This window comes from Aquarana catesbeiana, linkage group LG01 (genome assembly GCF_042186555.1).
Source record: "Aquarana catesbeiana isolate 2022-GZ linkage group LG01, ASM4218655v1, whole genome shotgun sequence".
NCBI lineage: Eukaryota > Metazoa > Chordata > Amphibia > Anura > Ranidae > Aquarana > Aquarana catesbeiana.
Window position 1 is genome coordinate 629906533 of NC_133324.1, and position 67657 is coordinate 629974189.

Genomic DNA, 67657 nt, shown 5'->3' on the forward strand with positions numbered 1-67657 from the left:
TGGGCTGATCCCGCTAACGCCATGTTTTTGGGAACCCTAAATGATTGGGGACGCTAGCATAGATCTGATCAGATCAAAGATATTGATCCATTCAGACACTATACTACTAAGGGAGGTGTATGGTGTGTATGGTGTATGGTGTGGTGTGTACTGATGTCACCTGTCGGGTGATCATGGGGTAATATACGGCGGGTACCCTGAAGCTAAAAAATAGCTAACTAACCAAAGTCACATGTAACACTAATACGGCGATCAGAAAATAGATCTACTAGTGACACTGGTGACAGGGGGTGAAAAGGTTAACTGTGGGGGCAATCAAGGGTTTAAACCTTTATTAGGGGGGTTTAGGGGGATACCCTAGACCTACCTGGGCCTACTACTAACTACCCTAACGCGAATTAGTGTCACAAATGACACCCATACAGTGAACAGTGAAAAATCTGACAACTGCACTTGGTTACACTGTGACAGGGATTGAAGGGGTTACAGGGATTGAAGGGGTTAACTGGGGGGGGGACAGTCTTTGGTGATCCGGGGTGACAAGTGTGCCTACGTGTACTGGTATTAGTGTAGTGTTGGTGCAACTTACAGTTAGATGTCTCCTCTTCTCTCTCTGGAACGGAAAAGAGTTCCACAAGGGAAGATGACATCACTTCCCCTGCCTCTGTTTACACTTACAGGCAGGGGAAGCATTTCATTCGCCAGAACCGATCAGCAGGTCCAGGCCAGAAATCATTGGCCTGGACCTGAAGATTGATCGGTTCTGGAACAAATCCGATAGTCACGCACACTGTGGGGGTGCGTGGTTTGCCCTCTGCCAGCGAGAGCGCGCCCTGTACGGGTACAGGATTTCGCGCAGCGGTGCCATTGTGCCTCAGTAAAAAGACGTGAGCCGGTCAGGAACCGATTAAAGTGTACTTTAAGAGGGCATTTTTTAAAATTTTCCTACACTATACTAGTGTAGCACCCCCTAGCATTGCTAGAGTGCTAGTGATAGGATATTTGTTGTGTCAGTGTTGGTAAATTTTCAGACTTGGCTTGCAGCCAAGCCTGTGTGTGTGTTTTTATTCTAGGTCGGGTGAGTGACTCAGGCAGGATGACTCATCAGCAATTTCTCTGGTGACTCCCCCTACTATCTGGAAACTGGGAGAAGATTCCAGAAGCAGTTAGGCGGAGTAGGAGGAGCTAGCTAGAGTGTTCCAAGGGCCCTGACCAATCCCCAACTGAAGCTTTGGCAAGGGGCAGGCCATTTCAAATACTCTGGGTGAGCCAAGCAGGGGAAGTGTGGAGTTCGGGTGGAAGCTGGAGATGGAGTGTTAGGCTGTCATGGCCTAGGAGAGAGCTCCCCAGTCTGGGGGGGTAACCTTGGGCCTGGGCTCGGGTGAGGACAGGACCCTCTTCAGGACACACAAGGGTGTCCTGGTCAGGAGGCACAGGAGCAAGGAGAGGACAGCAGGAGGAGACTGCCAGGCAGGTCTCCAGGAGGAAAGGAACAGCCAAGAGGGCTGGTGAGTGACACACAGTCAGGAGGACTGGGAGGCATGTCTGAGAGAACTTGGATGGATGCAGAGCCAGTCAGGAAAACTGTGGTGACATGGGCAGGGGAAAGGGGCAGCTGCAGCCAGGAGGGCTGGCAGGGCCTGATGAGGTGGTACTGGGAGCAGTAGTCACAGACAGGACAGCTAGCACCATATACTTCTATTTTTGCTATACCAATCGGGCCCACGGTCCCTGCCTGTAAAGGGCATTCTGCTAAGATCCAGCTAAGTCTGGAACCAGAACCTGTGCTAGCTGGTTCTGGGGGTAACAGTCTGCAAGCAAGTTGTGCTGGAGGTAGAAGAGGAAAGAAAATGTATACTGAATATATATAGTTCAAGTCCCTAAAGAGTTCCACTGATCAAAAGGACATCCCTTATCAAGCCTTCCCTATCCAAGTTTAACCACTTAAGGACCGCCGCACGCCTATGTACGTCCAAACTTTGAACGGGGATATCATTGTTATGGCAGCAGCTAGCTGCCATAACCCCAGTATCCCCGTTTTTGTGCGGCGGTCGGCTTTCAGATAAAAATGGTCCCTGTGGCGGATTCGCCGCGAGATTACTTTTATCGGCCCCCCCCTCCCGCCGCGATCCGGTGCCCTCCGCCACTTACCGGAGCCGTCGGTAGCGGCGGAGGTGATCGCGTCCTTCCCTGTGGTGTGTCTGGAGAGGAGTGAGGCTAAGATGGCGCCCACTCGTTTCCATGATACTGCTGGGCGGAAGCGACGTCAAAACGTCACTTCCACCCACGCCTCTTAAAGGCACATTTTTTCAAATGTCATTTTTCTAAATGACTATTTTTTTTTTTTTTTAAATTGCATTTTAGTGTAAATATGAGATCTGAGGTCTTTTTGACCCCAGATCTCATATTTAACCTCCCTGGCGGTATTCCCGAGTGTGGCTCGGGGTTAAAATTCAGTACCATTAGCGGTAACCCCGAGCCACACTCGGGATCGCATTGCAGGATCCTGGGGCGGTGTTACTTACCTTGTCCCCGGGATCCTGCGATGTCCCCCGCAGTGTCCGAGGGCTCCGTCCTCCTCCGAAGCCTCTCCGTGCCAGGCTCCGTTCCCTGCGAGCGGCGCGACGCACGGGGGCGGAGCCTGGCGGCAAATTCAAAAAACTGTCAAAATCATAACACATACAGTACTGTAATCTTACAGATTACAGTACTGTATGAAATGATTTCACATCCCTTTTGTCCCCAGTGCTCTGGCCCATGCCCTGCATGCAGTTTTACATGATATACACTGTTCTTTCTGCCTGGAAACTGGAGATTGTCCATAGCAACCAAAAAGTGTCCCTTTACGTCAAAAGTGGCTTTAGACCAGCTAGAAAACAGCGATAGTAAATTAGAACACTTGCAGAATTGAGCGATAGTGAATTGTGGGGAAATTTATTTTATTACTATTTTTTAAAAATTTTTTAAATTATTTATTTTTATTTATTATATTATAATTTATGTTTTTGTGTTTCAAACTTTATCATACCCGGGATATCTACTAGACTCTGGTTTGGACAGATTTAAGTGTGTTATTGTTAAGATTTACAGACCTACAATATAAAACGCCAAATTTCCATGCAAAATAATGGTACCGCTTTCAGCACCTAAAATCCGAAATAATCATACCGCCAGGGAGGTTAAGAGGTCCTGCCATGCTTTTTTCTATTACAAGGGATGTTTACATTCCTTGTAATAGGAATAAAAGTGACACCTTTTTTTTTTTTTTTTTTAAAACGTGCAAAAATAAATAAAATATTGTAAAATAAATAATTAAAAAAAAAAAATTTTTTTTAAACCCCCCCCGTCCTGACGAGCTCGCGTGCAGAAGCAAACGCATACGCAAGTATCGCCCGCATATGAAAACGGTGATCTAACCACACATGCGAGGTATCGCGGTAGAGCGAGAGCAATAATTCTAGCCCTAGACCTCCTCTGTACCACAAAATATGCAACCTGTAGAATTTTTTAAACGTTGCCTATGGAGATTTTTGAGGGTAAAAGTTTGACGCCATTCCACGAGCGTGCGCAATTTTCAAGCGTGACATGTTGGGTATTAATTTACTTGGCGTAACATTATATTTCACAATATAAAAAAAAATTGGGCTAACTTTACTGTTGCCTTATTTTTTTATTCAAAAAAGTGAATTTTTTCCAAAAAAAGTGCGCTTTTAAGACCGCTGCGCAAATACGGTGCAAAAAAAAGTATTGCGACGACCGCCATGTGAGGGGTGGCAAGGGCTGCCGCACATGTGAACAAGCTTAATGGAAACTGAGACATATACAGTATAATATGGGCAAAAAAAATACATTTTACAGTCATAATCAAGGGGTAACCATCATAATAGTGGATGGAGAAATAAACATCATAACAGTGGAGGTAAGGACAGTAACACAAATCTAGTCACAAAGTAGGAAGACATGCAATATACGGTATATGTATGCAAATGACTGCTCCATGTACAGTACATATGGTATATATAAACTGTGGAGTTTTTTTGTTTATTGAAATAGACTGATAAAAATTATTTACAACAGGCTGATCACGTGCACACATACATTCTTCACGCCAGTTAATATTTTTATTGTATTTTTTCTGATACCGAGAAACAAACCACACCCAGATATAGAAGATATTATGATACAAAGAATTCAAGACGACAAATCCATGGTTAGTATTTATCACATGGATATCACATGTGCAGACATGTGCATTTATTTATAGTTGTCTGCTTGGATAGACATTCAGCTACTTATTTGAGCATTAGCGTGCCATAATTATGCAATGAAGTAGTGTCTTATAATGTGCACGGCACGTGAATCGAATCACTGACCTCATATAATTAATACTGATAGACTGCTGGTGAATCTATTTGGAAAACTGGTCAAATTTTGATCCATATATGGCCAGCTTTAGCAGATCAGCAGTAAGCTATGACTATGATTGCCGTCTCTGGGTTATCTACCCTTTAACCACTTCAGCCCCGGAAGATTTGGCTGCTCAATGACCAGAGCATTTTTTGCGATATGGCACTGCGTCGCTTTAACTGACATGCGACGTTGTACCCAAACAAAATTGACGTCCTTTTTTTGTCCCACAAATAGATCTTTCTTTTGGTGGTATTTTATCATCTCTGCAGTTTTTTATTTTTGCGCTAAAAAAAAAAAAACCAACAATTTTGAAAAAAAAACACAATATTTTGTACTTTTTGTTATAATAAATATCCAAAATTTTTTTTGAAAAAAGCTAATTTTTTTCTCAGTTTAGGCCGATGTGTATTCTTCTACATATTTTTGGTAATAAAAACCGCAATGATTGGTTTGCACAAAAGTTATAGTTCTACAAAATAGGGGATAGAGTTATGGTATTTTTACTATTGTGTTTTTTTTTTTTTTTTTTTTTTTTTACGAGTAACAGCGATCTGCGATTTTTATCATGACTGCGACATTATGGCGGACACATCGGACACTTTTGACACATTTTTGGGACGACTATAAAAATGCACTGATTAATGTATAAATGTCACTGGCAGGGAAGGGGTTAACACTAGGGGGCGATCACGGGGTTAACTGTGTTTCCTGTGTGTGTTCTAACTGTAGGGGGAGGGGACTGACTATAGGAGATGGCAGATCGCTATTCCTAGCTATTAGGAACTCACGATCTGTCTCTCCTCACAGAACAGAACAGGGATTTGTGTGTTTACACGCACACGTCCCTGTTCTGCCTCTCTTGCCCGCGATTGCTCATGGCCGGCGGTCATCGTGACCATCGGCAACAAGCATCGGCACCCCCGCAGTGCAGCGGGCACGTGTGCGCGCCTGCTATCCCGCTTAAAGGAGCCGACATATAGCTACGACGGATCGCGGGATCATGCCGACCTGCTGCAATATAATGATGGCGGCTGGTCGACAAGCGGTTAAAGGTTTTTTTTGTTTCTTTTTATAAAGAAGATCTATTTAACCACTTCCTTCATATGACGTCTTCCCAAAACGTGCCTCACGTACGCCCTACAGACCGCACTGCACGCTGCCGGTACCATGTGATCTGTTGTAATTGGACAATTGTAAACAATGAATGGCTTTGATTCATGCCATTCATTGTGTACAATTGTGTTACTAGCTGTGATTGGTCACAGTGATCACATGGTACAGACAGGGCCAATCATCCCTAATCACAACAAAAAACACTGAATAAATCAGTTTCATTCAGTAAAAATGGTTGATAATATCAGTGAAATTGACTGGTTTAACCACTACAATACCGGGCACTTTCATCCCCTTCCTTCCCAGGCCAATTTTCAGCTTTCAGCGCTCTTGCAATTTCAATAGGAATTGCGCGGTCATGCAACACTGTACCCAAATGAAAGAGCGGAAATTTAAAAAAAAATATATTTTCTACTTTCTGTTTTAAAATAAATCCAATAAATCTAATTTTGTCATGAATTTAAGCCAAAATGTATTCTGCTACACGTCTTAAGTAAAAAAAAAATGCCCGTTAAGTGTATAATAATGGGTACGCAATGATCACTGACATACAGTATGTGCGCAGATGATCACTGACATATGTGTGCAGATTATCATTGGGACATATGATTTTAGTGTTACATATGTGGGGACAGGTGTTTTTACTGTGAGGGGACATGTGTGTGGGGACATTGTTTTGGGGACACTGTGTGTGTTCACATTGTGTGGGGACACTATGTCGGTGATCAGTGTGTAAAAACAGCAACCAGCTCTCTGTTTACATCACATTACAGCTCTGATTGGACACAGCCGTGATGTGATCAGGAGGGCCAATCACAGAGCCCTCCTGCCGATCGGAGATGCGCCATGTCAGGGTGACACGAGCGCATCAGGATCGTGCTGCTGCGACGGCACGCATGCGCGTGCGATCCCTCTTCTTCTGAGGGAAGTTCCTGAACGTCCACTCAGAAGGAGAACGCCCACCCGGCCGTATTTGTGCAGTGGCCGGGTGGGAAGTGGTTAAGTAATCATAGTGTGGTAAAAAAAAATCCTGAACACTTCCCCAGAGTAGTACAATTTTAATTTGGTAACACTGTGTTGCTTTTGTCACAGTGCATTAAAAAATTTCTTTTTTTTACATACTGTCACCAGTCTGTGCTTCTGATCACCCCCACACCAGTTATATGATGACGGTGTACTCCACTGGTGAGAGTAAAGAAAAAAAAAATTACAGCTTCAAATAACTCTGCATGCCTCTTACTAAATACGTTGAACTGTCTGCTTTCCAAAAATGGGTCATTTGGGGGATATTTCTACTGTCCTGGCATTTTTGGGCCTCAAGAAATGACAGGCCAGTGAGTGATGGCGAACCTATGGCACTCGTGCCACAGCTGGCATGCAGAGCCGGCAGTCAGGTAGGTCAGTGTATGTTTCAGGTAGGTCAGTGTATGTTTCAGGTAGGTCAGTGTAGGGGTCAGGTAGGTCAGTGTATGAGTCAGGTAGGTCAGTGTATGAGTCAGGTAGGTCAGTGTATGTGTCAGGTTGATTAGTGTATGGGTCAGGTAGGTCACTGTATGTGTCAAAGGGGGTCAGTGTATGTGTCAGAGGGGGTCAGTGTATGGGTCAGGTAGGTCAGTGTATGGGTCAGGTAGGTCAGTGTATGGGTCAGGTAGGTCAGTGTATGTGTCAGGTAGGTCAGTGTAGGGGTCAAGTAGGTCAGTGTAGGGGTCAGGTAAGTCAGTGTAGGGGTAAGGTAGGTCAGTGTATGTGTCAGAGGGGGTCAGTGTATGTGTCAGGTAGGTCAGTGTATGATTCAGGTAGGTCAGTGTAGAGGTCAGGTAGGTCAGTGTATGGGTCAGGTAGGTCAGTGTATGTGTCAGAGGGGGTCAGTGTATGTGTCAGGTAGGTCAGTGTATGTGTCAGGTAGGTCAGTGTATGGGTCAGGTAGGTCAGTGTATGTGTCAGGTTGATTAGTGTATGGGTCAGGTAGGTCACTGTATGTGTCAAAGGGGGTCAGTGTATGTGTCAGAGGGGGTCAGTGTATGGGTCAGGTAGGTCAGTGTATGGGTCAGGTAGGTCAGTGTATGTTTCAGGTAGGTCAATGTAGGGGTCAGGTAGGTCAGTGTATGTGTCAGGTAGGTCAGTGTATGGGTCAGGTAGGTCAGTGTATGTGTCAGGTTGATTAGTGTATGGGTCAGGTAGGTCACTGTATGTGTCAAAGGGGGTCAGTGTATGTGTCAGAGGGGGTCAGTGTATGGGTCAGGTAGGTCAGTGTATGGGTCAGGTAGGTCAGTGTATGGGTCAGGTAGGTCAGTGTATGTGTCAGGTAGGTCAGTGTATGGGTCAAGTAGGTCAGTGTAGGGGTCAGGTAGGTCAGTGTAGGGGTAAGGTAGGTCAGTGTATGTGTCAGAGGGGGTCAGTGTATGTGTCAGGTAGGTCAGTGTATGGGTCAGGTAGGTCAGTGTATGGGTCAGGTAGGTCAGTGTATGTGTCAGGTAGGTCAGTGTAGGGGTCAAGTAGGTCATTGTAGGGGTCAGGTAAGTCAGTGTAGGGGTAAGGTAGGTCAGTGTATGTGTCAGAGGGGGTCAGTGTATGTGTCAGGTAGGTCAGTGTATGATTCAGGTAGGTCAGTGTAGGGGTCAGGTAGGTCAGTGTATGGGTCAGGTAGGTCAGTGTATGTGTCAGAGGGGGTCAGTGTATGTGTCAGGTAGGTCAGTGTATGTGTCAGGTAGGTCAGTGTATGGGTCAGGTAGGTCAGTGTATGTGTCAGGTTGATTAGTGTATGGGTCAGGTAGGTCACTGTATGTGTCAAAGGGGGTCAGTGTATGTGTCAGAGGGGGTCAGTGTATGGGTCAGGTAGGTCAGTGTATGGGTCAGGTAGGTCAGTGTATGGGTCAGGTAGGTCAGTGTATGTGTCAGGTAGGTCAGTGTATGGGTCAAGTAGGTCAGTGTATGGGTCAAGTAGGTCAGTGTATGGGTCAAGTAGGTCAGTGTAGGGGTCAGGTAGGTCAGTGTAGGGGTAAGGTAGGTCAGTGTATGTGTCAGAGGGGGTCAGTGTATGTGTCAGGTAGGTCAGTGTATGATTCTTGTAGGTCAGTATAGGGGTCAGGTAGGTCAGTGTAGGGGTAAGGTAGGTCAGTGTAGGGGTCAGGTAGGTCAGTGTATGGGTCAGGTAGGTGAGTGTAGGGGTCAGGTAGGTCAGTGTAGGGGTCAGGTAGGTCAGTGTATGTGTCAGAGGGGGTCAGTGTATGGGTCAGGTAGGTCAGTGTGTGTGTCAGGTTGATCAGTGTATGGGTCCAGTAGGTCAGTGTATGTATCAGAGGGGGTCAGTGTATGTGTGAGGTAGGTCAGTGTATGTGTGAGGTAGGTCAGTGTATGGGTCAGGTAGGTCAGTGTATGATTCAGGTAGGTCAGTGTATGGGTCAGGTAGGTCAGTGTATGGGTCAGGTAGGTCAGTGTAGGGGTCAAGTAGGTCAGTGTATGGGTCAGGTAGGTCACTGTATGGGTCAATTAGGTCAGTGTAGGGGTCAGGTAGGTGAGTGTATGGGTCAGGTAGGTGAGTGTATGGGTCAGGTAGGTGAGTGTATGGGTCAGGTAGGTCAGTGTAGGGGTCAGGTAGGTCAGTGTATGTTGCTCAGTGCATTCTGAGCGTAACGCACTCCTGAATCCTGCATTTTGAGCAAATCTGGCAGAATCGTACGTTTTTGCTCCCTAAGGCCCCTTTCACACAGACGGCTGTTCTGCCACTGGTTAAAAGTGTGTTTAGTTATTTTGCGGCTGCGTTTGGAACATTCTTGCCATTTCTGATGTGCTTCCTGTTGTTTTTCTTTGCTTGCTGCTGCTGCTATCTGCAGGTGAAATAGTACACTGCGATTACCTGCAGTTATGTGCAGATTGCTGCAATAAATCGGTCCTGGACGCAGTCAAATAGATTTTTTCTAACCGCACCAAACCCCATGTAACGAAACTGTTGCTAAATGCAGTGTGTGAATGGGGCCATAGGAAAGCATTGTGTGAGTTTAGCTGTGGTAAATAACTTGATCTATCCACAGCTAAAAGCTGAATTCTATCCACCCATGTGAAAGGGGCCTTAGGGCTCATTCAGAGGGATGATCAGTCCCATCCTCTGTACAGAGCCGATGGTAGATTCATTCTGTGATGGCACTTTGAAATAAATAAGTTGGTTTTGTGTCACTGTTTGGTCACATCAGTATATCAGAATTGATCCATTTTCAGATATATATACTATAGTTTGTGGACTCTACAACTTTTCTACAAACTAAATAAAAAACATTGATTTGGGTTATTTTCACCAAAGAAATGTAGCAGAATACAGTTTGGCCTAAATTTATGAAGAAACATTATTTGCAAAGATAACAGAAATGAAGAAAAACGCTTTTTTTTGTTTATTTGTCAAAAAATTAAAAACCCAGTGGTGATTAAATACCACTAAAAGAAAGCTCTATTTGTGTGACAAAAAATCCATATGGGTACAGTGTTGCATGACCGCGCAATTGTCATTCAAAGTGTGACAGCGCTGAAACTTGGAAATTGGCCTGGGCAGGAAGGGGGTAAAAGTGCCCAGTATCGAAGTGGTTAAATGGGTTTTGAGTTTTAATAAATTGTATACAGAATTTAAAATTGTTGTTAAACATGAACAGTTCAGCTGGGTAAGGTAATTTCCTCCCCTCCCTACTATTCCTCCAGTCCGTTCCACCCTGAGCTCACACTCTCACATTCAGAAACACAGTCTGCAAGCTGTCACTGTCCCATTATTGGTCTAGGACAGACAAATTGTTGGAAATGCCCACTTTAATTCCTAATTTTCTCAGTAACTATATATAATAAAACAGTATGGATGTAACAATATCAGCTAATAGTTTGATGACATAACTATGAATGGCACTGTCGTTTTGTATAATGTAGAAGTGCGTACTTGGCGCATTTCAGTACCCTACATATGGTGGCTGCATTTGTTTCCTTTTAAAGGTTCAACTCCAGGAATTATTTGGATTGCATACTTTTATTGGTGCACCTTGGCACAATTAAGACCCCATTCACACCTGAGCCTTTTGGAGCTTGAAGCCTGAAGCTACAAAACGCTGGAGGGGAAAAAAAATCAATTATTCTCTATGGAGATGGTTCACATCTCCACTCCAAAACGCCTGAAGCTCAAACAAGGTCTGAAACTTTTTTATTTAGGCAGATTTGGGCATTTTTCTGCTTTTTACATTGGTGATCTTTTGACCTGTACAAAATTGCGGCAAAAACGTGGCAAAATCGCGCGACTTTCTGCCTGAAAACGCTACGCTCAGGTGTGAATGAGGCCTTAGGGTCCATTTACACCAACCGCTGCATTATGGGATCATTGCACTGTACCGCACAGTTCCCTTCTTTTTTTTTTTTTCATTGAAATGTCACAGAAATGAAAAGTTCAATTGGCCACCATCCGGTACGAGGTGCTGCGCGCAGTCCTTTTTTTTTAGCGCACCATGCCCGCACACCACCGTGACGCACTGCCACCATAACTACAGTGATTTCCGGCTTTTCCAGCAGTCCATCAGGAATGAGATATGCATACTTACATTGTACCAAGCTGAACCAATGTAAGTGTGTCATACAGATCATTTCTGAAGTTTAGCTTTACAGATTTTTTTGTTATATTTCCAATATTTTCACCTGGTAGCCCACCAGTGGCTTAAAGGATACATTCACCTTTAGTAACCTGTATTAAGGGTGTAACATGTTACTATGCAACAGCCCCCTGAGCCCCCCGTGGCATTCCTCAACCCAGCAGCTTCTGTTGCATTTTAAAATCAGTGATGCTTTTCAATAGACTGCAAGGCTGCTGAGATTACTGGCACAGATTTAGGACTTGTCTCCAGAAGCCTGACTTCACACCCACAGGCTGGTCACAGATGGAATGCTCTGTAGGCTCCTGAGAAAAAAAAAAAGAAATGCACATTTTTCTACCTGAAAAAATATTTTCATTTATGATTTTTTTTCACTTGCCTACCGGGCACTTTTACCCTCTTCCTGCCCAGGCCAATTTTCAGCTTTCAGCACAGTCACGCTTTGAACGACAATCCGCGGTCTTGCAACACTGTACCCATATAACATTTTTATAATTTTTTTGAGACAGATAGTGCTTGCTGTTGGTGGCATTTTTTTTTGCTAAACAAATTTAAAAAGACAAAAAAATTTGAAAAGAAAAAAACATGCTTTCTCGGTTTCTGTTATAAAATTGTGCAAATAAGTGATTTTTTTTTTCCCTTCACTGATGTGCGCTGATGAGGCTGCACTGAAGGGCACTGATAGGCTGCACAGATGGACACTGATAGGCTGCATTGATGGACACTGATTAGACTGCACTGATGGGCACTGATGAGGCTGCACTGATGGGTCCTGATGAAGCTGCACTTATGAGGTGGCACTGATGAGGCTGCACTGATGGGCCCTGATGAGGCTGCACTTATGAGGTGGCACTGATGAGGCTGCACTGATGGGCCCTAATGAGGCTGCACTTATGAGGTGGCACTGATGAGGCTGCACCGATGGGCACTGATGAGGCTGCACTGATGGGCACTGATGAGGCTGCACTGATAAGGCTGCACTGATGGGCATTAATGAGGCTGCACTGATGGGCACTGATGAGGTGGCACTGATGAGGGTGCACTGATGGCTACTGATAAGCACCACTGATGGTCACTGATGCAGAGGCACTGATGAAGCTGCACTGATAAGGCGGCACTGATGGCCACTGATAGATGGCATTGATGAGCACTGATATGCTGCACTGATGGGCACTGATATGCTGGCTGGAGTGCACGAGTGGTGTGACCAGGAGGAGTGTCCCGCCCTGCTGTCATTCTGCTATAGGCTGGGTGGGAACTGGTTAAAAAGGTGAACATATACTTTAAAATTACAGCACTCTACTGTACTATATTTATAGAGGAGCAACATTGTCACCCTAGGCTGCTTGCTCTTGATTTAAAATGCCAACTTCTTGTCACCCTGATTTTGACTGCAGACATATCCCCCTCTTCTCATCTCCATTATATAGATAGGAGGGATTGTGTATTTCACAGAAGATAGCTTGGAAAACTTAAAACATTGTTTGGGATTTCAGTTCAGTACATAAAAAGCTACAAGGATACAGATTTTCTACCATGATCAACAGCTTTTTCTTGTACTTGCAGAAAATGTGCTTAGCCTGAAAGAAAACTAATGGAGCCACCACATCTAGGGAGTGGTAAGCTGCAATATTTTTTTCTTCTTGGGTTTGGATATACATAGAATGAACAGGTTGCATGTAACCCGACCCTGAAGCAGTTTTCTTCTTTTTCCACTCAGTAGACTAATGTCTCTCTGGACCTAAAGCCTCGTACAAACGATCAGATTTTGAGAGGACCGAACGTCCATTTTTTGTGGCATGCTAGTCTCATGTTGAAAGTGAAGAGGTTACTCACCATACGTAAATCCTCGTACGACAGAATTCAACTTCAGAAGTGATGTAATGTGTTTTGTATGTATTCTTTCATTTCTGAACATACGTAGTCTTGCTCTTACGTTTTTTTTCGGACGAAAGCCGTACTAATTAAATAAAAATCGGATGTTGAGTTCACGTCCGACAAAAATGTTATAGTCTGCGCATCCAGCTTTTGTCATAGGAAAAATTCGGAATCGGCTGTCGAAAGCACCATACTAACGATCAGAAAATCGTCAGATTGTTCGTCGGAAGAAATTTTACTTCCGATTTTCATATCGTGTCGTATCGTATCACTTAAGCCTCATACACACGATAGGACTTTGGCCTTAAACTAATTAAGCATACACACGGCAGTATTTTTTTATCCAATTTTCACCAAATCACGTGGTTTTTCATCTCTTTACTGCCACCCTTGGTCAACTTCTGTATCGGGGACATTTGACACCTGCGAGCCCCGTCGCGGGAGCCAGCGCCGAGCTAGCTAGCTCATCGGGAAATGAAAAATTTGTTTTTTCCTTTCGTGATGAGCGACAAGCATTGCCAACAGGTGTTTGGTATGAATCATAAGGGGGAACTCCACGCCAAATTTTAAATAAAAAAACGGCATGGGTTCCCCTCCAGGAGCATACCAGGCCCTTAGGTCTGGTATGGATTTTAAGGGGAACCCCCTACGCCGAAAAAATGGCGTGGGGGCCCCCCCCCAAAATCCATACCAGACCCTTATCCGAGCATGTGAGCCATACCAGGTCGCATGCCCTCAACATGGGGGGTGGGCGCTTTGGGGCAGGGGGCGCCCTGTGGCCCCCCACCCCAAAGCACCTTGTCCCCATGTTGATGAGGACAAGGGCCTCTTCCCGACAACCCTGGCCGTCCCAGTCCCGGGGCATGATGGGACTGTGCTGTCATAAGGGGCGGGGTCACCGGGTGACATCATCCGGTGACCACGCCCCATGCCTATATATATGTCATCGCGCACCTCGCAAACAGCATTACAGCAGGAGAGAGCGTCATGTCAACATCAGAAGAAGAGAAGAGGTAACAAGACGATGGAGAAGACCGGGCCACCACTAGCAAAAGAGCGTCAAAAGAGCAGAAGATAGCAGAGGAGCCCGGCAGAAGAACCGGAGAGCGCGGAGAAGAACCGGACATCGGGAGAAGAGGCCGGAGAGAGCGGAGAAGTCGGAAGAAGACCCCCGAAGTCGGAAGAAGACCCCTGGAGCTGCCTAATAAATGACTTTAAAAACCTGTCTAGTGTGTTTTTTATTGACACTTTTTCCCCCAGGTGAATGGGTAGGGGTACGATGTACTCCATACTCATTCACATAGGTTGGGGGGTCGGGATCTGGGGGCCCCCTTATTAAAGGGGGCTCCCGGATTCCGATAAGACCTCTGCCCGCAGACCCCGACAACCAACAGCCAGGGTTGTCGGGAAGAGGCCCTTGTCCACATCAACATGGGGACAAGGTGCTTTGGGGTGGGGGGGCCGCAGGGCCCCCCCTGCCCCAAAAGCACCCACCCCCCCATGTTGAGGGCATGCGGCCTGGTACGGCTCAGGAGGGGGGGTGCTCGCTCATCCCCACCCCCTTTCCTGACCGGCCGGGCTGCGTACTCGGCAAAGGGTCTGGTATGGATTTTGGGGGGGACCTCCACGCCGTTTTTTCGGCGTAGGGGGTTCCCCTAAAATCCATACCAGACCTAAGGGTCTGGTATGCTCCCAGAGGAGAATTCCCTCTCGCACTCGCTGCAGTAGGAAAATGTGTTTTTCCTATTGCAGCCAGCGCAAGATGTACAGTACCTTGTCATCGAGAACCAGCGCAATGGGATCGCGCTGGAAACATTCTCGTGGGCAGGTACTGTAGTTTGTACAAACGTCAGATGGCTTTGTGTACACACGATCGGACTTTGCTCCATCGGAATTTTGTTGCCGGAAAGTATGTCCGTTCGCACAGCCAACAAAAGTCCAATGAAAACCGAAAAAGTTTGTCCGATGGAGCGTACACACGGTCGGATGTTACCCCAAAACTGCTAATTTGCACGTTTGTTGTCAAAAAGTCCGATCGTGTATACGGGCCTTCAGATGACTGCACAATATACTCTCTACAACAAGGTTAACAGGTTGTGAGCTCAGTGGCCATTAAAAGGGTAGTGATTGGATCAGGTGGAAGTCACAGGGAAATGGAGCTGAAGTTATTTTTTACTTGTATGATGAATTTTTTGCACTTTAATTATTGGTGGACATTTTCACATTGTTTTTAAGTTGCACTAATTTTTTTTTTTCACATTTGATTGGTGCTATTGCACTTTATTGTTATATTTCCACATAGCTTTATTAATTTATGGATATTTGATGAGAATTTGATTTATATTACTATTTGCACATTTGATATTGGCACTAAAGCATTTTGGTATTTTATATAATAAGTGTATTTTATTATTTGTATTTATTATTATTGTTCATATGATAATAATTTAAGTTTTGTCATCAGGAAGACTGTCCCCTACCAACGCTGGTTGTCAGTGGGAAAATGTCATGCATGTAGACAACCAGTGGTATAACATATTTGGCACCCAGGACAGATTATTTTTAATGCTCCCTAACCCTATCCCACACTTTCCGCTATACTTAAAATTAATTTCAGTTTTAATAATGGCATTAAATGAATACTTTTCATGCATAAAATTTCCTGTATAAAAAAAAAAAAAACCATGAGGTTAAAAAAAAAAAGTGTAATAGTGCAGTGCAGGAAAACATGGAGACAATAACAACGTGCTGAATAAATAAAGTTCAAGTATTTATATAGGTACATGCAGAATACTGCTGTAAAACATGATGATAAATGCACCATGCTTTGATAGTGGCACTGGCAGACCTACAGGGGACTAAATTATAGTGATATGATCCTCCAAACAGCATTGACTTGACAATATGCAGGCAAAGAAATGTCAATCACACAGTGGGTATGGAAAAGAATCACCCCGCTTTAAAATAATCACATTTTGTTGCTTTGCAGCCTGAAATGAAGACAGACACAGTTTTTGTTTGCTGTATCCAGGTGAAAACTATAATACCAATTTGTCAGAGAAAATAAAAAAAAAACAGAGTTGGAAAAAAGGATCACCCCCCCCCCCCCACCCCCCTTATGTCAGTATTTTGTTGGACCACCTTTTGCTTTAATTACTGTCTGTAGTCTGTTGGGATACGTCTCTACGAACTTTGTACATCTAATGCCGCGTACACACGATCAGACTTTATGGCATACTTGGTCCGGCGTACCAGATTTCGTTGGACAATTCGATCATATGTGGGCTCCAGCGGACTTTGTTTTCTCAAAAGTTTGAAGGACTTAGATTTGAAACATGTTTCAAATCTATCCGACGGACTCGAGTCCGGTCGAAAAGTCCACTCGTCTGTATGCTAGTCCGACGGACAAAAACAGACGCTAGGGCAGCTATTGGCTACTGGCTATGAACTTCCTTGTTTTAGTCCGGTCGTACGTCATCACGTACGAATCCGTCGGACTTTGGTTGATCGTGTGTAGGCAAGTCCGTTCATTCGGAAAGTCCGTTGTAAAGTCTGTCGAAAAGTCCGCCGGGCAAAGTCTGCCGTAAAGTCCGGTCGTGTGTACGCGGCATCAGACTTTGCAATATTTGCCCACTCTTCTTTGCAGTTCAGTTAAAGTTCAGTTCAATTTGATGGTGACCGTTAATGGACTGCAGATTCAAGTCATTCCACAGATTTTCAATATGGTTTAACTCTGGGCTCTGACTAGTCCATGTAAGGACATTCACCTTTTTCTCCTTTAACCACTGTGTGGTCATTTTTGCTGTGTGTTTTGGGTCATTGTCATGTTGGAAGGTAAACCTTCTTCTCATTGATAACTTTCTGGCATAGGGCAGCAAATTTTCCTCACGAATTTCATGGTACTTTGCCCCGTTAATTTTTCCTTCTATTTTGACAAGTGCTCCAGTACCTGTTGCAGAGAAACACCCCCATAACAGGACAAGATATTACCACCTCCATGCTTTACTATAGGAATGGTGCTATTTGGATGCTCTTATATTTTTTCACTTGGATGTTATAAGTTGCACTGAGTAAAAACAGCTGAATAAAACAAAAACTGTGTCTGTCTTTATTTCAGGCTGCAAAGCAACAAAATAGGATTATTTTATAGGGGGTTCTTTTCTTTACCCGCTGTACATGAACTAAAAAAAGTCAATTGTATACACTACACAAACAGCAGTTAACCAGTTGTGACAAGAAGCAGACAACAATTGGGCTAGCGTGAAAATATGTGGGCAGCAAATATGTAGTTCTGGCAATATGCGGGCAACAAACATGTAGATGTGACAATAAACTGGAAACAAATTGGCAATTGTCATAATACACTTTCAACAAACGGGAAAGAGTGACAATATAAGGACATCAGGCAATTTTAGAAATACTGTATATTGCCAAAAATTTCTCCTCCCTCTCCCTGAAGAAAAATATTCCATCTACACATATATTTGAGGCACATTAAGGAGATATGTAAGGAACTCTGACTTGATGTCTTTCTCATAAGTCAGGACATATATTTTAAGCAGGTAGCCTACAATAAATATATGTCATGACTCATTAAAATCAAATAACTCACGTGAGCAGGAATCATAGGGAGAAGAAGAAACTAAGCCAGTAGCCCTTCCATATGTATTTCATTGTGCTGACTAAGCTTACAACCTACGTGTTCATTTTTAATTTGTGCCATTCATTGCCTTGGCTCTGCAAAAAACATCTTACATGTGTTACAGGCTGTATAAGAGCTGCCTTGTCCCTCTTTCTCTCTGTGGACAGTGGACTGCAGTTGGGGTGAATTGATGCTTCCAATGTTGCATAGTAAAAACAGAAGTGGAACAGGGTGGAAGCCTGGTGTGTTGTTGCATTTCAACTGTAATGTGTCATCCCATCTAGGCCTAACAGAGTATGTGCCTGGTAGCACCCTGTAAGTGGAGGTACCCAGGGAGGATCACAGCTTCCCTCTGTTATGCCACTGCAGACAACTAAAAAGATCATATGGTATCAGCAGTTACTTATATCTAGGAGATAAGAGAGGGGGCTCCACTGGTCCCAAATAGCTGCTTCTAGTGTGTGACAATGTCTCCCTCAACTATGCAGGCACCATCAATTCTGCCCCTACCTAAAGCAGTTGCAAACTTGATTTAAAAATTCTTTTAAAATGGGCTCCTGCAGGTTTATGCCATAATGTGCTAGTATGCACCACACATTTATGGCAGCCTTACCTATCAAATGCTCCCTTCCAGCACTACTCTCTCACCTTTTTAGCAGGTCCTGGCTGCTTCCATCTTTGCCGGGTCTTGTTCTGGGTTTGTCCTCTCCAGCCGCTTGAAGACCGGGTCTCGATGACGTCACTTCCACATATGTGCGGGGGGGGGGAGTCACTTCACCACGGCACACGGTGGGTGCCATAACTGTTATCTGAGCTGCGCATGCATGGCTAAGATTACATTACTGCTGATGGGCTGGTTGAAGCATTTATAATAGAAGAGACCACTGGGTTTTTTTCTGTTTAAAGCCCTGCCTGCCAGTGTGTTTTTTACCATGATAATTTACTACTGCTTCAAAGCAGAGCTCCACCCAAAAGGGAAAGCTTTGCTTGTCTGCCTCCCCCCCCCCCCCCTTCACTGCCACATTTGGCACCTTTTGGGGGGGGCACTTCTGGCTGAGTTGGTCATGCCCCCCTTCTCCTTCCCCCACAGCTGAGCTACTCAACAAAGCGCAGCACGCTTTCTGCATACACAGTAAGGAACCGGCTGTGAAGCCACAAGATTTGTGGCTTCACTTCCGGTTTCCCTTAGCCGAGATGGCGGCGGCAGCAACCGAGAGCCAAAAAATCGACTCGGGTGAGGACACCGCTAGATTCGTGGACAGGTAAGTTCCCTAATATTAAAAGTCAGCAGCTACAGTATTTGTAGCTGCTGACTTTTATTTTTTTCTGAAGGAGCCTAAAGCTCCTCTTTAAGGAACTCCTGGCAATTTCTGGATAAAACAGAGGATGTGGATGTTATCATATTGCATATTCATATATCATATTGATGCTTTGTCGCCCTAGAAATGGTATTGGAAGCTATGAGAGGCTATTACTTGACCCAGGAGGAGATGTCGATGGAAAATAGAGGTCCAAGAACAGAACCTTGGGGACCCTGACAGAGAAAGGAAGAAGAAAGGATAATGCAGAATTTTAAGTAACGCTAAAGGTGCGGTTGGAGAAGTAGGATGGGAACCAGCAAAGAGTACAATCACGGAGACTAAATGTTTTTTGAGGAGGAGGGGGTGGTACACCGTCTCAAAGGCAGCAGCGAGGTCCAGGAGTAGGAGTATAGAATAGTGTCCATTAGATTTAGCCATTAGCAGATCGTTTGTGAGTTTAGAAGAGCAGGTTCAATGGAGTGTTGAGGACGAAATCCAGACTGAAGGGGATCAAGAAGGTTATTTTCAGTGAGGAGGTCGCTCAGTTGGTTGTAGACTAGATGTTCAAGGAGTTTGTATAAAAAGGGGAGCAAAGAGATGGGGCGTAGGTTGTTAAGATTGGTGGGGTCCAGTGAGGGCTTTGTAAGTATGAGGGTGATTAGTGCATGTTTTAGCAAGTTGGTGAAGATGCCAGAAGATGTGAGGTAGAGAGTATAGGATAGAGCCAAAGGGTGACCAAAGAATTTTTGAGGGAACAAGGTCTAAGGTGCAGGTGGTTTGGTGGACGTTAGAAAAAAGTTTAGCAACCTTGTCTATAGTGGCAGGGTTAAATGAGGGAAGTAATGATTGTACCTGTGGACATGGAGTGTTAGGTGGGGAAGGTATCTGTACAGCAGAGATCTCTGCACGAATTGTATCAATCTTATTTTCTTCTCTTCTCCTTGGCAGTGAGTGAGTTTGAGGGTGGATGTGGAGGATGAAGTAGAAAGTTAAGAGCCCTTGCACACTGGGGCGGGGGGCGGCGTCCCCCGCTAGCGGCCGAGAAAGGGTTAAATACCACCGCAAAGCACCTCTGCAGAGGCGCATTGCCAGCGGTATAGCCGCGCCGTCCCATTGATTTCAATGGGCAGGAGCGGTAAAGGAGCGGTATACACACCGCTCCTTCACCACTCCGAAGATGCTGCTGGCAGGACTTTTTTTACCGTCCTGCCAGCGCATCGCTCCAGTGTGCAAGCCCTCGGGGCTTTCACACTGGGATGACAGCAGCGGCACTTTCGGGGCGGTTTGCAGGCGCTATTATTAGCGCAATAGCGCCTGCAAACCGCCCCAGTGTGCAAGGGCTCAAAAGGTAGAGAAGAGTTGATGGGGATAGGGTGATAGGTTGTTAAAGAGGGTGATAAAACTGGTCTGCTTGGCAGTGAGGAGAAGGCAATTGCATTTTTTTGGAGGGCAGATTTATATTGGTTGAACACCACAGGTGCTCAAGAGCATGGCTATGTTTTTTTCAGACTTCTGGTGTCATCTATTTGCCAAGGTTGTAGGGTCGGTGCCTGATTCTGAGTGGAGTGGATGGGGCCAGTGTGTCTAGGGAGGATGACAGTGAAGTGTTGTAGACAAAAGTAGCTAGGTTGGGGCAGGACAGGGGTAATATTTTGTCATAGATGTGGTCAGTAGCAGAGTAGAGAAGGGTTGAGGTGGCGAAGGTTTCTACGGGTAATTGTTAGGCGGTTGGAGGGAGAGAAGGTGGAAGTGAGGGAAAGAGGGAAACTAATAAGATAGTGATTAGAGAGAGGGAAAGGATTGTTGGAGGGTTGCACAGAGTGCAAGGTGGGAGAAAACAAGGTCAAGGAGTGAGTAGAAGCTTGTATCCATTGCTTCAGATCAAAGAAGGAGGTTAGACTGGGAAGTTTAAAAAAAGCAGGAGTGTTAGTATTAACAGGGATGTTGAATTTACCGAGAATGATTGTGGGAAATTCAGAAGACAGAAAGTAGGGTAGCCAGGCAGAGAAGTCATCAAGAAAGGCTGATATCGGTCCAGGGGACAGGTAGATCACAGCTATCCTTAGAAAAACTGGAGAGAAAAGAAAAAATGCAATGTGCCTCAAATGAGAGAGTGACAGAGAGGGAGGTGGGTGAAGAACCTGAAAGTTACTATTTTGGGCTAGAAGGATTCCCACTCTCCTTCCCTTGTGTCCACTGGGTCTGGGGGAGTGAGTCCAGGGTTAGGCCACTATGGGAAAGGGCAGCAGGAGAAGCAGTTTCGGATTCATGAAGCCAGGTTTCGATAATGGCGAGTAAATTAAATGGATTAGCGATAAAGAGGTCATGGAGAGAGGTGAGTTTGTTACAGACAGAGCGGGCATACCAAAGGGTACAAGAGAATGGGAGCCTGGTCTTAGGAAGAAGGGGAATGTAATTTTAAATTGTGTGATTGTGGCTGCTGCCAAAGGGTGCAGGGTGATGGGTGCATTGGGTACAGTTAAATGACGAAGGTCTAGGGTTTGGGGATATAACTCCAGAGGTTAGCAGAAGCAAAGCAGAAGGGTGAGGGAGGTAATATGGGCGTGCGATTTATATGAAGAGACATACCCCAGTGTCCTGGAGGTTCTAATAGCATGTGGATTTAGAATTAGCAGGAGTTCATAAGTGTAGTAATAAGGAAAGAACAGAAATGAGGGAGTAATAAATAAGCTGTGTGGTGAAGAAGAGGTGTGAAGGAAAGAGATTTTTTTTTTTAATTATATCTTTATTAAGGAGAGAGGGCACAGCTGTTAGAAGGAGTAGTAGAGAGCATATGTTACAGAGTGGATGGAGAGCTGAAGGGGTAAACAAGGTCACCTTTGTTCTGTTTGGTGCTTTTCAAAGTATTTTCCTGTGTACTTTCGCTTTGCGCAGAGTCGGAAGTGCTCCCACTTAAGTAACCCCAACTTCTGAAAAGAACCCCAGCAGCAAATGTGCCTCCCGATAAAGGTGGTTTAGTTTTATACTGTTAAGGGTGGGGATGGTTGCTTGCCAATTAACTAATCAGGTGTTAATAAATGATGACTGGCTTGAATAACAATATTTTCACTTCAGAATCAGACTTGCAAGAGGGCAGAGTTGTAAAGATAAGATCAGGTCATAATTTAGATAAGACACTAAAGGAGAAAACAAACATCAAAATATGGACAGGGCTACAGATAGTTAAGCAGCAGAAACATACCAGCTGAAACCCATAAACAAGCAAAGCAATCAGTTTTCAGTTTTTCAGTTATGGGTGGATGTGGGGCAGCTGGAACATACACAGTTACACAGAAATCATAGTTACATAGTAGGTGAGGTTGGAAAAAAAGACACAAGTCCATCAAATCCAACCTATGTGTGTGATTATATGTCAGTAATACATTGTATAACCCTGTATGTTGCAATCGTTCAGGTGCTTATCTAATTGTTTTTTTAAACAATCAATGCCCCCCTCTTAAACCACCACCTGTCGAAGGGAATTCCACATCCTTGCCGCTCATACAGTAAAGAACCCTCTAAGCAGTTTAAGGTTAAACCTCTTTTCTTCTAATTTTAGTGAGTGGCCACGTGTCTTATTAAACTCCCTTCCGCATAAAAAGTTTTATCCCTATTGTGGGGTCACCAGTGTGGTATTTGTAAATTGAAATCATATCTCAATCATAATTAATGGGGTGGGCAACTACATGGCAAATGAGGTTCAATGTAGAAAAATGTAAAATAATGCATTTGGGTGGCAAAAATATGAATGCAATCTATACACTGGGGGGAGAACCTCTGGGGGAATCTAGGATGGAAAAGGACCTGGGGGTCCTAGTAGATGATAGGCCCAGAAATGGCATGCAATGCCAAGCTACTACTAACAAAGCAAACTGAATATTGGCATGCATTAAAAAGGGGATCAACTCCAGAGATAAAACGATAATTCTCCCACTCTACGAGACTCTGGTCCGGCCGCACCTGGACTATGCTGTCCAGTTCTGGGCACCAGTCCTCAGGAAGGATGTACTGGGAATGGAGCGAGTACAAAGAAGGGCAACAGAGCTAATAAAGGGTCTGGAGGATCTTAGTTATGAGGAAAGGTTGCGAGCACTGAACTTATTCTCTCTTGAGAAGAGACGCTTGAGAGGGGATATGATTTCAATATACAAATACCGTACTGGTGACCCTACAATAGAAATAAAACTTTTTCGCAGAAGAGAATTTAACAAGACTTGTGGCCACTCATTAAAATTAGAAGAAAAGAGGTTTAACCTTAAACTACGTAGAGGGATCTTTACTGTAAGAGCGGCAAGGATGTGGAATTCCCTTCCACAGGCAGTGGTCTCAGCGGGGAGCATCGATAGCTTCAAGAAACTATTAGATAAGCACCTGAATGACCGCAACATACAGGGATATACAATGTAATACTGACACATAATCACACATAGGTTGGACTTGATGGACTTGTGTCTTTTTTCAACCTCACCTACTATGTAATCTCCTCTCAAGCGTCTCTTCTCCAGAGAGAATAAGTTCAGTGCTCGCAAACTTTCCTCATAACTAATATCCTTCAGACCCTTTATTAGCTTTGTTGCCCTTCTTTCTACTCGCCCCATTTCCAGTACATCCTTCCTGAGGACTGGTGCCCAGAACTGGACAGCATACTCTAGGTGAGGCTGGACCAAACTCTTGTAGAGTGAGAGAATTATCGCTTTATCCCTGAAGTTAATCCCATTTTTAATACATGCCAATAATCTGTTTGCTTTGTTAGCAGCAGCTTGGCATTGCATGCCATTGCTGAGCCTATCATCTACTAGGACCCCCAGGTCCTTTTCCATCCTAGATTCCCCCAGAGGTTCTCCCCCAGTGTATAGATTGCATTCATATTTTTGCCACCCAAATGCATTATTTTAATTTTTTTCTACTCATTTGCCATGTAGTTGCCCACCCTATTATTTGTTCAGATCTTCTTGCAAGGTTTCCACATCCTGCGGAGAAGTTATTGCCCTGCTTAGCTTAGTGTCATCTGAAAATACAGATATTGAGCTGTTTACCCCATCCTCCAGGTCGTTTATGAACAAATTAAACAGGATTGGTCCCAGCACAGAACCCTGGGGGACCCCACTTCCCACCCCTGACCATTCTGAGTATTCCCCATTTATCACCACCCTCTGAACTCGCTCTTGTAGCCAGTTTTTCATCCATGTACTCACCCTATGGTCCATGCCAACGGACCTTACTTTGTACAGTAAACATTTAAGGGGAACTGTGTCAAATGCTTTAGAAAAATCCAGATACACCACATCTACAGGCCTTCCTTTATCTAGATGGCAGCTCACCTCCTCATAGAAGGTTAATAGATTGGTTTGGCAAGAACGATTCTTCATGAATCCATGCTGATTACTGCTAATGATACCGTTTTCATTACTAAAATCTTGTATATAGTCCCTTCTCATCCCCTCCAAGAGCTTGCATACTATTGATGTTAGGCTAACTGGTCTGTAATTCCCAGGGATGTATTTTGGCCCTTTTTTAAATATTGGTGTTACGTTGGCTTTTCTCCATTCAGCTGGTACTGAATGGAGTTTCCTAAGTACCCTCGGGTGCAAGCCATCTGGTCCCGGTGATTTATTAATGTTAGGTTTCCCAAGTCTATTTCTAATTCTGTCCTCTGTCCCATGAGGGTGCTTCCTGTGATGTGTCATAAGGCCTTCTCCTTTGCTTTTATATGCATTTTTACGTTAGATTTAAGCCATCCAGGACTTTTTTGCACTCTTAAATTTATTTCCCAATGGGATGCACTGGCTAATGTATTTAATATGCTCTTAAAGCATACCCTCCATGTTCTTTGTTTCTAAGACACTGACACTGAGCAACCCCCCAGCCCCCCCCCATTTTGCTCACCTGAGCCCGTTCGTTCACACGGCGGAAAGGCGCTCTACCTCTCTGCCCGTTGTCTCGGCTCTTGAATAGATAGATTGATAGCAGCGCAGCCATTGGCTCCTGCTGCTGTCACTCAAATCCAATGACATGGGGGGCGGGGCCAAGTCCTGCTGTCTGTGCGAATACATGCAGAAGCAGGATTCGGGAGCGTGTCCACCCGAGGGGCTACCAGCGCCGCCGGGGGTCCCCAGAACTGGTGGATCGGGGCCACTCTGTGCAAAAAAAATTGCACTGTGGAGGTAAGTATGACATGTTTGTTATTTTAAAAAAAAACGAGCGTTTACAACCACTTTAGTAGCGCCTGTGTTGCGCCTGTTCATTTCATTGGGCAGGGCGGTGCAGGAGCAGTGTATACACCGCTCCCGCACTTCCCCAAAGATTTTTTTTTTTTTATCCCTCTTCGCTTGGTCCCTTCGATCTTCCCAAACATTACTTCCTTCTCCAGTGATCTCTCTCATGGCAGTGGGGTTGATTTACTAAAAGATGAGAGTGCTCTGCATAGAAACCAATCAGCTTCCAGTTTTTATTTTGTCAAAGCCTAATTGAACAAGCTGAAGTTAGAAGCTGATTGGCTACCATGCACAGCTCCACCAGATTTTGCACTCTCAACTTTTAGTAAATCAACCCCAGTGTGACCAAAATATGATAGTCATAACTTCATCATTTGGGCTTCTAGTGATATAGCCGGTTCAATCTCTTCCAAAATCAATTGATTAGTTGTACGGGCTGTCCACAGCATGCAATGACTTATAGCATTAGATAAATAAAGTGATATCAAGAAAGGTCCCAAGACTACAAAGCAAAATACTGGTATTTTTTAACAATTCCTTAGATGTGGGGGCTTCATTAGTTTCCTTTTTTAAGCTTTTTTTTCTTTTTCACCTGTCAATCCAGCCACTCCTTTGACAGACCAAGCTGTCCAGCAAATATGGCAGTTGGATGGTTTTGCTGTAACTGCTTAAAAAGTGTTAGCTGGAGTTCAACTTTATGTTGTTAGTCAAGTCCAGCTAAATCTGCTAGTCAACCTAACACTACCCTCTGGCCAGGCTGAATGGTGCTGTGCAAAGATGGCCCTGTTGCTCATCCTCTGGAGTGGAACCACCCTAGTATAGGAAGTGTGTTACTGGCTAGATCACCAGGTAAAAAGGACAGAAAGTTCAGAGCTTTGTCATGAGCCCAATTTTTAAGGAAGTAAACTTCACATGTTTACCAAGGGAGTTTCGAATATTCCAGAACAATACATCAACTTCTTGACCTGTTAGAACAAGGTAATACAGTTAAATATGTATTTTAGCTTGGACTTTTTATCTTGTCATACAATATCAACTAGTACATTTTAAATGTATTACATAGAGGCACCCACAAGTCACTGAAAAACTTTTGATTTTGTTGTCTGGTCTTTAATGTACACTTGTCCAATGGTCCCACAACAACTGCAATGTTAGACCCCCTTATTTATGATTTAATTGTGCCATTTAACATAGAAGGGTCACCTTTGAGCACTTTAGTGCTTATGCAGTGGGGTGGGTTTAGTTCTCAATTTTAATTTGACATAAAGTTGGCCATACATAATATATTTAAATTTTTGTAAGATTATTCATACGAATATTTGTATGTAAATTCTGTGTACAGTTAATGATAAATGTTGTTTGAAATGATTTCAAAATTGAATTTGCTTTTAACATTTGATTTTGGGATGAATGTAATTTCCCAAACAGAAAACACATACAACTATTCCAAATTTGTTTGTTTGAGAAAACATTTTCATCCTGCTCCTTTCAATGTTCTCGTTGCTATGGTCAAAAACAAAACATCATTTGACCCCAATAATATTTAGAGAACCGTTGATTTGACCCCAATAATGATTACAAAAATTGAAGATTCTTAAAATGAAAAATTTCAAACAAAATTTTACTAGTGTAGCAGGACCAAGAGTCCGTAGTTTCAGCTATAAACAAACTGCACATATGGTATAAAGGAAATCAATTCACTAACGTTTACCGCAAGCGATAACACAGTCACGTGACTCATTTGCATAAATTATCGCATGCAGTAAATAATGTCCAATCCACATAAAAAAAATAGGGATTGTGCAGCATTTACCGCAAAATTAATAATATGCAGGGAAATATCGACAAAAAAACATTCGGTAAGCTCTTAAAGTGGTTGCAAACCCGTTACAACCACTTTTACCCACAGGTAAGCCTAGATTAAGGCTTACCTGTAGGTGCTCAAAGTATCTCCCAAACCTCCACGGTTTAGGAGATATTTACAAAAAAGGCGATCGCCGATGTCTATGGCGCATGCGCCGTAGACAACAGCGCAGGTGAACTTTAGACTCCTTTAGAATCGGCGAGTGTGCCGTTTCTAAAGGAGATCATGCCGTGACTGGCGGGTCCCGCACGCATGCGCGGGAGTCACGTCATCGTGGCTCCGGCCAATCACAGGGCTGGAGCCGCAGTACCCGGAAGAAAGATGGACGCTTCGTGGAAGAGGGGACAGCGGTGACATCGCAGGCTTCGGTTTCAGGTAAGTGACACATAATGGGCTACTATGCGATGCATAGTAGCCCATTATGCTTTACCTTTGCAGGGAGACAAAGAGGAAGTAAAACCCATCAGGGTTTACTTCCTCTTTAAGTCCAATTCACAAACGGCACAGGGAGTAAAAAAACATGCAAAATGTATCAACAGGGTTTTACTTGGCAGTATCACATGTGGTATTTGTCAGAAACAGTGTGGGGTCCCCACCAATAGCTGGTTGATAAGGAGCGAGCAGGGAAACCGGCCGCCACGTTCTTAACAACGAATGACTCATCAGCTGTCAGCTGGTTCCCCGCTGACAGCAAAATGTAAAAAAAAATGCCGGCAATTACATTTAAAAAAAAAAATGGTGTGGGTTCCCCCCCCAGAATCCATACAAGACCGTTATCTGAGCATGCAGCCCGGCAGGTTGGGAAAGGGGGACGAGTGAGCGCCCCCCTCCTGAACCATACCAGGCCACATTCCCTCAACATGGGGGGATGCTTTGGGGGGCTCTGCCCCTCCCCAAACCACCTGGTCCCCATGTTGATGGGGACAAGGGCCTCTTTCCCATGACCCTGGGCTGTGGTTGTAGGGGTCTGAGGGCGAGGGGCTTATCAGAATCAGAACCCCAGATCCCGCCCCCCCCCCAACGGGAATGAGTATGCCTACCCATTCACCAAAAAAGTGTAAAAGTGAATAAAGACATTACAAAAGTTTTTGACAATTCCTTTTTTTTTAAATAAAAAACTGTCCTATGATGTAGATCCATTGTCAATCATGACGCTCGCCGCCACCGCCGGACCCGAAAAAAGGGAAATAAAAAGCTCCACTCGCGGGAAACGCTCTCCCACAGTCTGCCTGCTCTGCCGTTTGACAGTTGTTCAATAGGTAAGGGGCAGGGCCACCCGGTGACATCACCTGGCAAGAGCTATTCTACCACATTTTATTTGCAGTTATTTAACAGGAGCCTCTGCATCTGATGAGCTCTGATGATCAGATGCAGTTTACCGGCTTGGGTTCTGCTCTGCATTTATTTATGAATGAAAATTACTATTGCAGCTTTCAATTATGAATTACTGTTATGTGTGAATTAAAAAAAAATCAGCCCTTTATTAACCCTTAATGAACTCTAATTAGCATCAATTAACTCATTCAGTCCAGTCTTACCTAAGTACTTTTTTTTTTTTTTTTTTTGCTGTTTTTTTTTTTTAACCACGTGTTAAAAAAAAAAGTAATTTGAGCTTATTTGTGATTGTAGCTTCAAATTAAAAAAAAAAAAAAATTGTATCAAAATGTGTATGTAGTGCCTTTCATTCCTTTCTTTAGCTTTTTTTTTTTTTTTAATTCATGTTACCTGCATCTACACTTATTTGCTGGCTGAAGCATTGTAGTGTCTTGCTCTCTTAAGCCATAGATGGTGCGGGGGGAGCCATCCCTGCCACGAGAACACACAATGATTATTGCTAGTCACTGGCAATAATTGCATGAAAAATCAGACAGGCTGGTTGTACCCAAGTGGATAGATCAATCCACTTGGGTACAATCAGCCCGCCCATAGATGATTTAAATCTCGGCCGGTTCAGCAGGGACCGGCCGAGATTCGAACGGTCTATGGCCAGCTTTAGTGGGGGAGCAATGGTGAAGTATAACACTTTGCCCATTCTGCCAGTAAGGCAGTAATACCATGGAAGCTGTGAGTGATCACTGGCAGCAATAGCAAGATCACTAGCGTAAGATGGTACTCACCGTACATCTAAAATACATTCAGTATTGTTGTCTATTAAAGATAAGTGTGCTGAGAGAAAATGTGACCAAATAGTTTCAACTTTTTTCTGAGGCAATGATCTGGAACAAGTATACAGCAAGTGAACTGAGGGTGAAGTCATAACTTCTGCTATGCATTCTTGTGCCCAGGTGACCAATGACTCAGAACACAAAGAAACAAAGAAATTAGCAAGGAAGTTAAGCTTCTAGGATTGTCATAAGTAGAGTCATCAGTGGCAGCCAGTAGGTTGAGGCAGATAGATGGGTGCCCCTTTTGGCCTCTGCCTCTACCAACTGGCTGCCCTTGATGACTCTACTTCTAAATCCTAGAAGATTAACTTCCTTGCTGATGTATTTGTTTCTCAGATTCCTACAGATTCAGCACAGATGGATGAATCAACCAGTGCAGCTATGGTATTCTGACAGCCAACTGTTGCAATATCTGGGCAAGTGGCTGCATCTAATTAAATGCAGCCCCTGTTCAGCTGAAAATTTTCCACCCAGTGTCCCAGATTTGTTAATGAATTATCTCAGACGGGAGGGTGCCTGTAGGCAGGTGCAGTCTACTTTCTCCACTACAGCTGCGCTGTTGTTGGAGAAGAAGTCAAGAGAAACAAGGTTCCTCTATGGTTTCTTGGGTCACTGGGGAAGCTATCCTATTGGATGCTGCTGCCCCATGCGACTCCAGTGGCCATCTTGGGTCAGGGAAAGCCTATTTAAGGCTCCCAGTTTTTCGTACATTTGCAAGTTAGTAGAGTAGGGAGAGGTACCCTGCCTGTTAGGGACAGCATTAGCATTAGGGAAAGGTTCCTGACAAGGAGGGAAAGCATAGGGCTGCAACTCCTTTGGACATCATCCTGCTTGGGCATGAGACGGACAAGCCGCATTCTGTTGACTAAACAGACACTGTCAGTCCCACTGATACCTACTCTCTTCACGTTACTGGAAACCCTGTGTGTACCTGGTTTGGCAGCCTTCCCACTGGGTTTGTTGTGAACTTTTGCTGTATAATATCAATACAAGTTTTCCATTGCACCAACTGTGTGAATAATTGCCGCCACACCACGCTGCACCCCACTTACATGCCAACGGGGGCCACCCACTAATTTTGGATGGGTAATTAGGGAACCAGACAAATTAAAAAAGGGTAAAGCCAGCTTAATACACACTTAACGCCAGTTCTGAATACTCACCTATAAGTCACAAGGGGGCCCATATACAAAACAAGTTTTTGGGCCCCCCATTTCTTTGCTGGCTAAGTAAAAAGACCTAAGCAATGTGTATTAAACGATAGAAAGATTAAAGTGAAGCAGTGTCTAAGTCTACATAATAGGTGGAGGGGTTCCAACAACCATTTTACCCGCATCTAAATAAATCACACCCCTAAGTTCCAGCAGCTGCACAGTGTGTACAAATATCTATCTCTGCCTGTGCTGTGAGCCTCTGTTACAAAAACCTTCCTCTCTGTGTCATGAAAGTCAGAATGAACCTCAATTTACCTTGGAAGGTCAAATGCAGACACTCTATAGCAGGGGTCATCAACCCCTAGGCCACGGCCTGTTTGCAGCCAGGCCGCGAAGGCTGCACTGTCTGATGTGCGGCAGCGGAGTGAGGAGAGATGACATCATCTCTCACCACCCACCCGCATCACTGCTGTTCCGCCCTCACAGTGGGGCCGCTACACTGTTAGAGATGAGGCGAGCGAGCAGGCAACGTGGCAAGGGACAATCTGCATCTGAGACATGGCAAGTGACAAACCGCATCTGGTGGCAGGCGACGTGGCAAGTGACAAGCTGCATCTGAACGCAGGCAACGTGGCTAGTGACAATTCGCATCTGGTGGCAGGCAGGCGATGTGGCAAGTGACAATCCACATCTGGTGGCAGGCTATGTGGCAAGTGATACTCTGCATCTGGTGGCACATTCTGCATTATGGTGAGTTGAACTATTTCATTCTATATTACAATGTAATAATAGAAATAATGAGCTTCAATCATCTTGACACCATATCAACCATGGTGCTGTGATGATTGAAGCGCTAACACCAGCCATTGCCCCTATAAATTGCCTGCGAAAAGCCACATACACCCCCCTGGGCCTTGGCACAATTTTCTTCCACAACGCCAGTCACCGGTGCCAAAAAGGTTGGGGACTCTATAGGACTAAGCTGATTGCTTAGTAATCCCAAATCTATAAAATGGCACTAAGGCAATAAAATAACAAATATCCCCCTTATATATTTAATATCTAAGAATATTAAGAATAATTATACATTTTATTAAGTAATAGTTGATATGGTCTGAATATCCTTATTTGTGATTTGAATTTTTAGACCCATGTGTGCAATTGTATTTGGAGTGATGCACATGTTCAGCTATGCAATATGATTATTTACCATATTACTAAAGTGAAAATGTTAATACAATGCCAGCGGCTTGAGTACTCATGATTCATTAACATATCCTAACACGCCCTTTCCACTGGTTTCTGCTGTTGTAATCAATTTAGTAGCGGAAGTATATATACCTATTAATGCAACAGCTGATTCCATCTTACACACTACACTCTCTTACCTTGCAAAAGTCAGCTGCGGATCAGGACCTGTCCAACGAGTTTCCCTTTGTTTTTAAGTCTGTTTACTTTTTGAATTGTCAAACCTCTTGGGCATGACATTGGATATATTAAGGCTGATAATATAATCAGAGCTGCAAGATCAACACTGTTTGGAAAAAAAGAAAGGTGAACCAACTAAGACTCCAAGGTAAGTTTGCTGTTACTCCTCAATTTTTATTTTTTTTTTTGCTTTTTTAAAAAAAGAATAGAGCTAAAGCTACTATTATAAACATTTATCTAGCCCATGTTTTGCTACATGCTTCTTATCGCTTATCAGGACGTTCAAAGAAATGATTTACTGAGGTAGTCTATGATAGAGCTTTGGGCAACCAGTTAAAGTTTGGGATCCCCCAATAGCCCTTGATTTTTATTTAGGGTCACAATTAATATTTCTTCTTAATCAATAAGTTTCAATTACTTTATTTTAATGGATTTGTGATTAGGTAGAGTATCATTCTATGCTTGAAGATCTGAATCTACAATGCATAATTATATACAAACTGCATTATAGTTTCTTGAATACTGAACATGGGTTCTATTGTTTCTGAAAACACACAAGTATACATAGCCCCTGGGACTGAGGGTATAAAGGGGATTTTCATTAGTGCGATACCACTACTAAAATCTCCTGTGATTATTCGCTAGCAATTGCTGCACATGCATTTGAATGTAGTAGTGATTGATCTGTAAAATTGGAGCACTGTGCTGTCACTGTTACTTTATGCTAACTCCACTGTTTCCTAGATGTGGATGATTGATCACAGACAATTTTAGTAGCATGAAACAGTAGCAAAAACTGTCCATGCATGCCCAGAAATACTTATTGGGTCCCCCTCGGGGCACTGACCACTGAAGGAGCCGCTGGATTTTTACGTGCCCTCCTAGCCTGGTGAATTGGCCTGTAGCTGCACCCAGCATTTACTGACCCACTGATGGCAACAAATAGTCACACCTCAATTCAATATATATTCTTTTTGCTAATTTTTTTTTTTTTTGGCTGAGTTGTTTGGGGTACCTAAAAACAACAATAATTCCCACTGCATAGTAGTAGTTTGTAATATTTTTAACTTCTACTTCAGACTAATGCAAATTTGGTAGACCAGACTGGCAGCAGCCCTTAGGTACGGAATCTTCAGCCTCCCTTACAGGCTAGTTGCAGACTTTAGGCCCAGACAGACAACTGGTGAATTTTTAATCTGGGACAGGCAGTTGACTTAACGGGAGTCTTCTTCAGCTTCAGCTTCTTTCCTCCAGCAGGTCTGAGAAGTAAAGGGCTCTAGACTCACACCCTCCACAAACAGCAGGCTTGGGGGGCCAAGACTAGATCCTTTACTCACACATTCTCTCCAGGGATTTTGGATTGCTTGTCATTTTCTTACATGCAAGTTATACACTACATGTCTACAAATGTAATCTAATTATTGTTGACTATCACAGTACTTACTCTCCTAGTTTAATGCTTAATAATGAGTCACCATGAAAAATGTTATTTCATCGTTAATTACTTGGGAAGGATGGCAGGGCAGAGCAGCTTACTAAACATTTAAAACAACACTAGCATTTAAATTTCAGCGAAAGTATTAATACATTTTCTGTCACCTGTACACACCACGTGTTACTTCTAGGATGGTAATATTCCCTAGGAGCTGTTCTTATGATCTAAGATATTTCGGCCATAAAAGCTCCATACACATGCATGCATATATCAAAACATAGTTCCTAGAATTCATGAAAAGTGTGGTAGAAATTCTTTAGAAGTCTGTCTTGCAGTAGTATGTATGTGTCAAAAAGGTGTTTATGATTCTGTTGTAACCCGAACAAAACTGTTGCAAGCATCTCAGTTGCCAACATTTCAAAAAAGGTTCCAGAGGACACCTTTTTTGCTGTGTGTCCAGGTGCATATATAGTGTAGCGCTAATTAAAACCAATAAGTTTTGAATTGAAATATTGCATACACAAGAAACAATAACAAAAATGACTGCATATACTGTATCCCAAATGTTGGTGTGAGACACCCTAGCAGGTATCTATTGAATATTAAAAAAGGTTTTGAAAAAAGTTTATAGTCCCATAGAGATGATAGTGCTGTTCACCACGTGGATAGCTGGTAAGGAAGTGACATAGATATGATGGATCCCCCGCGTAAAAGCAATGCAGGCTTACCAGAACGGTTGGACTCATATAAACATATGTCTCATGAGTCAGTAAAGCTTGTATTGCCAACAGACAATGAAGTAGGGTCTCTCAGCCAAACGATATGAGGTCCAAATTGCATCAAGGACTTCAAGACAAGATGCAATAGATATGTTGGGAATCATTGATATAGGACAGTAAGACCAAGTCACATGTAGAAGAGCTCTGTCTAGAGTCCTTGATGCAATTTGGACCTCATATCGTTTGGCTGAGAGACCCTACTTCATTGTCTGTTGGCAATACAAGCTTTACTGACTCATGAGACATATGTTTATATGAGTCCAACCGTTCTGGTAAGCCTGCATTGCTTTTACGCGGGGGATCCATCATATCTATGTCACTCCCTTACCAGCTATCCACGTGGTGAACAGCACAATCATCTCTATGGGACTATAAACTTTTTTTCAAAACCTTTTTTAATATTCAATAGATACCTGCTAGGGTGTCTCACACCAACATTTGGGATATATGCAGTCATTTTTGTTATTGTTTCTTGTGTATGCAATATTTCAATTCAAAACTTATTGGTTTTAATTAGCGCTACACTATATATGCACCTGTTCTTTTTACAAATTTCCTTGTTTGTTGTGTGAGCTGCTATTTAACTGAGTAAGCGCAGTGTCTTGATTATTTTTTTTTGCTGTGTGTCCAGCAAGACATTGTAGGAGGAGCATGTACTTTAATTAGGGGTTGGGCATTCGTTTGAAAATGGGCGTGATTGTACAAGAAGCATATTGTTAGCCTATTATTTTCTTTGTTACAGACATATATAGAGAGAGCCTACGATTTTCACAGTGCGTTGCACATTATATGTATCAATTTAATTTTAAAATACTGTATATGCAGGAAAAATGATCATAATAAGGACAAAAATACAGCCAAAAACGCCTCGTTAATTAGTAAAATCATTGGTGTATTTGTTTAGCTACAATAGTAAAGTCTGTTTAAAGTGCGCCAACCAAACAGCTCTTGCGGATAATACTGGGATAAATACCATTTACACTGCAAACACATTTTGCATCAAAAACTCTGAAAGCATCATTTGACACTATTCTGCTGAGTACTGCAACTCCTTCAGTGTACAAAGATCAGTTGTAAATACAGCAGTGTACAGAGGTCAGTAGTAAATAGAGTAGTGTACAGAGGTCAATAGTAAATAGAGTAGTGTACAGAGGTCAGTAGTAAATACAGCAGTGTACAGAGGTCAGTATTAAATAGAGCAGTGTACAGAAATCAGTAGTAAATAGAGTAGTGTACAGAGGTCAGTAGCATGCAGGACAGTTCACAGGGGTTATTAGAATGTAGGGCAGGGCACAGGGGTCATTAGAATGTAAGGCAGTGCACAGGGTCATTAGAATGTAGGGCTGTGCACAGGGGTCATTAGAATGTAGGGCAGTGCACAAGGGTCATTAGAATGTAGGGCAGTGCACAAGGGTCATTAGAATGTAGGGTAGTGTACAGGAGTCATTAGAATGTAGGGCAGTGCACAGGGGTCAGTAGGAAGTAGGGCAGTGTACAGAGGTCAGTAGGACGTAGGGTAGTGTACAGAGGTCAATAGGATGTAGCGCAGTCTACAAGGGTCAGTAGTATGCAGGGCAGTGCACAAGGGTCATTAGAATGTAGGGAAGTGTACAGAGGTCAGTTTTGATGTAGGGCAGTGTACACAGGTCAGTAGGATGTAGCATAGTGTACAAGGGTCAGTAGTATGCAGGGCAGCGCACAGGGGTCAGTAGTATGCAGGGCAGTGTACAAGGGTCAGTAGTATGCAGGGCAGTGTACAAGGGTCATTAGAATGTAGGGCAGTGTACAGAGGTCAGTAGGATGTAGCACAGTGTACAAGGGTCAGTAGTATGTAGGGCAGTGTACAGAGGTCAGTAGGATGTAGGGCAGTGCACAGGGGTCAGTAGTATGCAGGGCAGTCCACGAGGGTCATTACAAAGTAATGTAGTATACTGGGGTCATTAGAATGTAGGGCTGTGCACAGGGTCATTAGAATTTAGGGTAGTGTACAGGGGTCATTAGAATGTAGGGCAGTATACAGAGGTCAGTAGGATGTAGGGCAGTGTACAGAGGTCAGTAGGATGTAGGGCAGTGTACAGAGGTCAGTAGGATGTAGCGCAGAGTACAAGGGTCAGTAGTATGCAGGGCAGTGCACAGGGCTCAGTAGTATGCAGGGCAGTGCACATGGGTCAGTAGTATGCAAGGCAGTGCACAAGGGTCAGTAGTATGCAGGGCAGTGCACAGGGGTCATTAGAATGTAGGGCAGTGTACATAGGTCAGTAGGATGTAGGGCAGTGCACAGGGGTCAGTAGTATGCAGGGCAGTGCACAGGGGTCAGTAGTATGCAGGGCAGTGCACAGGGGTCATTAGAATGTAGGGTAGTGTACAGGAGTCATTAGAATGTAGGGCAGTGCACAGGGGTCAGTAGGAAGTAGGGCAGTGTACAGAGGTCAGTAGGATGTAGGGTAGTGTACAGAGGTCAATAGGATGTAGCACAGTGTACAAGGGTCAGTAGTATGCAGGGCAGTTACAAGGGTCAGTAGTATGCAGGGCAGTGCACAGGGGTCATTAGAATGTAGGGCAGTCTACAGAGGTCAGTAGGATGTAGGGCAGTGCACAGGGGTCAGTAGTATGCAGGGCAGTCCACGAGGGTCATTACAAAGTAGTGTAGTGTACAGGGGTCATTAGAATGTAGGGCTGTGCACAGGGTCATTAGAATGTAGGGTAGTGTACAGGGGTCGGTTGGATGTAGGGCAGTGTACAGAGGTCAGTAGGATGTAGCGCAGAGTACAAGGGTCAGTAGTATGCAGGGCAGTGCACAGGGGTCAGTAGTATGCAGGGCAGTGCACAAGGGTCAGTAGTATGCAGGGCAGTGCACAGGGGTCATTAGAATGTAGGGCAGTCTACATAGGTCAGTAGGATGTAGGGCAGTGCACAAGGGTCAGTAGTATGCAGGGCAGTGCACAGGGGTCATTAGAATGTAGTGTAGTGTACAGGGGTCATTAGAATGTAGGGTAGTGTACAGGGGTCATTAGAATTTAGGGCAGTGTACAGAGGTCAGTAGGATGTAGGGTAGTGTACAGAGGCCAGTAGGATGTAGCGCAGTGTACAAGGGTCAGTAGTAAGCAGGGCAGTGCACAAGGGTCAGTAGTATGCCGAGCAGTGCACAGGGATCATTAGAATGTAAGGCAGTGTACAGAGGTCAGTAGGATGTAGGGCAGTGCACAAGGGTCAATAGGATGTTCTTCCTTAACCCCCGCAAAAGTACCAGAAGAGTGCTGGAAACTGTGGGAGGGGGGTGGGAGGACATACAGGGGAGACATGTCATTCCAATTGTAGGTTTAGTCCAGTGACAGGCTGTTGCTGTACCCACAGCCCAGAATCTAGGAGGCTTCCCTGTACACAACTAGCCTAGGACTGTCCTGTAAAATCTGTGACAGTTGGCGATTATGCTCTCCTGTGAAGTGGCACAGTTTTTGGCCTTATTCACATGGAGGTACAAACCGATACATTGAGACAAAGGGCCATCTTCACCCATGATAGATGCACTGGTGTTCCGTGAAGTCCCATGCAGGTACCCTTTTGAATTTTTGCAAGATATGAGTCAAACTCAATGGTGTGCACAGCCTATTGCATTAGGGTGTGCACCCCAAAGCTCAAACACATATGTGTGTGCGCATATGTATACAGTAAATACTGACAGTGTCAGAAGGGCAGAGACTGGTGTCAGTAGGTCAATGGACAGTGTCAGTAGTTTTTTTTTGTTATCATTTTTTTACAATTTTTGTTTTAGGAGGCCTGTTGGGAGGCTTTGGTGAAATATCAGGGGTCCAAACAGGGGTAATCTGTGTCACATGGGGTGATTAGGGTGTGCCCAGGCCCAACTGGCATACCCTGTGTGCATGCCTACAAAAAATACCCGAGTACCAAACTATAAACGTTTGGTCCTCCAAAAGAATAATTGTATACAAGATTTTATCCTAAAGAAAAAATACCTGTGTGGGAAGCATCCAATAGAAACTGCTTTTCTTTTACCTTTGGGCAGATTACTGTTCTGAAGCAATAAAGTGATTCATCTATCGGTTGCTTGGGGTTACCGCACTTAAGAACGAGGTTAAATGAATGAAGTTGTAAGGCTCTATAATTTACAGAAGGGGTTACACTATTTTTCTTGTATGCATTAATGTACCCACATTTCTTAATAAAAGGTAAGGTATATGTCCAGTGACCACATATTTTGAATTATTTTTGCAGGGTTTACCTAGTAATTTTTTATGACTTCTGGTATATATTTTATGTGTTTAAATAGACAATTTTTGCTTACCTACTGTTGAGATAAGATATCTGTAACAGGGACTGTATTGTCTGCAGTGAGTTGGCTTACTCATAGACTTGCATTTTAAAAGGCAGCAGTAAAGCAAACTCACTGTGTAGCACTGAAAGCCATCTGGAGTTTGGGTATGTTATGCGCAAATGGCCGTTCTCATGTGCATGTGTAATTACAAAATTAACATAGAAACAAAGAATTTAACGCTCACTTACTGTATTTACACCAAGATGTCTTTCTTTGTGCTACATTTAAAAAACCACTACCGTTTATACATTCTCTGTAACCTGATTTTAGTACCTTTTCTTGTACAGGATGCTTGAGGCGGGGGTACTGCTGAAATCCAGACAAGCCAAGATTACGATAATTGTCATCAGCGTGACCATCTTCATTATTGTAGCAGCTGTCATTGCTTCCATTGTTATAGCTATTGTCCTTGGTAAGACTATATAAAATAACACAACCCTTTATATATAAGGTTACTTTTTGCCTATTCTAATACTGTTCAGTGCCATGAAAGCCAACTTTGAGCTTGTGTTGAACCATTCAAGTTAATTGACAGGTGCATTTGAGCTTCCGTTGACCTTCTTATTATATAGAGTTGACCTCTTCTAAGCTGCATGAACCTGCTTCAAATTGTTATTATGTGCATGAGGTGTATAGGTAGTGAAGTAGTTCTAGGGCAAACAGAAGCCTGCCAACACAGGTCTTTATTCTAGCTCACTGAGAATATTGATGAATGGAACATATGAGTACCCTTGATCACATTACCATGATGTTATGGGCAGCCTTGATGTTCTCACAGCTCAATCCTCACCAAATCAGTAAGGTATAACTGAAGGCAAATTTTTTTTTTTTTTAGTTTTGGATAAAGTAGAGATGGATTAGAACACCTGTCAGTTTTTATTGCTGTCTGTGCCCCCATTAAGGATATTCATCTTCTCTATTTGTCCTGTTTACCATTATCATTGAAAGTGAAAGTAAAGAAAATCCCAAATTTTGGGTTGTCCCCAGAAAAGTAATAGAGGAGAAAACTTCTGGCCTGGGGGTCCCCAAGGGATTCCCTTAATTTTCAGGGATTTCCTCTCACTTCCTGTATTGCTATGGGACAGGAAGTGAAGGAAAATCTCTGCAATGGGACACAGATGGTGAATAAAATCAGGGGTTATAACCCTCCCTTACTAGATCCAAAATGAAAAAAAAAAAGTTTTGCCTATACAGTAGTTCTACTTCAAATCTGCTGCAATGTTGGCAAGAACAAATGGAGGATAGCCCCCTTCAAAACTGGGTGGTATTTAGCTGAAGATTTTGCGATATGGTTGGATGTGGACAGGTTCACGTGTGTTTGATTCACATTTCTTCCTAAATGGACATCTTTGGGTCAGAAGCCATGGTAATGTAGCAAACAAAAATCTAATGCCGCGTACACACGGTCGGACTTTTCGGCTACAAAAGTCCGACAGCCCGTCCGACAGACTTTCGACGGACTTTTGGCGGACTTGCGGCGGACTTTTTAATGAACGGACTTGCCTACATACGATCACACAAAAGTCTGACGGATTCGTACGTGATGACGTAAACCGGACTAAAATAAGGAAGTTGATAGCCAGTAGCCAATAGCTGCCCTAGCGTGGGTTTTTGTCCGTCGGACTAGCATACAGACAAGCGGATTTCTGGGGCAAGCGGAGTTACGACGTAAAGATTTGAAGCATGTTTCAAATCTAAAGTCCGTCAGATTTGCGGCTGGAAAAGTCCGCTGAAAGTCCGGGGAAGCCCACACACGATCGGATTGTCCTTCGGATTTGGTCCGTTGGACTTTTGTAGACGAAAAGTCCGACCGTGTGTACGCGGCATAAGACAAAAATTTTGGTCTTAAAGGTCTTAAAGTTTAGATCTTAAAGCATTTATTACCACAACATTTCTGAGAATCGGCAGTAAACACACTTTGAGCACACAACCTCAGACCGCCATGGATGCATATGTGTGCTGACCTTTTGGTGCATATATTTTGTTACATGGTCGGAAAGAGGTTAAATAAGTGTAGCTATAATGGCTACATTTCTGTAATCATATTCAATACTCCTGCAGGAAAGAGCAAGGGAAATTATTTTTTAATTTAGGAGGTCAGCTTATTTTTATATAGCAAGTCTCCCAAATTCACGATAGAGCCAAAATTGTAATATTATATATAGTAATTGTAGGTCATACTTAAATATCTAAATCATGTTTTTGTTTGGACAAGAGTTCTTGTTTAATTATTGCTGTTTCTTTTTTCTAGGTAACAACAATGCTGAGCCTGTTCAGCGCTACTATGAAGGATCGTTTAGAATGAGCTACACGATTTCTAATAGAGACGCCAATAGTGCTGAATATAAAGCATTGTCAGTTCAGATTGAAAGGCTTGTAAGTATAGATTAATTTTTTTATTCCTGAAAAATAATTATTGCTATTTGTTTTGTTTGTTTTGTTTTTTTCATTTAACCTCTCTGAATATATACAGTATAGTGTAAGCAAAAACTTTAAATGTAACTCCACTTTTTTTACCAATATTGTAAGAGAGGGCTGTGAAATGTCATGTTACATATGTTCTTTTATGGATGATATCAAGTGTCATGCCAGATGGATAGTATTCGTTTTTTTGCTATTACACAAGTACAATCTGTCAACAGTTATCTACAACTATTTTTAAATGATTGCATAGGCATACATATTCATTCATTGGGCCAACTAAAGACTAGGACAATGGAAATGGAGCAAAAATAGAAAACTTTTTTTTTTTGTTGTAACTGGGAATGGTCAGCCCTCATCTTCTAGGGAATCCTTTCACCACTTAATCTGGGAAAGAAGGGAATGCCTTTAGAGTCAAATCAGGCATTTATGGCAACCCCTTAGGCACCTTTGCAACTTACTTTATGCACTGTGGATCTGTTATTGGCCTGTGTAGTTGCTATATAAGTCATTGACCTCTTGGTTTTGGTCTACAGTAAAATTGACATATTTTCTCCTATATTTTCTTCTTATAGACGAAAGAAACATTTGAAGGTTCAGTCCTCAAAGGTCTATTCAGTATGGCCAAAGTGATCAGTTTGGGGTAAGTCATTATTCCCATTTTTTGCTTTCAACAAGTATAGGTGATGACTTATTAGGTGATGCTTAGAGATGGGTAGCATGATCAGTTTTTATGATGTAATAAATAAAGTAGCAGGCTTGGTGAACCAACAAAGTCATGACTCTGCTAAGATGTAACCACAGTTGTTACAAGTATTGCATGAATGAGGCATGTTTATATTGGAAAGATTGACAATATTTAGTGCCACAGCCAATATACATATTCTTGCTATAACCTCTTACATCTGTGCATAAGAAACTCTTTTTTATACATTTACCTATTATTACTGCTAGCAGAAGATGCATTTATCATAAAATATAAATAATTAAAAAAAAATCAAAATGCTGTTTCACATACAGTGGTCCAAGGATAAATTTTAAGGTAAAGAGTTACATGTTTTTAAAAATAACCATAGACATGAGGTGAGTATCTTCTGATCCTGCTGGATCTAGCAATCACTTCATGTCTGTGTTAACTTAAGAAACTTCCAGAATACCATTTTACAAAGGATTTCATTAACTGGGCAATTGTTACTGGTTCCATTTAGATGAGCCAATGTCATTGCTCCCTCTTTCTGCTTAGTCTCCTTTCCAAACATTTTAACTGCTATGCTTAATTTGCAAGGATAGATGCATTGTGTACAGATGATCATCTGCCAATGTAAATCATACTGTATCTTTTTTTAGCTTTGAATAGTGTTGTAGTGCTGAAGGTTTACCTTGCTTTTTGTATTCTGACTGGGGAGATCCACCCTATCTTCTTTTTTGGTGACCATTATCGCTGGTCCAGAAAGTGATAACAAATCGAAATTTTTTACAGCTGTCAGCAGAACAGGATATAAGAATTTTTATTTTCCATGGTAACACTTGTTCCAGTGACAATCGTCTAAGTGGGTGTTATTTTTCAGAGACAGGAATCAATAGGTAATCTTCCAGATGGGACACAAACAACAAAAATAACCTTCTTGGGCCATCTATATCACTGTGCTGTGGAATAACTCCAAAGTTTTAGGTCTTCTCTAGAGAAACTACTTGGGTTATTGTTACACAGCTAATACCCAGAGTGAAACTCAGGGAAGGTTCTACAGTAATAGCTGACTAGATGGCAAGCCAAGTGCAGTACCATGTTAAAGGCAAAAGCATAGTCCGACAAGAAAATGGTAGACAGCAGACAAAATGGTCTGAGATTGAATTCAATAAAGCAGTATAAATGCCAGGCAGGAAAACATATTAACTTATCCCTTAGTGATCTGGCACAGGGTGATAACTTTTAGGTCCCATTTATAGGTAATTAATGAGACTCAGGTGTGCAGGCTACAGAGTGGCAGTGTTGCTGTGCAAGAAAATGTCCCTAGAAGATGGAGAGCATATTACAGTAATTCAAAATCTCCTACACAATGTGCGACCAAAGAGTAATGGCAGTCAGATTTTTACATATTTTTTCCTACTCTATCAAAAACGTTATAATCATTTTGGATCTAGATACACTTTGGGGTTGATTTACTAAAACTGGAGAGTGCAAAATTTGGTGCCGCTTTGCATGGAAAGCAATCAGCTTCTAGGCTGTTTTTTTTTGGCAAAGCTTAATTGAACAAGCTGAAGTTAGAAGCTGATTGGCTACCATGCACAGCTGCACCAGATTTTGCACCTTCCAATTTTAGTAAATCAATCCCTTTACATCTACAACCAGAATAGAACTTGCATGTGTTGTTCATCTTCCTCATGGGAATTGTTGTGTTAGACTGCACCTTTTTATTTTGTTATTGAAAAGAGTGTACAATATCTCTTTGTATGCTTCTTGGTAAAGTGCTAAATGTGCTTGTAAAATGTATCTCCCTGGGGAGATTTAGTTCAAGAAAACTACTGTTCAAGGCTTTTCAGCTTGACACAAATCTGTATTTCTAGGCCTTTGATTTAACTTCTAACTCAGAAAACGAGGATGATAATAGGTAAAATCCCTTTGCTCTTTGCTAGAAACTATCCTCTAATACCTTGCCTAGACAAAAACACAGCTTCGCTATGCATGTTAGTACAACTAATTGCCACTAAAAATTACTTTATACTGCTTTATATAGGCATTTACTGCTCTCCCTGTATATGTATTCTTTATATGATACAGTGCATACTGATAGGGTCGCTGGTTCGTATCCCAACCACAACACTACCTGCCTGGAGTTTGCATGTTCTCCCTGTGCCTGTGTGGGTTTCCTCCGGGTGCTCCGGTTTCCTCCCACACTCCAAAGACATGCTGGTAGGTTTATTGGCTTCTGTCCAAAAATTGGCCCTGGTGTATGGGTGTGAATTGGGGACCTTGGATTGCAGACCCCTTGGGGGTGGGGACCGGTGTGGGTGTGTGTGGTGTGCTGCGTAGATTGATGGCGCTACATGGGTACCTTAAATATATATAAAAAAAAAAATAATATAGTGGATGGGGATCTTGATGGGATGCATTGCATGGGGATAGGGACAATTGTGGGTGCTCACTCAGGTTGAACTGGATGGACTGGTGTCTTTATTCAACCTTACTAACTATGTAACGATGTAAATATATATCTATATATGCTAATTTACAATATGGTATGATATGAATACTCTGCCACTGTATTCTCTATATGTTAGAAGATAGTAATATTAATTAGGTCACTATTAGAGAAAAGAAAATACACCTGCTTCTTTTTGACATTTTAATAATCAATTAAAAAGCAATATGTTAGTTCTTGCAATAGGTCAGTGATGGCGAACCTTGGCACCCCAGATGTTTTGGAACTACATTTCACATGGTGCTCATGAACTCTGCAGTGTAGTTGAGCATCATGGGAAATGTAGTTCTAAAACATCTGGGGTGCCAAGGTTCGCCATCACTGCAATAGGTTAAATCCCCCCACCCCAAAAAAAAACAAAAAACCTCACCATCTGAAATTCTAAAATATACCATCAAATAAAACACTTTAATATGTGATGCAATGTGTCCTGGCTGAATCAATGACAGAACAGGTGAAATATGCAATGCATCCTAGAAATAGAAAAAAGAAGGTAGGGACTTTAACTAAGGCATGTGGGTCCTCGCTGACAAATAGGACAATTGTTAAAAAAGAGAATGTGTTTATTCTCATGAAACCATGCATAACATGACGTAATATAATAAATACATACATAAAATGGAAAACCATAACAATAGCAGGTTACAAACCATAAATACATATAAGTAACAGCATGGCATATTGCATTGTAAATGTGGGAGATCATCCTCCATTTTACAATATTGCTTAAAAAATTGAATAGTAGAATATTTGCTGAATGAAATGAAAGGGCATCTATAAAGGTCTGACGCATTTCTGTGCATACATTCCACTTCATCAGGGGCAGATGCATCACTCATCTACAGGAAAAAAACATACATGTGTCAATTTGATCTATGGATGTAACCCCCCCCCCCATTGAGAAGGAAATATAGGTGAGGGAAACAACGTTACCCATCCCTGAGAGTACTCACGTATATCAACTGTATATGGGACATGGGAAACAGAGGCTGCTTGTAGTGTCTCTCCTGGGACCTGTGGTGACATACGCAATGCATCCTAGGGGAGAGGGCTATGGTGCAGGATCCCCATCCCCCCCCCCCAAAAAAAAATCACACTCACATACTGTATACATACACACATTGGTTGAACTTGATGGACTTAGACTCCCTCAAGAGTCTAAGCCTTGCTATGTGTGTCTATGGACACACACAGCGTGGCTCGGGAGTGGCCCACATGAGTGCTCCAATAGTACATGGCTTGCTATGGGGGCACTTGGAGAAGAGGAGGAGCAGACAGTGCCAGCGGGGGAACCTAGAAGAGGAGGTAAGCCACCACTCTGTGCAATACCATTGCACATACAGGCAAGTATAAACCGCTTTTTTATTGTATTTATTAATTTTAAAAAGTGTGACTTTAATATTACTTTAATTTCATTAATAAAGTACTTTGAATTTATACTGGAATATATAATTCATATAGAGGTCATAACACATCTCCTATTAGCTAGTGGTGGTTGATCACATTCAAATAGGTGTGTCCTGTATTGTTAAAGATGTTTCGCTGCTCATCCAAGTAGCTTCCCCAGTAACTGCTTCAAATTGCATAAATGACATTATTTGTTTATATCACTAAGTTGATAAAAATTTATATGACAGCATGATTTGAAATGCCTCATAGTTTATAACACATATCTTTTTTTTCAGGTCCACTGGGAATGTTCAACCAAGATTAGTGATCTTATTCCAAGTCTTACCTACAGAAATGAAAAACTTTTCCTCCACTCCTATTCAAAATATATTTAGAGAAATTGCATCTAGGTCAAGTTTTAACATTGATAAGGACTCCGTGCAATTGACAGGCAAGTATATGACCAGCTTTCGCAAACTCACTTTTCCCTTTGTAAACGTTAGATACATATACCCCCCAGTGTTAATTTCGTTGACAAAAATACAATGAGTTTAACACTATTTTAGTCTACTAAAATATGACTAAAACTAAAACAATTCAGATGACTAAAATACGACTGAAACAAAAATGGCATTTTAGTCAAAAGCCTATGACTAAAACTAAATCAAAATTAGCATTGATTGGACACGATCAATCACACGATTGGACTTTCCAACAACAAAACCGCAGATTTTTGTTTTGAAGGATGTTGGCTCCAAATTGTCTTGCATACACACTGTCACACAAATGTTGGCCAATTACGAACGTAGTGACATACAAGACATACGTAATATCTCCATTACGAACACTAGTTTTACAAGACCGAGCGCTTCCGGCTTGTACTTGATTCCGAGCATGCGTGGACTTTTGTCCGACGGACTTACACGATCGGAAAGTCAGACAACAAACATTTATTGGCGGAAAATTTGAGAACCTGCTAGCCAACATTTGTTGGCGGAAAGTCCGCCAACAAATGTTCGATGGAGCATACACACGGTTGGACTTTTCGCCAACAAGCTCACCTCCAACATTTGTTGGCGGAAAATCCGATCGTGTGTATGGGGCATTACAATACAAATGGAAGCTGTTCTCCTTGTCATGATGATCCAAAGGCTTCAGTACTATTTCAACCACTGACCAAAAACAAGATCGACTTTGCTCTGACTTTTCTTTCTGCATGCATGCTCTAGATTTGTGTCTTGAAAATTACTAACCCGAGACTGGCATTAAACAAGCCTTTTAGTAGGTCCTCAGTGGCAGCCTTTATATATCTCTCATTCAGTACAGGCTTCCGTTAATATAAATAAGTGTCATATGTATCTAGTAGAATATAACTTTCCTAGTTCTTTCCATCAGTTTTACATACAATCCGTAAAAAAGGTTCTGAATCTAGGTCCAGAGGCCTCAGCATTTGCTACCTTTTCACAAAGCCAGACTTGAATGCACTTGTGTGCATGACCTAGGGGATTTTTATTTATTTATAGTAATTATGTATATTTTTTTTTCTAGAAATATCAGTTGCTGAAGCAGGGAATCTCCTTTATGGCGGTAAGATCCTGACACCTGTTGTACTTTATAAACCTAAAGTGTACCATATACAAAATTAAACACCGCTCATTATGTGGAACTGGGGTTAGCCAGTGAAGCAAAGTGGCATTGTGCTCTTAGGCTAGGTTCATAGAGACGTGCAGTTTTTACCGCCCCCTGTGAAAGGCAACTCACTGTGAATTCACTTTTCAGAGGGTGGCAGAACCCCTGTTTCCAGCCATTCAGGAGGAACTAGTGTCTCAGTTGAACAGATGGTAGTTCTTTAAGAATTTGTTGTTGCCATAGCAATGTTTCCAAAATTGATGCAAATGCTTGCCTGATTTAGATGTAGGTAGTTCTAAAGGGAACTACTGACAGCAAAGGCATCATTACCACTTTAGTGAATTCCTCAGAATGTGTTTTAGCCTGCCAACAAAAACTAACATGGCTACCATATCTAAGGACTTGTTACCTGCAATATGTTGCATTTTATGTTCGTGGGTGTAGGTATATTTAAATACATATGCCAACTTTTCAAAAAGCAAATAGGTGTCAATGATTTAAATTCCTTCACACCTCCCACATACCACCTCTTTCTTCCACTGAGCATTTGGAACTTTCCAGTGGATTTATACTGGGCATGTGACATCTATTGAAGAACACTATTCTTTTCCAGGGATGTCCTTATTATCACATGCACTACATGTATGAGACATTTGCATTGCGTTTTATTATCTTGATATTTGGGCATTCCAGAAATATGCCTATTTGTTTCTAGCGAAAGGGATACAGTTTAGTCTTTTTGCCTTGGGTGCCATCATTTATGAACATAGCAATTTAGGAGCTATAATAACACAGTAACAAAAACAATATTAAATTACCGGTAATTGATATGTTACTGTAAATTTAATAATTATTGCTCTTAAATTTTCCCTCTGCCCCTTCCTAATTACTCTCCATTCTATACTATATGTACGTTAATGTTCTACATACTGCACCATTTCAATGTCCTTGGATTTTTAATGGAATTATAACAAAGGGTATCTGATTTAAGTCAGTTATGCCATTCAGGACATTTTAACAAACGGCTATTTGGTTTGTTTTGGTCCATCTCATCATAACCAGACTACCGGTAATTATACCGCTAAATGTGCCTGCATAAAAGAAACTTGACCTGCAGTGCCCCCATGTGGACAGTTAATGTAGCACAATAATGCAAAAAACAAAACAAAACAATGAGTCACACAATTTAGAAAATTACTGGATTGCATAATAAAAGGTTTTGAAAACGTTTTTACATATATGTATATGGATTAAATTGAATGGCAGAATTTAAGGTCATACCAAAACATGCTAAATGTACTAATTTCTCTGCTAACCAAAAACATTAATTTTATTTCTTATGATCTTGGTCACATGCTTGAGCTCAGAAATGCCTAATTTGTCCCTCATTTTGGTCTTATTATATACTGTACCTGTATAAAAATGTGCTATCTATCTATCTATCTATCTATCTATCTATCTATCTATCTATCTATCTATCTATCTATCTATCCAAAAGTGTTTATTAGTGCTAAACCTTGCATCCAATTTTTAATTGTTACATTTCAAAAGCCAGTATAGGAGAAGAGTAGTGGGTTTAACCAAGCATTTCTTGTGTATTAATTCTCCATGTAACGGGATGTGGCAGGGTGTGTCCTTTACTTACATACTTTTTGCTAGTAGATGTACCTTTTTTCCATCTCAAAAAGTCGGGAGGCATGCTTCCATAATTCAATAAAGACAAACAGGTGTGGTATACATGTAAAAAAACACCACCACTGATGTTTAGCTGGTATTTGAAAATATAGTATTAGTATATCAATATGGATGGAAGGATCATAGCTTCACTCAATGCTTCTAGGCTTTAAATGAGAATGACAGCACTCAAAACATGCATACAGGGTCGGGAAAAGGGGTGTGCAGGAGGGGCAGCTGCCCGGGTGCAGTGAAAAAAGGGGGCAAAGAATAGGAGCAGGGTTGTACACCCATTCTACAGCATATATTAACAGTGGAGGAGGGGGGGGGTGCAATTCTGGATCCTTGCCCTGATTGCTGGACCACCCTGTCCTAGTACTGCATGCATATTTGGTGACGTTGTCATAAAACTGGTTTCATGCTGGATGCATCTTCCAAAGGTAGTGTATGTGTCAATGTAACAGTTATGTTATAATTGCGCAGATGTTTTTTCATCTTAGCTTTAGCCTTTTGTTGATCTGCCCATTCTTTACTCCATTCTATTGCTGACATACCCTTGGTACCAGCTTAAAAACAGCAATAGCTTTATATAAGTATTTTTAGTTTTGTAAAGTTAATTCAATAATGTAAAAAAAGCATTAAGAGGAGGAGAAACACCACAAAGTTCCAAAAAGAGGAGAAATAAATCCAGGAGCTATAGCAATCTCACCACTGAAACCCCAATTGGATAAGAGAAGCAATCTGGTTACTCAGCCCATTAGACATCTCCTTGAAATATTTTTGAGTGGTGTGAAACTTTCAGCTGATATTTTAGGCCAATTTGTAGAATACAGTTAAACACATTTTAAAATACTTCTGTTATTTGCATTCTGAACAGATTGCGGTGTTGGAGGTCCTGAAGCAAGTAGGATAGCAGGAGGGAGTCCGGCACGTTCAGAATCATGGCCCTGGCAGGCCAGTCTGCGTTTGAATGGGATACACAAGTGTGGAGCCTCTCTCATCAGCAACACCTGGCTAATTTCTGCTGCTCACTGTTTTCTATTGTAAGTGATCGTCTGTGTAACAAAACTGAAGGTTTTATTCTTTCTTTTTACTCTCATTTGTGCTAACAGAAACTGGTCTGATGCAACTTCATGCCACCCAACTTTCTGAAATGGCAGAGAGGGACATTTTAAAAATAAAGTATATAGGCAAGGGACACATTCTCTGCTACCCCAGAGTTGCACAGAGAATGAAGAATTAATGTACAAAAAAATAATGGGTAAAACACACACATAATAACTCCAAATAAATGATATCCTAGTCTAGTACAGTATAACAGTTTTTGTAGTTAAATAGTGCATTTTTTTTAGGAAAGTCTGTACCTCAGACATGGGTGTGTGCAGCCAACAGCATTAGGATGGGCACCCAAATCTGAAGCACACACACGTGCGTGTGTGTGTGTATATGTATGTGTATATGTATATGTATATGTGTATATATATATATATATATATATATATTTTTTTTTTTTTTCTCAGAGAATGGGTGCAGGAACTCAACCGAGCCCTCCATTTCTCCATTTTTCCCTGAGCGGAAGCGGGAGAGCATGCCCCATCAAATGGCAGGTGTGGCCAAATTGCACACACTGGGAGGGTCTTAAAGGGACCTTAAATACCAGGAGTGTACTACATACAAGTGCCCTTCCTCATAGAAAGCAGAGTTCAGGATCAGGCTTTGTACAAAGTGCAGGGTTCTGGAGTGCATTACATACAGAGTGCATGGTTTAGGAGTTTGCTATGTACAGAGGGAAGAGTTCAGTGGTGCACTACATACAGAGTGCAGAGTTCAGGGGTATGTTACATACAAGGTGCAGAGTTCAGGAGTGTACTACGTACAGGGTGCAGAGTTCATGGGTGTACAGAGTGCAGGATTCAGGGGTTTCACAGTGTACAGAATGCAGGGTTCAGGGGTGAGCAGTATACAGAGCTCAGGGGTGCACAGTGTACAGAGTTCAGGGGTGAACAGTGTACAGAGTTCCGGGGTGAGCAGTGTACATAGTGCAGCATTAAAAAGCATGCTATGTACAGAAAGCAGGGTTCAGGGCTGCATTTCTCACTGGCTAGTTAAACCAAAAAGGACTCCCCCCCCCCCCAAATCTCCCCCTCCCCCAGTACAGAGCTCTCCTTCAATCCCCAGATCCCCATCCTCAACAGGATTGGCATCCCAATCTTAGCACAAGCCCCCTCCCCCCCCCGCCCCCCATCCACTGTAAATCCTCTTCTCCTGCCATCTCAATCCCCCCCCCCCCCCCCCCGCTTGCTGTACAAATGCCACCAAAAAATTCTGGATGCCCAGCACTAGTAATGCCATTGGCGCTTTCCCCTCCCTTTCCCATGTATTACAGCAGCTGTGCCCGGGGATTGGTTTGGTGCAGCCGCTCAGAGGAGCGCTGTCACTTCTAAATACAGAAGCCCTGTGCACACGGGGTGGTTAGGGTGTGCCCAGGCACATCCGACACACCCCGTGCACACGCCTATGACCTCAGGCCAGGAAGAGGGATATTTTTTTTTTTTTTAAAATACTTTATTTAACAAATTTAAAATAAACAGTACAGATTCCAGAACAATACAAAATCAGTGTGTTCTTTTTTGTTTTTCCCACTTTCCTATTTGTTTGGTTTTGGCGGAACAGTAATCAGTACTAAGAAAAGCAGGAAGAGGGATATCTGACAGTTAAAGAAGGACAGAGGGATTTGATTTCAATATAGGGACAATCCCTTTAAATCAGTGGCGAGGTAGGCAAATAAATGGCAATGGTTACTAGAACAATAGAAAGCGTGAATATCCCCAGCAGGAAAACAGACAGAAATAAAAAGCTTACAGGGGTTCTAACCATTCCTAGCTCTATGCAAACATTTTATAAATATGGTTTTACGTATACTATACTATCAACCTTTTGTAATTGCTAGCACTCAAACTCGGAGATGAATTTGATTCAACTGAGGCAGGGGTGTCAAACTCAATTTCATCACGGGCCGCATTAGCAATATGATTGCCAACAAAGGGCCGGTTGTATCTGGGATGCGTTATGTACAAAATGCAGGGTTCAGCAGAGTGTTACATACAGAGTGCAGGGTTCAGGTGTGCACAGTGTACAGAGTGCAGGGTTTAGGTGTGTGCTGTGTACAGAGTGCTATGTACAGTGTGCAACCCCAACCCACCCTTCCTGCTTCCTTATATTTATTTCTCCTACCTGGCCTGACTTAAGTACCTCCCTGCATAGGTGGCTCTGCCTCGCCTTGCAGGGAGAAGCTGCTGAGTGAAAAGCTGTCCACTGTAAACACAGAAGACTTCTGTGTTTACAAGTGAAGGCAGGGAGTGGAGGGTGAGAGCTGGAGGTGGCGAGGGTCACATGACAAGGTGTAGACGGGCCAGATTTGGCCTGCGGGCCTTGTGTTTAACATATGTGAATTAAAGTATAAAATGCATGTAGTAGGAGGTACATACACATCCCTTCAGCATCTATAAAAAGATTGCAGATACAACAGAATGCAAGGCCATTACCTTGTTGGCCAGTGAAGCAACCTGTCATAGTGATGGACCAAAAGGAATGTGATGGAGCTTTGCCGGTGAGAATGGCTTAGCATTCAGCTATATTCCCAGGCTTGTAGAAGCTGTGTCAGGTAGAGGTGCTTGAACTTTCAACATGTAGCACTGTTCTGTTTTTTTTTTTTTTTTTTTTTCAACTAAGCCTTAGATTTCCTTGGTCCACAATCAGGGGCTCTTAGATACTTGTGATGTGGCTCTTACTGAGCCTTTTCATTGTCTAACTGGATGTCTGCTGCATTATTTACATTCCATAAGCATGAAGCCAGAGATTCCTCAGTTATATTTTATTTAAATATTTACTATCGCATTGTTCTTACTTTATTTGGCTAATTGGTACTTATATTTCTACAGTGTAAACATATATTTAATGTTGGTTCTAAAAATATCAAATATGAGGGTATATTTGCTTAATATGTACATTTCAGCTTGTGATTTTGAATGTCCATGTCTTGTTTCTCTGCAGAAGTAAGGATGTAAATTCGTGGACAGTAGTGTTGGGTACTTCGTTATCAAGCCCTGGAAATGGGCTAAAGCTCCGGAGGATCATAGTGCATGAATCTTTTATCCGTGAAGACACTGGAAACGACATTGCACTTCTTGAGCTGTCCAATCCTGTCAATCTTCAACAAAAGATCCGCACTGTATGTCTACCAAAGGCATCTGACATCTTTCCTGATGATTCATCCTGCTATGTCACCGGGTGGGGAGCACTTGAATATCGTGGTTAGTAAGATATCATGTATATCAGCATATTGTAGTCTGTATAACTGATTGTTTTCTTCTTGTATTACGCTTGATTATTTAAAGCTCAATTGCAGGAAAATGATCCCTTGAAATGGGGCTGTGCCCACAGTGCAAGAGTTACCTGCTTGTTTAGCTTATGGGGGTTGTTTTAACTTACCTGATCCTCAGCTCCCCCAACGGATGATTCTTCCACGCTTTTTGTGATACTGCACTGCGTCACTTTAACTTCCCCACTTTCCCACAAATAGAGATTTCTTTTGGTTGTATTTGATCACCTCTGCGGTTTTTATTTTTTGCACTATAAACAAAAAAAAATGACAATTTTGAAAAAAAACACAATATTTTTTACTTTACTTTACTTTACTTTACCTAACCTCTACACTAACAAAATAAATAAATAAAGAATAATTATATAGCTAAATAATACATAAAATAAATACATAGGTGAACCCTTAACCATAAGCTTTAACCCCTAACCCTTAACCCCTTCCAAAAAAGGTAAACATAAATAAATACAAATAAATAAATAAGTAAATAATAAAGAAAAGTGGATGAAAAATCTGAAAATGCTGAACAACATAGCAACAAATGATGAAACAGATTTAATTTTTCTCCATTGGCCAATAAAAAAATGCCAAAGCTCAAAAACACTTTAAAAATGCTGTACAAAAATGTTCTAAAAAGTGCATACAAACGCCCAAAAAACGCTCAAAAACGCAAAGCTCAGGTGTGAATGCAGCCTAAGCATTGACGAATCCATATGTTGCTACTCTTTCACTGGGGAGACAACATCACTGTATTACATAACGCTAATATGGAAATTAGTGTCACCCTCCTGGAATGCGCAGTGTGCCAAAGGTGTATGGATTATAAGAGTAACTAGACAAAACTTTACATCCCTTAGGAGATAAAAAATAATCACATTTACATTGTTGCTGTGTATTTAGCGGTTTGCCCGGAGTTCAGCTTTAAGTACAATATATCACACAATACAAACACACCAGGTTTTGGTGAACAGAAAAATGTTGGCTCATTACATCCAAATGAAACATGTTGCTTTGAGAAGAATATATGAAATTAGTAGATAATAAAGGCTTAGCTTTACAGTGAAACATACACAGGTACATTTAAATAAACCCATCACACACCTGGCAATTTAAAGTGAGGACATAGTGAAAAAATGTGTAAGAAGTGGTGCCCTTTAGTGAAAACCACATGTCAAAACAGTGGTTCAATAGCTAAGAGCAGCTAAAGTTACAGTAAATTGAAATCTAAACATGTCTTGTAAATGCTGAGCTTGGCCTGGCTTATTCCAATATCCAATAAAACTTGTTGGCCTTGCCCTTTCCTGTCACCAAATGTCCCTATTGGTCCTTCCGTTTTCCGTTTCCGTGTGCAATCACTGACCAATGAGAAGGCTTGGTGACAGGAAGGGGCAAGGCCAAACAGACTTTTATAGATTGTTTGGGTTTTTTTATAGAGTTTTTTATGGATTGTCCAGTTTTTTTTATGACTTGTCCTGATTTTTTATGGATTGTCCAGGTGGTAACATTGCTATAAAAAATAAAGCAACTCATAGCAAGTAGCCTAAGCTTACTTAGTCACCATTATTGTATAGATGGGATGTCAACTGTGAGATGTTGGTTTTATAGTGAGACCTGGATCAATCAGAAAATAAAGTTGTGCCATTCATATTTATTCCATATATACTGTATTCAGTAAATCTCTGTTCCTGCACTGGACCAATACTATACAGACACCCACCACTTATTAAAGTACAGAGCTCTGCAAAAGCTTGTGTTTGATAAATTAATGTTTACTAAAAGTAAAAGTCTGTGCAAATTAGGGGAGTGTAGTGCAGGGTGGGGACTGGACACGGTGCTGTTTTGAGTGGGATGGGGGCTTGGTATTTGAACCCCACCCTGGAAGGCCAATGTTTGCACTTTTTGACAACAATACAGCCTTTTCTCATTCTCAGCATTGGGGAAATATGTTGTTTTTGCATACACTTGTGTCCTATGACTAAAACAAGTGGTACTGTGCATTTGTCCTTATGTACACAGCAATTGCTTAAACAGTACTGCATAGTATATTTAGAACACATTTTTACATTTCCAGGCCCTATATCACCGATTCTACGACAAGTTGAAGTGAAGATAATCAGTTCACTTAAGTGTAATACTCCTGAGATGTATGGAGGTGTAATACAACCATCAATGCTATGTGCTGGATATGAGGAGGGGGGAAAAGATGCTTGCCAGGTGAGTTAAGACAGCATTTATGTCTTGAATGTGTTAAATCTAATTTGTGTTGCAATTTCTAATTAATAAATGCAAAAGTGGAGTATTTTACTGTGACAGCATTGATATCCTTTTTTTGCTAACTTAACATGTTACTAAACCCCGGACCTGCATTTACTATATCTGGTCTCCTACAGTACACAGAACATGGAAATGCAATTATTTTAGTAAATATAAACTGCTAAATACCTTTTCTCATCAGCTGTCTATAACAGTCTTGTGACTACTTTCAGTAACCGGCCAAGCACGGGTTAAAGTTTGTAGGAGGAGTTTTCATTTTACTCTGACTGTCCTATGAGGATGCATGACTCCTGACCCTCTGTCTGGACAGTGCTCATTGGCCCTGTGTTGATCACATGCACCCTCACAAAAAAAAAATCTCTCTAGCAATACACATTAAACTGAACATGTGCCGAGTGCCTCCAAGGCTCTGTACTATCAGCAGATGGATTGGGGACAGTAAAAGAAGGGGAGGATCAGAGAAGACAGCATCAAACAGCCTTTTTACACAATGCACAGGATTAACCCCATAGGTTCCACAGTGAGTATAACAAGCATGCTTTACTGCATATACAGACTGATTTTACAGTTGTGGGTTTAATAACACTTTAGGTTATTAAAGATATAAGAATTGTATAAAACCAGAACAAGGCATCTAAAGCATCCTAAAAGCTTGCATCTTTAATAAATTAAAGTGATATTAAAGTCTCACATTTTTTAATTAGAATAATAAATATGTTACATTTACCTGCACCACGCAAGAATTTTGTAAAGAGAAGTTCTTTACCCCTTCTTTGTTGCTGTGTCAGCTCCTCTTCTCTGAGAGCTCCTGCAGCAAGCCCGGCCTGTACTCCCATGGCCTCCTCACAGGGTTTGACTGACAGCAGCAGGAGCCAATGGCTCCTGCTGCCCTAAAAAATTCCTGTGAGGAGAGGAAGAGAGGGGAAAATAACTGCAGCCAGGCACAGCACTGGATTGATAGAGGACTCAGGTAAGGGTTTAGAGATGAAGGGGAATAGCTGGAGGAAAATGCATTAGTGAAAAAACCTGTTGCGTTTACCCACCTCTCATCCGGCCACTGCACATATATGGCCGAGTGGGCGCTTCCTCCTCCTGAGTGGACGTTCAGGAACGTCCTTCAGAAGGAGAGGGTTCGCGCGTGCGTGTGTCCGCGCAGCAGCGCGATCCCGATGCGCTCGTATCACCCGGACATGGCGCATCTCAGATCGGCAGGAGGGCTCTGTGATTGGCCCTCCTGATCACATGATGGCTGTGTCCAATCACAGCCATCATGTGATGAAAATAGAGAGCCGGTTGCTAGGCGATCAGCTCTCTTCTCCTCACACGGAAGTTGTCAGTGAGGGGAGAGAGAGAGTATCACTGCAGCCAGCTGGTGATCAGTGAGCATGAGCTGTTTTTTACAGCTTTTTACACACTGATCACCGGCCCAGTATCCCCATACATTTCCCCACACAGTGTCACCACACAATGTCCCCAAAATAGTGTCCCTACAATAGTGTCACCACACAGTAAAAACATATGTCCCAGTAAAATCATATGTCCCAATGATCATCTGCACACATATGTCTATGATCATTTGTGCACAACTGTACATGATCATCTGCGTACATATGTCCGTGATCACACAAAACAATTATTATACACTTTATGGGATTTTTTTACCAAAGACATGTAGCAGAATACAATTTGGCTTAAATTTATGACAAAATTAGATTTTATTGAATTTCTTTTAAAATAGAAAGTAGAAAATATAGGTTTTTTTCAAATTTTTCGCTTATATCGCAAAAAATGAAAAACTAAGTCGTGAATAAATACCACCAAAATAAAGCTCTATTTGTGTGAACAAAATGATAAAAATTTAATTTGGGTACAGTGTTGTATAACTGTGCAATTGTCATTTAAAATGCGACAGAAAGCTGAAAGCTGAAAATTGGCCTGAGAAGGAAAGGGGTAAAGTGCCCAGTATTGAAGTGGTTAAAACTACGTTAAGTTAGCCAAGAAAGGGTATTACGTAACTTTCAAACTTTCTGCACTATTTAATTTATGTACGTTGTAAAATGTATTTTTTTAACATGCACTTATAGATGCATTTTCTTAAACAGGTTCTTACTTAAATATTGGTTATTGTTATTGTATACTTAATTTGTGAAAAAGCATGTGTAAAGCAAACAAAGAAACCCCCCATGGGGGAACCCCTCACAGGGACCGCAGTGCTTGACTCCCTGCTACCCTTATGTAAAAAGATAAGGACAGACCAATATCACAAACTAGTGGGAATAAACACCACCCGAAAAAAAAAAAAAAAAAAATATATATATATATATATATTATTGAATTCTGATGAAAAGTCAAAGAATAGATTAATAATTGATAGAATAAATAAATCAATAAATGAATGATGAATAAATAGGCAATGTATACAGTGGCCCAATACTTATTAATAAGTCACTACTCTGACTAAATGAGTGATGCAGCCAGTGGACCAGGAGGGGGCTCTCCGTCTGTAGTTAAAACAAGCTAGATAGAAACCAGTTCAAAGTATGTATAAAACCATATGTATTTATTGCGCTAATAAAAATGCACTGACAAGAGGAACTCAGACGCAGAATGGGGTGATCAGGGCACAACCAGGAGGGTCAACAACATGGTGTGGGACATCCAGTCTATATCACAGGCAAAGAGGTGGAAACAGGTGCCAAGGGTCACTATGAGAGGTTCGGGACTCGTCCGTGACTAGGAAGTGCGACAACAATGGCTAGAACCTCCCCTTGTCTGACATCACTCCTGATTCTGCCTTGATCATCCCATTCTGCCTGGTCTGAGATACTTTTGTGAGTGCATTTTTATTAGCTCAATAAATACATACGGTTTTAAACATATAACACTATAGAATGTTTGCACAGGTTTCTATTCATCTTGTTTATACTTAAATTATGTTTTACCTTCAGCATTACTTTAGAAGCATTTTTCTTTGTAGCTATAATATATAGCTAAGTCAAAACTACTGTATATATTCGAAACACACCAGAGTAGAAGCTGTATGATATTATTAGTTAGCAAATGCTTGACATATTAAACTAACGTATTGCTCTTGTCTCACTCTAGGGTGATTCTGGTGGTCCTTTGGTCTCTAAGCAAAATACAAAGTGGTTCCTTATTGGAATTGTTAGTACTGGTGATGACTGTGCATTAAAAAACAAACCTGGCATCTACACCAGAGTTACATCCATGCGCAACTGGATTACCCAGCAGTCTGGATTATAATGCCCAGGAGAAAAAGAAATGTGGTGTGGAGGAACTTGAATGGCCTGGACAAGACACTGAACTTGGAAGACTGCTAGTGGAGACACACAGTCATCATGTTGCCCATAGATGGATCGAAATTTCGGCAGGTTCAGCAGGGACTGACCAAATTTCGATCCACCCTGTCGTAAAATTTCCCCTTGATCAGCTCTGCAGGCTATGTGCTTGACGTCACATTAAACAAAAGCTAAAAGTTACAAGTTGAGAGATGTCAAAGAACTGGAAAGCTTTATCAAATTACTACTTTAACCACAGTTCAAAGTAGATATAATTCATATACAGTAAAACCTTGGATTGCGAGCATAAAAGAAACATGGTTGTAATCCAAAGCCCTTGTATATCAAATCAAATTTCCCCATAAGAAATAATGGAAACTCTAATAATTCGTTCCACAACCATTTATTCATAGGTCCTTCAGTTTATAGTTCATATAAAAATATTATAGCAATGTGACCAGGTTGTGTAACCAGAAAATGTCCATCCACAAATGGAAGCCTCCACAGGGGGATTAGAAGCAAAATCCAGTAGGAGCTAAGAAGAGAGGCGCCTCTAATTGTAGCAATATGTTGCTAAATGTTGTACCTTGATTAAATGTAACCATATTGCTACACTTCTCTTTTATACTCAGTTGTGACATGACGCTACTTGTATATTAAGACATCGCTTGTATATCAAGTCAAAATTTATTTAAAAATTGTGCTTGTTTTGCAAAATGCTCTCAAACCACGTTACCCTCAAACCGATGTTTTACTGTAAAAGACTTACTTATAAGGCTTATAATCACAGTTAGTTGACTTATTTTATTTTAAAGGTTATTATTACATGGAGAAAATATATTTATAATAATGGCATTTAGAACTTTGTGAGTCAAAGAAATAATCTGCTCATTCATTGGAATGTTTAATATATTTTCCTGTTATACAGGATTGTGCATAAGTCATTATTTGTTGTAAATGTGACATGTATTTATTATTTTTTAGACTTATGTGCAATAGTCATGTACCCAAGTACAGAAAAGAATTGCTGCCTATGATTACATAATATTATATTGTATTTAAAATCCTTTTTTTGCTATATTTAATAAATTAATTATTTTGTCTTCATATTCTGATTTAATAAAACTGAAATAAATACCACTCCTTGTTTCTTTCTTGTAATAAGAGTTGCACTACAGTAATGTAACTACAAAATAAGGTGTATTTATGTACGTTGGTAAATGGCTTTAAGAGTAAGTTCACTTTTTAGAAAAAAAATAATAAATGCACCCATATTTTCAGGCAAAAAAATCTGCCAGATTTCTGCAGCCTCTTCCTCCATCTCTCTGCCTGTAAAAGGGCTTTCTGTTGGGAAACTGGAGGAAGAATGAATGGACCATAAATGTTGTAATTACCACATTCATGTTCCATTGAGGACTACAAGTACATCTGCCCCAGTGGAAGCTGGGACTTGTAGTTCATTTAATAACCGATAAGTAGGGTTTAACATGGTGCAAAAGGTGGCGTTAGCCTTTAACCAAATGACGGAGAGACAGTGCGGCTCGTTCTGGGGCGCGCATCGCAGCAATCGCGGTGTGTTGCTAGGACACGGTGCGACCCCGATCTCTGTAAAGAGCTGCGGCTCTTTAACCATGTGATTGGCTGTGTCCAACCACAGCCGGTCACATGTAAACACAGAGATGCCGGTAATTGGCTCTCATCGCCTCACACTGACAGAGTGTGTGGCAAGGAGAGCCGATCAGCGGCATCTCCTTGCAGGGGACATGCAGACATGTAATCAGAGCACTCATCATTGGGCCCTGATTACAATACAGCAACACCAGTGCCAACAATCAGTGCCCACCAGTGCCAACAATCAGTGCCCATAAGTGATGCCAGGCTATCAGTGCCGCCAATCTGTGCTGCATATCAATGGTCATCATTGCTGCCCATCAATGCCCATCTTTGCAGCCCATCAGTGGCACCCATCAATGCCCATCTGTGCCCATCAGTGCCGCCTATCCGTGCTGCCTATCAGTGCCTATCAGTGACCACCAGTGCCACCCATCAGTTCTGCCTATTAGTGCTCATCAGTGCCACCTATCAGTGCTCATAAGTGCAGCATATTAGTGCCTCCTCATCAGTGCCACCTAATCAGTGCCCATAAGTGCCGCCTCATCAGTGCCCATCAGTGCCGCCTCATCAGCGCACATCAGTGAAGGAGAAAAATTACTTATTTACAAAATTTACTGACAGAATCTAAGAAAAACGGTTTATTTTTTCAAAATTTCTGGTCTTTTTTTTTTTTTTCAGTAAAAAATAAAAAACCCAGCAGTGATTAAATACCACCAAAAGAAAGCTCTATTTGTGTGAAGAAAAGTATAAAAATTTCACATGGTTACAGTGTAGCATGACTGCACAATTGTCATTCAAAGTGTGACAGCGCTGAAAGCTGAAAATTGGCCTGGGCAGGAAAGTGGTGAAAGTGCCCAGTAGGCAAGTGGTTGAAGTATATCCAACCCAATTACTAAAGTATATAACCTTTATCATATTAATGTAGTTTCAAAAGGCATTGTCAATCTATTTAAATCTGCAGCTTTAATTAAAATAAGACCTGGTAATAAAGGTCCTTGTTCAGGCATTTCCTCTTATGGGGTGACAACATAATTACTGTTTTCTGATTGCTCTACTGTGTTATCTCCCTGTCAGCATTTGCAGTGGACATAAATGGCTGTGCCAATGCTCATTGCATAGCCATGTTCTGCTGTGGTCCCCAACAGAAGACTTGCCCAAAACATTGATAAGTACGTGCCACTAAATAGAGTGTACAGTATGTAGACAGTATGGGATTAAAAGAGAAGATCAGTACCAAGATGCAAAAAAGGATGAATGAAAGTAAGAACAGTGCAAAAAAACAACAATTCTGTATGATACACAGCGCATTAGCAAACTAAATGTTATCCAGATAGATCTTAGATAAAGAATTTCCAGTAAGGGTTTTCATTAGACATATGCATTTTGTTTCGATACAAATTGAAATTCAGATGAAATTTGCATGATTTGGAAATTCGGATGTATCCAAATCTCCATATCACAATATTAACAAATTTCAACTAATCCTAAATAAATTATAAAGAAAACAAAGTGATTGTAAACGATCACCTTGTAAAACGACCTATCTACGACTAAGGCTATTGCCGCAACGTGTCAGTTCTATTGTTTTACTGTCACTCTGATGTACCAATAAACTTCAAGGATTACAGTCTTTCCGGCTCTTCTTACTATTTGTCACCTTGTAAAACAACCCATTCAGTTTAAAATAGAAATGAAAGGCAAAACATCTGTGTATGGATATAAAAAAACATTATAAATACCTTTTGTCCCCTTTCTTATAAGTGATCACATTCCCTCTGTTCTCAGCTGCTTAAGCGCTAGGGGGGAGAATTAGAAGCACACTTCACAGAGAAAGGCTGTGCAGGAGGGGGCGTGTAAGTACAAGTCTGATCATTGGAGGAGAACAGGCTGAGTTCCCAGCACAGCTAGAGAACTGACCACACTGTGCTCTCCTGCTTAGTGTGGTCAGTTTTTATTAGGAAAGCAGAGGGACTGGCAGGAACATCAGGAATTCCACTCAAAGGAAGCAATACAAAGAGAACAGGAGACTTTTTCATACAAGTACATAATACATCAGGCATGCATCAGAAATATGAAATGCTGGGGTAACAAACACTTTAATTAATTTGTATTCATTTGTGTTGCATTTTTGCAATTCAACTCCACCTACACTGCTGACTTGCACGGGGGTTAGGAGAACCAAACAAAAACAAAATAGGATTCAAAATAATTCAATAATTCAATGAAGACTATTGATGGATAATTTTTTCTACATTTTGCTGATCAAGTAACATGTCTAAAGCTAGAGATATAATTTTTAGCATGGGTTCCTGAGACCTGAAAATTATTTTAAGCGTTCCTAGCGTTCCTTCAGCGTAAAAACATTGCGAAAGTTTTCTGTGGTCTCTGTAATGTTAATCACATGGATTTTTTTTTTCTGAATCATTCTTACCTCGGTGGATGCAGCATCGGTCCAAAGCTGCATCTGTCCCCCGGCGCCTCTACACTGAGAACTGAGCGCTCGAACATCGCCAATTGCTCGGTTTTCTGTGAACAGAGAGCTGTAGACTGTCAGTCACCGCTTTCTACTCTGCTCCTCCTTGCTCATTGGAGCGCTGAGCTGTGGAGGGGGCGGAGCGGCCGCCTCAGGCTCTCAGAGAGGCTGAGCGGAGTGTCAGTCCAAGGCTGAGCAGGGTGTCAGTCCAGGCACCTGGTGGATCCAGACTCCATGATCGAGATTATGCGGTACCTGGACTAAAATCAGTGATGTCAGCAGAGAGAGCAGACTTCAGTCCGCTCTCTGCTGAAAACGGGTCACAGGAGTGCAAAACTAATTGCACTCCTGTGACCCATTGGAGAAATACAGCCAAAACGAGCTTTGACTATACTTCACCTTTAACCACTTCAGTCTGACACACCGCTACACCGATCTCGGTAAAGCGCCTCCGGCGGAGGCTCTTTATCACGTGATCAGCCGTGTTCAATTACAGCTGATCATGATGTAAATAGGAAGAGCTGTTGATCGGCTTTTCCTCACTTGCGTCTGACAGACGCGAGTAGAGTAGAGCTGATCGGCGGCTCTCCTGACAGGGGGGGTATGCGCTGATTGTTTATCAGTGCAGCCCCCCCTCCGATGCCAACACTAGACCACCAGGGAAGCCCCCAGGGCCACCAGGGAAGTCCCCAGCATGTAGATGGCCAGGTACATCCCCCATGGCCATCCACATGTAAAAAAAATGCCCAAAATATGCCAATCAGTGCCCACAAATGGGCACTAACTGGCACATCATATCTACATGACAAAACAGGAAAGCCCAGCAATGCCACCCATCAGTGCCCATCTGTGCCCATAAGTACCCACCTACCAGTGCCCATCAGTGCCCATCCATGCCACCTATCAGTGCCACTAATAAGTACGCATCAGTGCCACCCATAAGTACCCATCAGTGCCGCCTACAAGTGCACATCAGTGCCGCCTATGAGTGCCCATCAGTGCCACCTATGAGTGCCCATCAGTGCCGCATACCAGTGCCACCTATCAGTGCCCATCAGTGCCGCCTATCAGTGCCCATCATTAGTGCCCATCAGTGCCACCTCATCAGTGCCACCTCATCGGTGCCCATCAGTGCCTGTCAGTGCAGCCATATCAGTGCCCGTCATTGAAGAAGAAAAGATACTTATTTACCAAAGAATTTAACAGAAACAATCTAAAACTTGTTTGTTTGCAAAATTTTCGGTCTTTTTTTATTTGTTGCGCAAAAAATAAAAATCGCAGAGGTGATCATATACCACCAAAATAAAGCTCTATTTGTGGGAACAAAATGATAAAAAATTTGTTTGGGTACAGTGTAGCATGACTGCCCAATTGTCATTCAAACTGCGACAGCGCAGAAAGCTGAAAAGTGGCTTGGGCAGGAAGGTGTCTAAGTGCCTGTTATTGAAGTGGTTAAATATATTCTTTTATTGCTATCATGTTTTTTTTTTTTACTTTTGTACTGTACTTTGATTAACCGCTTTTTGGACTAAAGGACATTAAAACCTGGATGCCTAGGACAAATTTTATAATTGTTACATTTTTTCTATGGACAATGGAAGCCTTTATTTAGTACACTGTTTAATAAAACCCCTCTCTGTTTTTATTATAGACTCACTAATACAAAAAAATATATTGGAAGTAGAGTGGAACCTTGGATTACGAGCATAATCCATGCCATGAGAATGCTTGTAATCCAAAGCACTCGCATATCAAAGTGAGTTTCCCTCATAGAAGTCAATGGAAACGAAGATAATTCATTCCACATTGACTTCTATTCCATGCAATACCGCATGTGGCCAGAGGTGGAGGGGTGCCGGAGAGACTCAGAAATACTCGGAGACCGCTCGGATTCACTCGGAAACCCTCGGAAAGGCTCGGAAACACTTGGGAACGGAGTATTTCCGAGTGTGTCCGAGTATTTCCGAGCAGCTCCGAGTGGCCCCGCACCTGTGGCCAAATGCGATACTGCACATCGCAGAGGCTTGAACCCTGCTCGTGTTGCCAGACAACACTCGCAAACCAAGTCAGGATTTTTTAAATATAATAGCTTGTATTGTGAAACACTTGTTAACCACGTTACTCGCAAAACCGAGGTTCCACTGTAAACTGATTCACACTGCCATCTTGAGGCTGCATTACTATCTGCATGCAGAAGGCTTATATTGTGAATAAAGCCTCCAATTTGCACATGATCATTATTTTATAGTTGACATAGTGGTAATTTACCAGAAAACTGAATAATCGGGCAGAAAGTAACTATAAATTCCAGTTTACTAGACAGGTAGAAAGTTAGAAGCAATAATGCAAAACAGGTTCCCGATGGCAAAAAAAATGCTGTTGAATAATGAAAGATGCACAAACACAAAAAGGCTGCACTAACATGGACTCTTCACAAAATGTCTTTGTGGCTCAATCAAGGGAAAATATCGCTGTATAGCGTAGTCTCTATAAGACTCTATAACAACAGAGAGTCAAGCAGAGAATCACTTCATAAGTAAAGCAGAACAGAAAACAGCTACTTGCAATCATACTTCAAAACAGCATGCCTCACAGTATATCTCTTTTAACACAGGTGGACAGCTGGAGGGATCCCAAGCCAAGGGAAACCTCACTGGAACCTTTCCAAAGGACAAGCAGAAACCCCACTGGAACTACAACACTCTGGTAGCAGCTGGGGAAAGGCTCCTCACAGTGGGGTCTTTTGGAGAACATGCATGGCTGTGGTTCAGCTGCCTGAACAATAGCTGTGACAGTGGAGGGCATCTCATGTGCCTGTAAATCACTTGCCCAGCTAAATCTACCTCATCATGTGTGATCTCTCTGAGCTGTTAGGAGAGGGAAGCTTAGGCACTTATCTTCCCTGGGTATGTCAAGGAAGGAACCCATGGAGTTGTGGGAAATGGAGTTAAAGCCACCTGTATCTAAGCCTGGTGAGTACATTGGCACTTGAATTGATTGATTTGCAATTGTTAGTGGGGACTGGAGCTGTCAGTGACAGCCCAGCCCAATCTTGCAGCTAGCAGCAGCACACAGATTAAAGATAGGGTTAGAGCAGGGGTGGGCAACCTTAGAGAGATGGAAATCTACTTGAACAACACTGATGAAGTCAAAGATCACAGGGCACAATGTCCTGTTGCTAGGGCCAGTTCACACCAGAACGCGATGCCAGAACGGCATGTTTCCATGTGTGTTTCCTGCACCATGTTCAACACACACTAACTTTGTGATTCACTGTGGGTGATGATACTTTGTTAACCCCAAATGTAGATTGCAAATGCAGTGGATATAAAAAAAGTAAAAAAAGTATTACAAGATCGCGCAGGGCTTGGGAGTGCACTTTGCTCAGAATGGAGGGTTTAAGGGTGCGTTACTCTCAGAATCAGGGCCTGTACAAAGGCGGGGGGGGGGGGGGGGGGAGGGGAAAACGCCCTGGGTTGTACAATTTGCTGGAGGGAGGGGGGCGCAGGTGAAGTGCCGACAGTGTACATGTGTGTGCCTGAATACACTAGCCGTAGGCACCGCTAATAGCTGTAATGTAACTAACTATGTGCTGAGTGCTCACCTACACCCGGCACAAGCCGACAGACCCCCTATGAAGGCGCCTCGTAGTCCCGGCCCAGTAGCGTGACGTCACTCATGGTGGGAGGTGGGGTGGGAGGACTCAGAGGAGCGCAGAGAGCTGTTGCCGGAGCTGCGGCCTAGAGGAGCCGAGGAGCCTGAGGAACCAACAAAGCAGTGTGTATCGCATGGAACAAGTAAACAGATAATGACTGCCATTATACCATCTGTGGAATAATAAAATAACTGTATGGATTGGGGGAGGGGAGGAGGCTGAGTGGAGGTTAATTAGCAATGCTATTTAACTTCTGTACTATGCAGCATGGGGGGGAGGGGGTTAATGTACTGCTACTGGTCACTGATGCATTAGTGACTAACCAGTAGCAGATAATTAACCCCTTTGTGCTGCATTAGTGGCACCAGTGTCAATGTTAAATAATTGCTGCTGGTCAGTCACTAATGCATCATTAACCAGTGGCAGTACATCAACCCCCCTATGCTGCATATTACAAATAAAATAACATTGTTACTTAACCACTTGAAAAGACAGTACATATACTGCTACGGGGTGGCAGCTACAGGCATACGTCGCTGCCTGTTTCAGGGTTTTGAGTGCATGCTCCCACCCACCTACTCCCCTGTGATTTGACACAGCAGGAGACTTTCAGCAGATCCCAGCCAATGATTCATGGCCGGTACCTGCTGATCGGCTGTGTCAAATCACAGCCCAGAGCCCTGTATTGATAATCAATACAGGGCTCATTACAGAGGGAATGATCAATTTTTTTCTTTTCCCTGCCATCTTCGCCCTGGACACCGAATGACCTTGTCCTGGCACTGCTCAGAATACAGGGTTCAGGAGCATGTTACCCTTAGAATGCAGGGATTAGGAGTGCGTTGTGCTCAGAATGCAGAGATCAGGAGTGTGTTACCCCATAGCAGTGTCCACTGCCCCCTTCAAATTATCCCCCCCCCCCACCCACACAGTAGTGTCCTCTCCCCCCCCTTCTGGACAGGGAGCAGGAGTTGGCCGAGTGACTTTTCATATTAACAAGCTGGTGATTGGTTGCTTAGGGTCTAGCGAACAATCACCTGCAGGGTTAACTAGAAAGGTTAACTTGGCCAGCTCCTCTGCCCGCCCTCCGTCCTGTGCTGTGTTGTCCTGCCCCTCGTTCTCCGCTGTTCACTGACAGTGGTGGAAGAGGCAGAAGGGGAGGGAGAGAGGAGGACCGAAGGCTCGGGGGAGGAGGCTGAGGGCGAAGACCGGCAGCTAGCAGTAGGAGGTGGGGGTCAGCAGCGCAGACCTGTTTCCGGTCTACCTGTCAGACTGCGATTGACGGGTTGCCGACCCCCGGGTTAGAGGGTTAGTTAAAT

At 42.4% G+C, this 67657-nt stretch overlaps 1 protein-coding gene across 1 annotated transcript; it reads left to right on the forward strand.

Moving 5' to 3' along the window:
* The first annotated feature begins 31703 nt into the window (after positions 1 to 31703).
* On the forward strand, positions 31704 to 59736 carry LOC141109220 (transmembrane protease serine 11D-like). The gene is made up of 10 exons (XM_073601013.1): positions 31704 to 31930; positions 38617 to 38741; positions 40581 to 40705; positions 41326 to 41393; positions 45636 to 45790; positions 46888 to 46926; positions 49520 to 49685; positions 52696 to 52955; positions 55095 to 55237; positions 58403 to 59736. Exons 2-10 carry the CDS (start codon positions 38618 to 38620, stop codon positions 58559 to 58561), a joined length of 1239 nt encoding a protein of 412 aa, XP_073457114.1. The 5' UTR covers positions 31704 to 31930; position 38617; the 3' UTR covers positions 58562 to 59736.
* Positions 59737 to 67657: the final 7921 nt, after the last annotated feature.

Excerpts from the sequence above, each read along its gene's own strand:
- LOC141109220 (XM_073601013.1), top strand. The coding sequence starts at position 38,618 with ATGCTTGAGGCGGGGGTACTGCTGAAATCCAGACAAGCCAAGATTACG. Across the intron at positions 38,742-40,580 it reads TGTTATAGCTATTGTCCTTG|GTAACAACAATGCTGAGCCT; the intron begins GTAAGACTATAT and ends TCTTTTTTCTAG. Across the intron at positions 49,686-52,695 it reads GCTGCTCACTGTTTTCTATT|AAGTAAGGATGTAAATTCGT; the intron begins GTAAGTGATCGT and ends GTTTCTCTGCAG.